The following is a 72,089-nucleotide window of genomic DNA, read 5'->3' as shown; positions in this document are numbered from 1 at the left end:
TCTTAATTTGGTGGCAGATTTTTAACACAGTTCTCCCAGGAGCTCCTGAAAGCTCTCTTAGAATATCGTTGCTCTGCACTGGAAATGTCTGGTCAATAACCATAATATGAAATAAAGATCTGATGAGCATTAGAGGAATACATGTAATACAAACTCAGGGCACAAAGTGTATTTAGACCAACAAGAATATTACACAATGTCACATCAAGCAAGAATGCAGAATTATGACATCCCATGTATGTCTCTGTTACAGAAATGATTGTAGAATAACCACAGAATACAAAATATTGTTACCTACATCCCTCTGAGCAAGCAACTTTTATCAGAAACTCACATTTATTTCCCCCACACTGCATGAAAAGGCAGTTATTTTCTCAGCTACTTTTTTCAGATAAAACCACACAAAATTCGTTAATAATGCTCCTTCCTCTTTGGTTTCAATAATAAACTCTCAGGGTCCTGCAGATCAAAGGAAAGCCCATTTGTGCTTTTTACTCTTATCACAGTAACCTCGTTGACACTCAATATTCTGAATTAGCCCTCATAGTACAAGTGCCAAATGGTGGAGCCCATGAAATGTGTGTCTTGAAATGATATGCACGGGAAATTGTCTCTCCAGACCCTAAGATATGTTTCTTCCCCCTACCGCTTTTAATACTCAAAATGCATGTAGTTTAAAAAGGGAAATAATGAGAATGTGCATATGAATTTTGTGGGAAATGATGGAGAGGAACATGACAGAAATGCCATATATATATATATATAAATAAAAGAGGGGTGAAAGTGCCAAATCAATAGTCCTAGAAATGGAAATGATATCCTTTATTTATTCATGCAACAGAGAGTGCGTACTTCCCCTAGTGTGCCTCAACACTGACCTAGAGAGACTACTTCTAGTTACAGGGCAGCCATGTTCATTTATTCTTTGGCATCTCTGTTAAGACTGCTAGCCACGATGCCAACTGATAAAATAATCCTTTAACAAATAATTGAGTATGATTTGGGTAGTGACTAACCCTTTCAGATTTCTGACCGATCATTAAACAAGCAAGGGTTTTAGTTTGCAACAGGATATGCATTATAACTTTCATGCAGTGGTTCAAATTCATCACTGGTATAACCACTGTAGTCAGTAAAGTTGCACCAGTGATAGAATTTCAAAATGTTGACGATGTTTTACCTATTGGAGTTGTCAGATGCATCCATTCTGAAGCATTCTTCCAGTAATCTGTTAATCCCTAATGGCAGTCTGATATCAAGTAAAGTGTGTAGCCAGGAAGAGTGGCCTCCCTCGGACGTGGAGGGAATGCCACAAGCCGCCTGGTGGGTGGAGCCAGGCGGACCATGCCCTGCACAATGGAAGCAGAGGGGCAGGACAGGAAACTGAAGTATAAAAGGCAGGCCCAGTAGCTCAGTTAGGAGGGAGCTGCTGAAGGAGACAAACGCTTCTTCCCTGCTGCTGGAGTGGGATGCCAAGGAGAACTATTGCTGCCCCGGGTACCAGCCTGTGCTTCCAGAGAGTCCTGACACTCCTGATGCTGTGGAGCTGCTACCACTACCCTTGGTGTTGTATCCCAGGGAGACTGAGGACAATCCCTGGACACAGGCACACCCAAGGGGGAGAGTAGGAAGCAGCCCAGGGAATCTAGGCAACAGTCTAGTTGAGAGCAGGCTTGAAAAAAGGTCAGTGTGTTGCGGGCAAATCCCTGCTGACCCAGTGGCGGACAATTCCACCACTGTTAAGGCCCTGGGCTGGGACGTGGTGGAGTTGGGTGGGGCAGCATCGCCCCTGCCACCCCATCCCTGGAGTGGTAGTACTCCCCCTCTTTAGGCCAGGAGGCCTGTGCACCTCACTTACCCCTAACTGAACCCCCGAGACTGGGCTTGGTGCTTCAGCTCTGCCTGACTGCAGGGCAGAGCCTTGACTGTTTGCTTCCCTGCCCTTCTTAACGGCTGGGTGAGCAAACGACTACTGCTCTGCTGGGTTGCAGACTGGAGCCCAGGTTGTTTATGGCCCCACCCCGCTGGAAGGCCGGGGCCCATTGAGAACCACTAATTTCCCCCCTTTTCCCTTTGCTTGGAGAAGGCTCTTGCAGACCCAAACTATGAGGAGGCATGGCCTCCCTCAGATGTGGCGGGATGGCCTCCCTCAGTTTACAAAGGGGAAAGCAGCTTTTATGGTAACACAAAAAATCAAGTACTAGACTCTAGTCTGACCTGCACCATGCGCATTATCAACATGTACCATCAAAATTACTGTACCTATCATTTCAGGTTAGAATGTGGGCCTTAGGGCCACATTTCCAAAGTCTTACTGTAGCGCGGCAGTTACCCCGCTCCAGTGGAAGAGACTAGGCTGATTGGTGAAGCAGCCACAACTGGGGCCACAGCTTATCAGGCCAGAGCAGGCCCTGATAAAAGAGGTAATGGAGGAGCTGGGTGAGAGTCTCACTCCAGCCTGGGAGTGAGAAGGACCTGGCTGCCTGGGAGCTCAGGGTACCAGAAGCAGAGCAGGGCTGGGGAAAGGCAAGAGGACCTAGGGAGCTCCAGCCTGGCAACTCCCCAGGCTGAGGCTTATATAAGGCCCAAGAAGGTACTGGTGCTGCAGAGGTGCAGCCCGGGAATGGGCAGAGGCAGCTGGTCCAAACCCCTTGCCAATGATGAGGGGCAATTACAGACTGCAGTTTGCCCCAGTGAGAGGGGACTAGATGACGACTGGCAGTAGCCACTGAGACAAGGTGGATATAGCGGATTGGGGTCTCCCCTGGGAGGGGAGACCTAGAGCGTGGGGACTGCTGTGGGGCAGAACCCCAGAGTAAGGGGCACCAGGGTCCGGGAGGGACACGGGGCCTGAGGCAGGCAGGACACCAGACAGCAAGGGGCACTCCAAGGCTGGAGATCGAGCTAATTCCAGGCTGATCAGCAGGAGGCAGTGTGCCAGTGAGTCTTCGCTCGCTCTCCTACACTTACCTAGGATTTTAACTGCAGTACTTGCATTTAGTTTAATTGGTGTTGCAAGGCTAACACAGAACATTCAAAATAGATAGATGAAATCTATTTGATGCTGAAAATATAAGGGCTACATTTCTGTAAGCAGAACAGATCATATTTTTTCAATAATGGGTATTGTAGATGAGCAGGTTCACCCCTGCGGCACCTCCTGCTGGTAACTTCTGGGAATTAGCTCATTCCAGCCTCCGGAGCACCCTCTGCAGGCCAGTGATCCGCCTGTCCTCTGGCCCCGTGTCCCTCCCTGGACCCAGTGCCCTCTTACCTGGGGTGCTGCCCCCTGGCAGTAACCCCTCAGTCTTAGGGTCTCCCCTCCCCAGGGAACCCCCACCCACTATTCCCACCTTGCCTCAGTATCAGGCTACTGCCAGTCATTGTCTAGCCCCGACACTCTGGGGCAGACTGCAGTATCAGCCTACTCATCACTGGCAAGGAGGGTTTGGACCTGCTGCCTTGGACTACCCCTGGGCTGCCCTCTGCAACCTCCAATACCTGTTAGCCCAATATCAGAGGGGTAGCCATGTTAGTCTGGATCTGTAAAAGCAGCAAAGAATCCTGTGGCACCTTATAGACTAACAGACATTTTGCAGCATGAGCTTTCGTGGGTGAATACCCACTTCGTCGGATGCAAGTTAGCCCAATGCTAGGCCACAGTCTGGGGCTTTCCAGGCTGGAGCTCCCCAGCCTGTCCCCAGCCCTGCTCCTCTAGCTCCCTGCAGCCAGGCCCTTCTCCCTCTACAAACAGAGAGACTCCTATCTGCCCCTGGCTTCTCTGCCTTTATAGGGCCAGCTGAGTCTCGTTGGGGTGTGGCCCCAGCTGCAGCTACTTCCCCCAATCAGCCCAGCCTAAAAGATGCTTTCTCCAGCCGCAGCCCCCTCCCAGGGCTGTTTTTAACCCTTCAGGGCAGGAGTGGGGGTCCACCCCGCTACAGGTATTTACCTCAGTATCTAGCAGGTTAAGTCTAAATAGGGGGTAGATCCACTAAAATTGTGAGGTCTCCCAAGAAATATTCTTCCACTTGGTCTAGGCTGCTCCTGTCAGACAATATTGTTCTCATCCTCCTAAATTAGGTAGCCAAATTTGTTCAGTCCAATCCAGTAGGTGATGCACCCCACCTGCTGCTCGGCCTCTGATTCACTCATGAGTCTTTGCCATCTTTCACTGTAGGACTGGAATCCCATGGATCCATGCATCCTGCTTTAATCCTCCTCTAAAACCAGTTTGAGATAGACGGCAATGACATTCTAATCTCTATGAGCATAACTGTAAAAACATCCTAAATACTGGCTGAAAAGTAATTCTCTTCAGAACATTAATAGCACATCCCAAAGCAAAAGTGTCTCCAGCCTGATGCTTTTTCACAGTTAAAGGGCAGTAACTGAAATAAGGCCAAAGGAGGAGAGCACAACATCTGCAAAGCAGGAAGCTTATTAAATACATTTGCTATCAAAATCCAGTCAAGTACTTTCTAAATTCTAATTAATGCCTGGTCTAAATGCACCCTCATACCTAATGTTTTCTTTTTATAATCTGAACCATATGATGCTTCATCACAGTAATCAAATAAATGAGAATTAGTGGCTTGTCACCAAATATAGAGTTTCCAAACAAAATGTACCTCCGCCTGGGTTTATTTTCCTCTTTAACCACAGTGGGCAAGAGAATCTTTTTTTCTTCCAGGATTTTCTATCAGCTTGTCAGATATGTATTCTTCAGTCCTGTGGAATTAGTATTATGTACTATAACTTCCATAATCTACTCTTAAAAATGAAAGTAATTATTTTAAGAATTATATATTTTTTTAAGGCTGAGGAATTTGCTTTTTGTAACACAAAACACAGAATAAGGGGCTGATACACCTCACTTATTCAGGGTAAATCAGAAGTTACTGGTGATATCAATGGAACTTCATGAGGGTAAAACCAGGAAAGTGAAGAGTAGAATCGCTTCTAAAAGTGAAAATAATTTTTAATGGTTTGAAAATAAAAACCAGTCCAAAACCCAGCCAACCAAAACGAAACAAAACGAAAATCCAAATGAAATTGCAATGAAAAGTGGAATTTTTTTACATGATTCAAGTTTTCTATTTTCTGATGAGCTTTGATGACAAGAATTCTCTTCTGAATGAAGAACAATTATGAACTTGATTGCTACAGAACTGTAATAGCAATGCATTTTTCCTTGAATCCTAATCTTGTTCAAAGCACCCAACCTAAGTAGTCACAGGCTTTGTACAGGTTCCACCAAATCCAGCCTGCGTTCATTGTGGCAACTGAATGGGACCTCTATCCTGAAAACACCTACACGCATCACTCATTTTACATGTGTGTAATCCCACCCTGAAGACACTTGGGTATGTCTACACTGCAAAGAGAAACCCATGGCACTGAGTCTGAGCCCAGGTCAATTGACTTGTGCTTGCCAGTTTTGGGCTGTGGGGATAAAAATACTAGTGTAGCCATTCCTGCTTGGACTGGTGCCCAGACTCCAAGACTCCAAGACCCTCCCCCCTCGCTGGGTTTCAAAGTTTGGACTCCAGAATGAGCCCAAACATCTACTCTGCTAGTTTTTGCCCCACAGCCTGAGTCCCGTGATCCTGAGTCAGTTGACCCAGGCTCTGAGATTCGACACCACAGGTTTTTCTTAGCTGGGTAGATGTACCCTTAGGCACATGATTAGGGCATGAATGTACAATGAGAAGCAGATTTCTATTTTTCTACCACTAAAATGTTGCAGCAAATTGTATTTTCTACTAATGTGCAGTTACATGTGTCCCGTAAAAGGATTTCAGATTGTATAACTGTACACGTATTGATTATACAATGAATAAATGTTGGTCTTGCATTGACGTACATTATTGGATGCTGCTAGTTGGCAATTCCTCACGTTCAAATCCTGTATGACATTCAGGTATACCACACATTATTTTTATCCTCCATTAACAGGATAGATATTCATCACTGATGTTTGAAAACCCACAGGTTCAATTAATATTTCAGTCCTAGGATATATTCCACGTGTAAACTACAAGTAATAGAAAGTTAGTAAAATCAATATATTATAAAATAGCTATAAACAACTGGGAATGACCCTGTCTAGGCCCTGAATCTCCTGTCAAATTATGTCAGTGTTAAACTGGAGTTAACTCTGTCACAGTCAACAGAATCATACTGGTGTGGGAGAAGAAGCAGGTTCTCAGTGTTCAAATGAATTTGCTGATAGTGTATGTATTATTAAAAGTGCCTGTAAAATAGATAAACATGAAAGGAAATGTTCTAAATGTGGTATTTCATCCAGCCCAGCAGAGATTTTATCATGCTTTTGTTTGTGTCCTTATTTGCGATTACTGTGAATAACATATGTACTGTTTTTACTGAAGAGAAAAAAATATAAGCCAAGCAGAAGGATCCATTCATGTTCAGAATGCAATGGCCTTCATTATATTCCAGTTTGTTCATAAGTGATTGATTGAGAGTTAGCAGATGGTGTTTTCTTTCACCCGCTCGCCTTCTTCTTCTTTAATTATTTCAACTTAGTTTATGTACTGGCTCTATAATGCCTAATAAACATTTATATTTGCATGATAGTCACTTTCTATGGTATCCAAGCCCAGTATTAATAATCAACCCACACTCAACTGCCTTAGACTGAGTGCTTAAGCCACATGCTGGAGACCACACAGAACTTTTTTCCATTATAGTTGCACTTGGACATGTTCCCATTCAGTGGGTAAAACAGCATCAGGCTAGGAAACCTTAGCATCCCTGGAATGAAAGTATGACTAGTAAGTAAAGTCTAATACTTAAGGGCCCTATCCAGCAGAAACAGCTGCCACTACTAATGCACATAGGGACTGTGTATGCTGCCTAGCTAAGCTGTGGAGGGTTCTCCTTCTCCTAAGAGGGTAATTTTCTTACTCTCAATTTGTGTCTAGCCAGAGACGGGGTCATGCAGATTTGTACAGAGTTAAGAGTGCCTATCCATTCACTTTGCATGTCTTTGACATAGCAAATTAAAACACACTCTATTATGAATGAATTGCAGCAATTTCATCCCAGCCCGCCAAACCAGGCAAATGAAAGATTGGAACAATCTTCCTTCTCCTCACCAACTCCATAACTCCTTCCCATTGTCAAACAATCAGGAAAAAAATGAGCTTTGTAGTATGCCCTGAATGTCATGGTATTTAGGATTTTACAGTCCGAGGCCAAGAATGAGTTCCAAAGTTGAGGCGCTCTCATCCTGCCAGCTCCAGTACCCCTTCTGCTGTTAATGGCAGCACAATGGCTTATGGTGAGAAGTGGTCCATCGGGTAGGTCCATCCTAGAAGATCAGGCAGCACCTCAGGAAATATCTATTGATGAGGGAGCCTCCATAAGCAGCAAACAACAACTGACTAACAATTTGGTGCCTCCAAGCAGCAAAAGATTAACAATGAGGGATGGAGAGGGTCTCCCTGCATTGCTTCAATCTAATAATACAGGGTTAATTCCTTTCCCCATAAGGGACCCAGGGAGGGGAGTGTCTCCCCTCCTGGAAAGGGAGTAATTCCTGAGATCTATCCAGCATAAACGGATGCAGAATACAATGAGTTTCTCCCTCGTCCCCATTTGACCCCCCTGAGAAGTTTGGCAGCTCTGTGCTATACAGCAGTATGTGAAGATTTTGTCCTCTACAATTAGTTAAATTCTCTCCTGAAAACGTATCTTCTCTAGCAGATCCAGGCAAAAAAATTTGGCCAAATCATTTTTTCTGCAAAAAGTGCAGATTTGTCGATACTGAAATATTTCACAAATTCATGGCAGTCGCATCAAATTGTTTGTGTCGAAATCAAAACAAAATATTCCAAAAACATCAAGATGTTCCATTTGGACATTTTGTTTCAAAATGTCCTTCAATTTTATTTAAAAATATTTTTAACATGTTTTTAAATGCTCAGAATTGAAAATAAACTTTTCATTTCAGTTGAATGAAAGATTTTATTTGAACTGAATTGATTTTTTTGTTTCATTTTCAGGTTTGAATTCACCAAAAATCTTTTTTAAAAGTTGTTTTCAGTTTGAGCTGAAATAATTTTTCTTATTTGATATTTTGGAATTGCCAGTGAACCAAAATAGCTGTGATTCACATAGCTCTAATCTGCAGCTTTCTGAAATATATTCTGCAATATCCGGCCTTCATCTGCCAGTTAGCTCTAAGGCAACCAGCAGGTACAGTAGTAGGACAGGTAATTAATTAATAAACTTCTTAGGGGGAAAAATTGCTGTAGTAAAATGACACGAGATATTTTGAGGAAACTACAGTATTACTTCTGCTAATTTAGTATGGCCAAACTCTAGCTCATGTTGTTCACTGTGTTTGTTTACTCCTCATTTCTCTTCTGTTGTGGTTTCTAGTACTGGCAGTGCTGTAGGCTGCACTCGTCTCTGTAGTCAGGATACAAGGGCTGGGAAAGTAGCTGATCGCTATGAAGGGTGTGCTCATTCCCCACCCTCAGGGCCAGCCACAGACCAGCCCTGTGATGCATTTTTCCTGCAAGCTCACAAGTGAAACTCTAACACCCTAAGATTGTTTTTAGCTTTTTTTTGTTTCTGTAATGAAGGTGTCTGTTTGTTTCATCCTGCCCTCCAACAACAATGTATGTACATACAGGGTGCAAGGGCAGTTACTCATTTGATAAACTAAACTACAGATTTAGTGATGGACATCACATACTTGAGGGCTCAATTAAGCCCTTAATTTTGTTTTAAGTTGAAATGAAGAGGAGGTTTTTTCTTTTGTGTTTGTACTGGTGCTTTTACAGAATGATTTGAATAGCCCAAGTCAGTGCAATTATAATGGAATTGTAGAAAGATCTAAACTGGCTGAAGCAAACGCAAATATTTGTCTTCAGGTGCCATCTATGAAATTATATCTGTGAAAGTACAGTGGATAAACTGTGATGGTTTTCCCTTTAAGGTTAAGATTCTTGGTACCATCCAAGCTGCCCTCAGCATAGGATCTGAGATGAGGCTTTAAGCCACTTCCGCATTGTACATCCCCAATCTTGGGGGTATCCAGAGCCTCTTAGGCCCCTGACATACATTGGAGCAGCAGAGTATGGCTCTAACCTTTACCTGGCCCTAGGAGTCATTACGTAGCTGGTGACTGGCAGAGCAAAAGGCATCTTGAGCACCCTTCACCTTCCCCGACACACATCTCTTCTACTGATGAGAAGTGGGGTAGAGCTGGATACACCAGCTCCGGGGTAGCTCTGCGCCAGCCAGGGATCCCTGCATGCCTGCAGAATCCCCAGCTGCTGTTTTGGGCCAACTTTTGGGTTTCTTTGCACCATGGCAGTGCTAAGGGACCAGAATGGGGCCAAAGATCATCCACATGGTGCTTAAATATTAACAATAGGTAATTGTTGATGCAGTCCCTAGGTACCATGTATGGCTTGATTGACATCTCACCTACACTAGTGTTACACTCTAAATCTTTGTACCATCCAGGAGTCTTCTATGAATACAGTATGCCATCTGTGCCTGGGTCTCATTCCTTAAAGACAGGTTTCAGAGTGGTAGCCATGTTAGTCTGTATCAGCAAAAACAACAAGGAGTCCTTGTGGCACCTTAGAGACTAACAAATTTATTTGGGCATAAAAGGGTGGGCTAGAACCCACTTCATCAGATGCATGGAGTGGAAAATACAGTAGCAGGTATATATACATTGTGACAGGTTGGATCACAGAAACCCCTTTGGGGACTGCCACCTGATGTGCTTTGACTACCTCTGAGTCTGTTTTCCCTGCCAGCTTAGGACTTCAGTGCCCTGCCTGGTCTGAGCCAGACACGCTTGCCTGGTACAAACACAGACCCATGTCTGAACTACCCCCTCCTCTCTCCTATGCAAAATCCAGTTCCAAGATGGAGTTTTGGAGTCACATGGGCAAGTCACATGTCCATAAATGACTCAATTTTTACAGGCAGCAGCCACTGCCCACATGCTACCTTGAATGTCTCCAGGAAGACTTCTTCTGTGGATTGGAGTCTTCCAAGATCCATTGTCAGTTAAGTGTTTCTTGATTGGGCACTTAATTTGCACATTCCTTTCTCAAGAAGCTGACCAAATGCCTTACTAAGGCTACTTAAAATCAAACAAGTACATAGTCAATATTCATAACTTTGAATACAAAAATGATACATGGATGCAAATAGGATGAATACTTTCAGTAGATCATAACCTTTGCAGAGATATGTTACATGGCATATGTAGCATAAAACATATTCCAGTTCTGTCATATATACATTCAAAAGCATATTTCCATAAAACATTATGGGGTCCAATGTCACATACATAGTACATGAAAAGATGGGAGTTGTTTTACCAAGTGGGGGGCCAGTCTAATGAGACAATTCCTTAAAGAAACATTTAGCCCATTCCTGGGGCTGAACAGTGTGTGACCGAGTTTTGCTTTTCCTTATTGATCAGCCTCAGACCCAACGATGCAGCAGAGAGCTCTGCAGCTTCCAGTAGTTGTTACCTGTCTTTGGAAACATAGATTTATTACTTTTTGAGTCACAATGTATCGTTTTGACACAAGAGCATTAACGGTTGTGACACATGAATGCAGGAGATTGTCAAACCAAAAGAAGAAAAAGCAACTGAGCATCCAGAAAGAGACCCTGCACAACAGAGCCTATTCTTCAGCTATTGCGGCTTGTGCCTCTAGTAAAAAGAACAGGAGCAATTGTGGCACCTTAGAGACTAACAAATTTATTTCAGCATAAGCTTTCGTGGGTTACAGCCCACTTCATCGGCTGCATAGAATGGAACACACAGACAGAAGATATTTATACATACAGAGAACATGAAAAGGTGGAAGTACCCATACCAACTAAGAGGCCACCTTTTCTTCTTCTGGTGGCCTGTGTGTTCCATTCTATGCATCCGAAGAAGTGAGCTGTAGCCTACGAAAGCTTATGCTGAAATAAATTTGTTAGTCTCTAAGGTGCCACGATTACTCCTGCTCTTTTTGCGGAGACAGACTAACACGGCTGCTGCTCTGAAACCTGTGCCTCTAGTATATTTCTAAGTAATCCTCTCCCTGTTCATCCCAGGAATATTAATGGACAAACAAAACTTTTGTTCCGCTAATGCTCAAACTGTTATTTAGAAAAGGAATTATCTTCAATCTCTTATTCATAAAGAAACTTGAAAACTTAGTTCTGCAATTGGCGCACAGACAGCAAGAAGCTACGAAGATACAGAAATACACCACCAAGCAATCTGTACAATTATCAGGAAACCAACATCCCTGATTCTTTCAGAAATGAGTTGTCCTGACTCTCATGCATAGCATCTTGAATTACATCACACTATAGGGCATGACCTGATGCAATATAGTGTAATGTGCCAGTAACATAAGAACAACTAAAGGTCAGGAGTTTCAATTTGAATAAGAGTCTAAAAGTTAAGATATATATCTAAAGTTTCTTTGAATTACTCACACCAGCCACTTGAATCTGTAAAACAAAGTTGACAAATCTCATTAAAACAGAGATCACAATATTGGTATGTTTCAGAGTAGCAGCTGTGTTAGTCTGTATCCGCAAAAAGAACAGGAGTACTTGTGGCACCTTGGAGACTAACAAATTTATTTCAGGAGCTGTAGGCCACGAAAGCTTATGCTGAAATAAATTTGTTAGTCTCTAAGGTGCCACAAGTACTCCTGTTCTTAATATTGATATGGTAAACTATTGAGCTGAATAGGATTTTATGTTGCCTAAGTGTCTGAGTTTGGATGTATGCCTTAGATAGGTTCATTTGAGGTCTAGTTACAGTGAATAATAAAATACCTTACATTTCTATGACCTTTTCTCTCTTTTTGTTCCCCTCTGATTCATTCAGCTTCCCAGAGTTATATTCTTCTGGTTTCCTCTAGCTTAAATTTTCCAAAGTCTTGGATACCTTCTGGTTTCTTTGATGTGTCTGGCTTATTAAAATACCAGACAACCCTGTGGTCTCATCCTAAATTTGTTCAAGATTGTATTCAGTGCTGTGACTAAATAGTCTAATGTCCTGGCTGCCTGTTTCACCTTTGCATTTTATCACCCCAAATATTCCTGGGAAGTTTGATCCACACAAATGGGGATTTAGAAATTATAGACTCGTAAGACGGGAAGGGACCTCGCGAGGTCATCTAGTCCAGGCCCCTGCACTCATGGCAGGACTATTATCCAGTCCATCTCTGACAGGGGTTTGTCTAACCTTCCAGTCCTGTTTAGCGAACCGCTCCTCTGTTCTCTGGGTGAGTGAGCGCTTTTCGAAGAAGTCCTGTAGGGCTGTTCATTAACATCGTTTCAAATGTTTAGTGGCCTTGACTGAGAGTGTGAACTTAGCAGACAACTCATCTGCTTTGCTTCCCAATCCTAAGCGATGAGGCTCTCGTACCTCTTAATATTCATTCTGCTCTTTATCATCTATGAATTATTGACACATTTAAACAACCCCTCACAATTCCATATACAGTATAGTAAAAAAAACCAAAACAACTTTGTTTGAAAAATAATAAATTCAAGGGACAGGGAAAAAAAGATTAAATTATCTAGTCCTTCCTTTCAGTAATGCAGGATTTTCCACTGTAGTATATTGTCCAGACTAGTCGTCAATGTGCTAACCGATAGGGATTCAAATGCTGGGGCTGTCTTCCACAGTCCTTATAGATGGCATTGACAGGAAGATTTCCCAGATGTTCAGGAGAAATATTCCTTTCCTAACTTCATCCCTTTACTCCTAGTTGTACCCACTTCATCAGCCTAAATAATTTCTCCTTTTCTTTGGTGTTTACTCTCTTCACATTTGTACTGAACTGTTCATACAGGGATAAATATTTCATAAATGCAGGAGAGTGATGGAGGCTTCCCTATGCCCTAGAAATTCCTAGCTAGCCTCATATACTCTTGGGACTGTTGGCAAGCACAGTCATTTGGAGCAGTCTTCTGGCTGCTCTAAATTACTTCTGGAGGCCAGACTGGTGCATAGCCAACCCAGAATCATAGGAGCACAAAGGTGGCTTAAAGCCATCTATGCAACTTCCCTTCCGAGTTGTGCTGCAAGGTCCTTTGCCACATCTGAGGGGCTCTGAAATTTTAAGACTGTAGTAATATAGATTGTTTTGTTATTTACTGTTGCAAAATTGAAAAAAAATGGAAAAGATGAGAGGTTCCATAACTCCATGAGAGTTATAAATGCCATGAGCTTAAAAATCATTTTAATAATTGTCTATATAGGGTATATTGTTCTCTTTGCATGGCAGCGTTAACAGGGGATAGGCACATGGGCTAAGTAGAATGTACCTCATTGGATTAACACATATGCCTTTGTTTGCTTTTGCTCTTCTAGAAATATTACCAACTGTTGAAAAAAAATCTTAAATGGTATAATCAAAAGAATTACTTGTGATTCCAACATGCTGAATAATGTTTGCTTGGTTTATGATCTCATTCAGTACAAGCGAAAACGAATATAGGCTAACACACAGTAAAGTGCTAATGTCAGAATCATAACGTTATTGAGAGGGAGACAACTATCACGTATGTACAAAGCAGCATACAATGAATGTGAGCATGTAACCCAGCACATAAATACCTAGGTTCCACAAATAATGGCATACATTTCAAACTCTTATATTCAATCACTTTCAGCTGCATATGCTGCTCCAAAAACAATGACAACATTGTTACTTTATTAGTTAATATCCTTCAAAGGGGGAAAAACTATGAGCCCTTTTAAAAAGACTAAAAATGAACATAGAATTATTTACACTGAACATACCACACATATTCACATAGTTGTGTTTGCATAAATTAATAGTCTCTGTAGTCAAAATAGCCACAGGTGGCCCCATCTATGACTACTCTGCCCATGGAGACTTAACCCGTCAAATGCCCCCATCTTCACTGTTACCTGTTTCTTGCCCCATTCCAATCTCATTTGCCTATTTATCCACCTGAAATTTTGCATCATAATCCTAGATTGCAAGCTCTCTGGGAAGGGACTAACTTTGATTTATTCGTTTATATAGAGCCTAGCAGAATGGGGCCATGACCTCTGATTGAGATCTCTAGATGCAACTGCCATATTAGAAGTAAACGCACACAAAACTATATTAAAAAGAACACGATTAGACTGCAAAGTTAAGCACTCAATAATTAGGCAATGCCAGAATTAAGGTTTCGGGTGCCTGTTTAAAGGAAGTGTGGAGCAATTTTAAATATAGGTGGCCCTACTAGCTATGCCTATAATAATAACAACATATAAGCCAGGAAACATGTGCTTAAATCTCAAGGTAACTCTTATGATGTTTGGAGGGCAGAACTGCATATATCAATATGTAAGGGGCCATCAGCTCTTATTCTACCCAACCTTCTTCTCCTGATGAATGGAAAGGTGAGGCTGTCTACTTTCTAGTGATCCAAAACCTTTTTTCTTTTTGCCTAGAGGTAGGTTTTTCCAGATAGAACCAGCTCATCTCCCTCTACTATACCTCAACCCACTGGCACTCTATGTACTCACATAAATTAATATTTTTAATGAAGGAAAATATATCAGTGATTCTCATCGTACCAACTTGTATAGCTATAGCTGTAGGGCTCTATTCTCCCCTCAGAGAATAGTGGGTAAGTGAGTATTCTCCTACTCATGTGGGTAAGGGAAAACAACTTTATGGTGTATCTTTAATATTAATGTATTTGTAGTATGCCAGAGCCAAGATTGATACTCCATGGTGTTAGGCAAGGCACAAACACACAGTAAGAGCCATTTTCTGCCCTAAAACAGCCAAAAATTGGGAGGGGAAACAGAAGCACAGAAAGGTGAAATGACTTGCCCAAAGTCACACAACAGGTCATTGGATGAGGTCTGGAATAGAAACCCAGCTCTTGTGGTGCCTACTCCTTGCCCCATGACTACCGCCTAACTTTTATTACCTTATATGGGCAGGTCAAGCTATCATACAAGGATTTCTAGGAATTGCAATTCCATCAGGCAACACCAGCAGTGGGGAGGGAGCTTTCTAGGAGTAGTCAGGCCAGATACCACTCCGCCCAAAAGACCACTGTGTAGCTGGGAGAGAGAGGACAGGGGAGGTGTATGTGACCTACTGAAGAACCAGTGCAGGAAGTACCCAATCATTGTCCCCTGAAGAGCTTGGAAGGAGGTGAACTGTTGGGAACCTCCTTCCCAGAAGCCATTAACAGTGAATGGTTGGAAGGGAGTTAGTTCTGCATAAGATTGGGTGTTTATTTCTAAGGTAGGTTAGACAGACACATTCTAATGTGTAAAATATCTGTTTAATTTTAAATGTATATTCTAGTCCAAACCATACTCTAAAGATATATTTTATACATAATTTTTGGAGAGTTTGGGATCCAGAATGTTGGATCCAAATCTAATTGGGTGATTGACAATCAGGGGCGGCTCTAGGCATTTTGCCACCCCAAGCACAGCAGGCAGGCTGCCATCAGCGGCTTGCCAGCGAGAGGTCCCCGGTCCCGCGGATTCGGCGGCATGCCTACGGGAGGTCTGCCGAAGGTGCGGGACCAGCGGACCCTCCGCAGGCAAGCCGCCGAAGGCAGCCTGCCTACCACCCTCGCGGCGCTGGCAGAGTGCCCCTCGCACCAAGCACGTGCTTGGCGTGCTGGGGCCTGGAGCCGCCCCTGTTGACAATTGACTTCCAGTGCTTTTCAGGCCAGGGCCTATATTGTGATTTAAGTCTTTTTTTGTCATCGTGTATTCTAGGAATACATTACACATTGGGTTACATTACCACCTGTAACTATTTCGTGAAGTTAACATTCACTTTAACTTCTCTTCAGAATTTGATCATCTGCAAAAACTATTTATTGAGTTATATACACTTTTGAACATTAACCGATCCATAGAATATGAAGGGGACTGTGGAATTTTATCTCTATAGATGATGTGCAGATAAAGTGCTTCTTTTAGTGGGCACATTTAAAAAAAAAAATCTAAAAAATCAGCATTGCTATTTCCTTCTCCTTTTACATCTGCTCACTGAAATGTAAAGCTCTGTTTCCACCCCAGTAAAGTAGGCAGGGCTGGCTAGCAATCAGCCTGACAGAAGGAGAGCAGTGCAGCAGAAAATTGGATAACAGGATAAAAAACTCAAGGACCACAGGAAACCCATCAAAACTGGCTCCTCCTGTCACACAACAGACAAGTGACAAGTACAAATAAAAGGTATTATTTATATTTCAGTGTTTCTAATGATATCATAATTATACTTCTACTTCCTGTAGGCAGCCACTTAACTTTTTAGCCTTGACCTTGCAATAGCAAACCAAATGTTGTGGGATTTAAAGGAAATCTACATAAAAAGAGTTTACAATCAGCCATCTGGGAAATCCTATAAATATCTTCAAAATAACCATTTTTTATTTCTGTGAGAAATTTTTAAAAAAAAATTTATTTCAAAATTTACTTTTGCCAAAATAAATAACTAGGCTAGACAAAAATTGCTTGTGCTGAACAATTAAAGAATTTTGTTGAAATCCTGCCTTTTATTGACCATCGCTGCTGATAACTTTGAACATTTCCAGCCAAAAATACTTGTGGACAGATAAAATATTAAGCTCATCAGCAAAAGGTGTTTTAGATGACTAAAAGCCATGATTGTTGTTAACCTTTTGACCTCTCGGACTCTAGAACAATTCATTAACCATTGATTACCACATCTATTAATCATTCATTAACCCTTTATAAACTATGTAAAAAAGGACCCTAATACAAAATGTGATCAAGCCCTGGGGCTTAAACCTGAGCCCACTGCAGTCAATGGTAAAGCTCCAATAAAACCATAGGGTTAGAAGGGACCACAAGTGTCATCCAGTCTAACCCCCTGCCAAGATGCAGAATTTGTTGGGTCTAAACCATCCAAGACAGATGGCTATCTAGCCTCCTTTTGAAAACTTCTAGTGAAGAAGCTGCCATGACTTCCCTAAGCAATGTGTTCTACTGTCCTACTGTTCTTAAAATAACCAAGGGGACAGGAATCCTTACCCAGCGAGGTCACATTCTCATAGTTCTCCTGCATGACAGCTCTGTAGAGGGCTCTCTGAGCAGGGACCAGCAGAGTCCACTCTTCCTTGGTGAAATGCACAGTCACCTCCTCAAAGATCACCAGCTCCTGAACTGATCAGTCACTATTTCGCTTCACCGACCATTCCTTCATTCCAATGAAGTAGGTCCTGATCCTGCAAACACATTTGTACCTAACTTTACCCTTTTGAATAATGTTTCAGGGGTACAGGCTCGGTGCTCTGGAACAGCTCTGAATCAAACCCAGGCAGGGCCATCTTCAGTGTGACACCCCTCAGGATGCACACTCACTAGGGTAAGCCTCCTTGGCTTCAGTACCTCCTGGCAGGGCCGGCTTTAGGCCAATTCCACCAATTCCCCCGAATCGGGCCCCGTGCCAAAGAGGGCCCCGCACCCAGTGCCAGGGCCGCCAGGGGGTGCAAGTGGCCGAGAATCCCTTCCCTGGCTAGAGGCTCCTTTTTAATTTTTACTCACCTGGCAGCGCTCCGGGTCTTCGGCAGCACTTCGGCAGCGGGTCTGTCACTCGCTCCAGGTCTTCGGCAGCACTTCAGCGGCATGTCCTTCAGTGCCGTCGAAGACCTGGAGCGAGTGAAGGACCCGCCTCCGAAGACTAGGAGCGCCGCCCGGTGAATACAAGCCCCAGATGTTTTTTTAAGTGTGTTATTTTTTTTCAGTCATCCCAGCTGGGACCCCGTTGAAACTGTTCGAATCGGGCCCCGCACTTGCTAGAGACAGCCCAAGTAAGGGTTCCTATGAATAGGGCTTCCCGCCCTAGGGTTAGGGTTCCTAAGGGTAGGGCAATTGGAGCTAGGGTTAAGGTTCCTATGGATAGGGCTTCCCACCCTAGGGTTAGGGTTTCTATGGGTAGGGTAGTTGGAGCTAGGGTTAGGGTTCCTATGGGTAGGGCTTCCCGCCCTAGCGTTAGGGTTCCTATGGGTAGGGTAGTTGGAGCTAGGGTTAGGGTTCCTATGGGTAGGGCTTCCCGCCCTAGGGTTAGGGTTTCTAAGGATAGGGCACTTGGAGCTAGGGTTAGGGTTCCTAAGGGTAGGGCACTTGGAGCTAGGGTTAGGGTCAGGGCCGGCTTTAGTCCAATTCCACCAATTACCCCGAATTGTGCCCCGCGCCTAAGTGGGCCCTGCGCCCAGTGGCAGGGCTGCCAGGGGGTGCAAGTGGCCGAGAATCCCATCCCTGACTAGAGGCTCCTTTTTAATTTTCACTCACCCGGCCATGCTCCGGCTCTTCGGCAGCACTTCGGCGCCACGTCCTTCAGTGCTGTCGAAGACCTGGAGCGAATGAAGGACCCGCCTCCAAAGACTAGGAGCGCCGCCCGGTGAATACAAGACCTACGTGGTTTTTTTATGTGTTTTTTTTTCAGTCATCCCTGCTGGGACCCCGTTGAAACTGTTTGAATCGGGCCCTGCACTCGCTAAAGCCGGCCCTGCCTCCTGGGACTGACCTTGGAGGTTTCAGCACCCTTGTTCCATGCCAGGGACTCCCCGCAGGGAGTCCACCTGAATAGGACACCTGAGGAAAGCCTTACACCCTCTTCCCCAAAGGGGAATCATGCACCACAACTTCTGCAGTCTGCAGTGACTCTGAGCCAGCATTGTAAAACAGAAGGGTTTACTGGTTACCTGGAACAAAGTGTAGACACGTTCTTTGTTAGCTCAGAAAACAAGAAGTTACAGCAACGTCCATCTTGGTCAGATGCAGAGCCAAAAGTCCTGGCTCTCCCTTCGACCCCAAAACAGGAGAGTGAGACATGCTTCCAACAACCCATACTCAGTCACTCCCAGTTGCCCCTCTTCCATCCTTTGTAGTGTTTCCCAGGCAAAACTGGTCACTTGGCCTCCACCTCATCATAGCTGGCTGGCTTCTTGCAGAGGATGCCCCCCCCCCCCACCAACCATCAGTTGCTAATTTATGAAATGTCCAGCCATTGTCTGGGCCCAGGCAGCTAGATGACAGTCACACCTGGTTCCCTAGGGTTCATTGCAAAGATCAAACTCCCTTGTCCCACCACCTAATTAATCATGCAATACACAGGGGAAACTGAGGCGCACACAGTATTCATAAAAAACATTAAGAAAATCCCCCACAAGTGCTCACACTGAATTCAGTGAGTTTACTCATGTGCATGGAGCATGTCGGATCCAACAGGGTTTGCAGGATCAAGGCCTTAAAGACAAACTCAGTGTAAAAAGCTTCTTCCTCTAGTGAAGTACCTTCACTGGTGTGACCAAAGAGCTGTATTTCAAACACACCTCTAATGAATTATGCATCATTTATACTTTTGTCTTCTGACTTTTAACTCTCAGCTTTAACATTTACTTATGAAAATGAAGAATTCGCATTTATTTGTATTATTATTTTTAGGAAAGCAGCAAGGTCTACTGGATTGAGCACAGATATGAGATCTGCAACTCCTGAGTTCTCAGCCAAGCTTTGCTATTATTTTCCTGTATCGTGCATCTCCTTTACTGGTGTAGTTCCAGTAGGGAGTCAAGCCCATATATTTGAACTATATTGGGCACTGATGGGGAGAGGAACAAGACACTATCAGCAGGTGAGGGATCTTACCCAATGGTACAGAGAAAAACAGGAAAAAGAATATCAGCGTGTAGGACATCACCATTAGCATATTAAAAACTAAAATGCATGTTTATTTTATATAAGTACATTTTACTCCTTCGTATTTATCATCGTGTTATATGAAAACATGCTGCAAAACAATATCTTGGAAAATAGAAGGCTTGGATTGGAAAGGTTGGCATATGATCTAAAAACTGTGTTATCTTATGATTATATATATAGTTAGTGGATCAGGCTCATACATCGGACAAAGGCAGGCAATATAAATCTGCCAAGCGTGCAAGGCTGTGGCTAATTCATTACTCACACATCTCAAGTTGAAATACTAATTTAAAGTCATGTGTGTCATATTAATTGTAATCTTGTTTCATCGTGACAAGATGAATATCTCAAGGTACATAATATATTATGGACATAGGTCACACCAAATGAATGTCTAAAATAGATTAACATTAAGTACATGCAATGTGTCATGTTTATAAATTAAAAAAGGATAAATGGTATTAACACTTAACAGATTGTTCATTATACTTCATCTATGCTTAGGTGTAAATACATTAACAAATACTCTTCCCTATGTATAGGTTCTCTTAAAATGACTCACACAGAAGATTTAGTAATTTAATCTGAGACTTGGAAGCTACAATTCCTGGAACTTCTGAAAAGAACCATCTTACAGTACTATAGGATAAACGAAACTGCTAATTTGTAGCCGTTTTCTTGGCTTATCCCTTCTTACTGATAGGCATTTAAAAATTAAAATATCTTCCAAGTTACAAAATTTGTTAGATAATTGAGTGCAATTGTTTCAGTTAAGAGCAGTCATTACATAACATAAGAATGGCCATACTGAGTCAGACCATAGGTCCATCTTCCAACAGTGGCCAATGCCAGGTGCTTCAGAGGGAATGAACAGAACAGGTAATCATCAAGTGATCCATCCCCTGTCACCCATTCTCAGCTTTTGGCAAACAGAAACTACAGATACCATGCTTGCCCATTCTGGCTAATAGCCATTGATGGACCTATCCTCCATGAATTTATCTTGTTATTTTTTGAAACCTGTGTTAGTTCTGGCCTTCACAACATCCTCTGTCAAAGAGTTCCACAGGTTAACTGTGTGTTGACTGAGCACAGCATAGCAAAGAAAAGCAATGGACCAAATCAACAACTTGTATAAATTACTGTAACTTCACTCAAATCAAGTGAGCAATGATGATTTGCATCAGTTGAGGCTCTGGTCCAATGAGTGGTCAATGAAGGCCAGTCCCAAGAGATGCTCAATGTCTACTGCAATATGCTGATCACTCTTAAGTCTCTCTGTAGGTGCAGTACCTTGTATGTGCTCAGAACCTAGTAGGGTTTGACTTTTAGGAGTTAGTTTCTTTAGGTGTAAAACCAATTAAATGGATTTGTTTGTTACAGCAATATTGGCTTTTATCTCAAAGAGGCTATATACATTTCTCTCTCCTTTGTCACTAATCTACAAAAATGAGGACTTCCTCTCTAAAAGGGAAAAGCAGTCATTTCTACATTCACTAACATTCAGAAATGGGATTTTTTGTTGTGAATTTGTGCTGATTTTATAAGTAACACTTGCAAATAAAAAGATATCAATTCTTGCATTTCTTTACCCACACATTAAAATAAAAACCAAAAAACCTGTTACATTCACAGCTTTTGCTGTTAGCAAATTCCTCAGCTTCATGTTATCATTTAGCCAGCTGCAAAAGCTACTTTAATGTACATGGCAGGAGAGTCCATGAGGTACTCATGTAGGCTGAGATTTTCATAGCAGCCTAAAGGAGTTAGAAGCCCAGATCCCATTGACTTTCTTGTATGGGAGGGGAAATAAGTATGTTACCTTTATATCATCACAATTGCATCCACACGAGGAGTCTAACTATTTCAATAAAGACTCAAGTCCCCAGCTGAATTAGTTACACTGGTGTTTAGACCAGGCCCTAAACACTTTCTTAACTTAAGGCAGATCTGTAGTCCTACTGTATTCAAAGGGTCTGTTCATGTGCTTAAACTGAAGCTTGTGCATAAATCTTAATAGATCTAATCTGGTTATTGGAAATAATAATCACCTCAGGCTGATAGCAATGGTGATACTGATTTTGTCAAATAAACTGGGTTTTTCCCTTCCAAAGCACCAATTCCATTGATTAAATGACTAATAAGAAGAATAAAAAGATTGGCCTTTTTCCACTGAATTCCTATTAATTCCATTTTCCTCATTGTAATAATACGCCTACCATATTGTTTGGGATAAAGAAAGACTGACAAGAAATATGTACGTGAATGAGGCTTTTCCAGCAGTACCAAATACAGTAATAAATCTCCTTCTGCAAAAAACCTGCTGTAGCACCACACTCTCTAATTACTGTCAGTTACAGAGAACAATATATATTCCCTTGCATTTGCCATGAAAATGTCATTCCTCCTACAAATAAGGCCAATTTTCTGGAGATTTTTGTTTCAATGCAAAATTAATATCCAAATTAGTATCATTTGGAATTATTTAATAGATTTACATTATCTTTCATCTTGATGCTTTTTGACCCTGTTTCATTATTTGCCCTGATATTTGTTCAGTACTTCTCAAATGGGAATCATCATCAGCAGCATTAATAATGATTCATGCCTCATGTCACCAGGTTGTCTTCACTACTAGCTAATGTAAGAAATATTTTTAAATCCTGTGATTTTTGTGGGAGTGTGTGCACACTAATTGGAGCAAATTAAAACTTTAATTGTGAGGGATGAAAAGGAGTGAAAGTGAGAGAAATCTGCAACAGGGCTCTTTGCTTATTACATGGTATATGCATTAACATGAATGGCTTTCACCACTAAAGAACTAGCATTCTGTTCAAAGCTGAAATGCAAAGCAAAGATGAAAACAGATCCAAGTTCAGAACTCTGGGCCTTATGCCAGCTTTACCCTAGTGTAACTCCACTGAATACTGTAGTTACATCGGCATAAAGCTGGAGCAATGAGGTGGAGAATCAAGTTATATGGCTGAAAGTCCCTACTAATATCTACAAATACTAATACTAAAAATCAAATGCACATATACAAAATGGGGACTAGCTGGCTAGGCAGTATAGCTGCAGAAAATGATCTAGGGGTTTTAGTGTATCATAAAATGAATATGAGTCAACAGTGTGATGCAGTTGCAAAAAAGACAAATATCATTCTGGGCTGTATTAACAGGAATGTTATATATAAGATACAGCTGGAGTACATTATCCAATTCTGGGCACCACACTTTAGGAAAGATGTGGAAAATTAGAGAGAGTTCAGAGGAGAGCAACAAAAATGATAAAAGGTTTAGAAAACCTGACCCATGAAGAAAGGTTTAAAAAATGGGCATGATTGTCTTGTGAAAAGCAGACTGAAAGGTGACGTGATAACTATCTTCAAATACATTAAGGGCTGACAGAAAGAGGAGAGTGATCAATTATTCTCCATGTCCACTGAAGGTAGGACAAGAAGTAATGGGCTTAATCTGCAGCAAGGGAGATTTAGGTTAGATATTTGGAAAAACTTAACTATAAGGATAGTTAAGTACTAGAATAGGCATCCAAAGGAGGTTGTGGAATCCCTATTACTGGAGGTTTTAAAAAATAGATTAGACAAACACCTGTCAGAAAAGGTCACTTGGTTTTGCCTCAGCATTGGTGGCTGGACTAAATGACCTCTTGAGGTCCTTTCCAGCCATACATTTCTATTAATAATATGGCTTTGGGGACTATTCTCACTAGAAGTACAATAAGGACATTTGAATTATCATCCAAGAATTCTCTTTTGTAAGCATAATACCTTCTAGGTTCATATGGAATCCAACTTGTGTAGCTCCCAGGAGCTGACCTGAGAAATGCTCCTCTAGTTCTCCTGATGCTTTGTGAGCAGGGTACTCGGTTTTGGAGACTGATGCCCCACAGAGAGTGGCTGAGGCCTTTAAAGCAGCAGCAGCTGGAACATTCTCTCTTACTCAAGAAGTTCATATCAGAACCACATGATGGGACTTCATGAAAGGCCAACAAAACATCTTCATGAATCCATAGCATCAGCATAGGGTAGAGGTAAAGTTGATACTCATGCTCATAGAAAGGAGATTGCAAGAAAAAAATACAACATGGAATTTCTCCATCATCCCATTCATATGCCTTTTCAGTTCAATACTCCCATAAATGTTTACTCTGCTCTTCAGTTCTTAATTTTAAGAATCTTCTATCTCAGACTAGGTAGAGTGAGTTAAGGATATTGATATAGGTTCAGGCATCAATGTTTGACCAGCATCAGCAGGATGGTGAGAAAAGATCTCTCAAACTAGAGACAACTTGTTTCTTGATGAATTGTCAGTGTCTGCCTCTGCTTCTCTTGACTGAAGTGAGGTATTGTAGTATCCTGTTCTTCACGTGCTTAAAATATATAGATAGGTTTTACCAATGGGATAGTCTCACAATATGTGGGGTGAAAGAAGCTGATACCAGATGTAGTGCTCAGCAGAAATGTTTGTATTAACAGGAATGTTATATATAAGATACAGCTGGAGTACATTGTCCAATTCTGGGCACCACACCTTAGGAAAGATGTGGAAAATTAGAGAGTTCAGAGGAGAGCAACACATGTCCTTATTTTTTAGGGAGTTCTTAGCTGCTGACATTTCAAGATGAGAAAGCCATTACACCTACTTGTTGTATTGGGAAGATTTTAAACTACATGAAGCAGATGCTAAAACAGATGGACACTGTTTTTTGGAGAAGGGAAGAAAAAACATCCAATTAGAAAATGTCACGCCATTGTTTTCTCTCCCTTCCAGCTGACTGAGCTAGAAAAGGGATTTTTCCTTATGTCACAGTTTAGGAAAAATATTAAATTCTGACACTGCTTCAGTCAATGCTTTACCTATGGGCCAAATCCTGGCTCTGTTCCATCCTTCCTTCCATCCTGCTCTCAGAAGGCTGGTTTAAACAATTAGCTGGGGATTCATATTGGGTAAGTCTACACTGCAGCTGGGAATACGCTTCCCAGTGTGAGTAGATAGACACACACTAGTTCTGCTGAAATTAGTGCACTAAATATAGCAGGGTAGCTGGTGTTAGTGTGGGCAATGGCTCAGGCTACCCACTCGACTACATACCCAGTGAGTCGGGGCCGCCCTGAGGTATTACTAACTTGCATTGCTAATTAAACTAGTTCCTGGCTCCCCCAAGATTGGAGAACAAGTCTGGTGGAATAAGCACAAGATGGGAACAACGAGTTCTAAGAAAAGATGACCCTGTGTCTTAGACAATGGACTGGGTCCTGATGATTTGAATTCCGCTCTCACCACTGCCATAGACTTCCTGTAAAAGTTTGGGTAAATTGCTTAATTATTCTGTGACTTTGTTCCCCGTCTGCAAGATGGGATAGTATACTACCCTGCCCCAAAGGATGTTGTCAGGATAAATTCATTAATTTTGGAGGCACCCAGATAAATATTTCTTATCCTTCCTTTTCAACCCTTGCCATACTATCTTCCCCTTCTAACAACCTTTGCTTTTTTATTCCTTCTTCTTTCCCTTTTTCTTTTCCCTGTGTCTCAACCACCAAAAAACAGTTTAGAAATAGTTTCCGTGTGATTAATTAATTTAAAAGAAAGGCTTAAAAAGCACAATTTTCCCAATTATGTCCTTGTGGTGGGGCAGCTGCCCCACACAGGGAGAAGAAGTGGTTAAAAGCAGCACCAGGGAGGCTGCGCAGAACACACTAATTAGGAAAGGGCTTACTGAGCCCACCAATCGGGGGAAGGCTTGCTGGAGCAGCCAATCAGGGCCGGCAAGGGCCATATATAAAGGGCTGCTCAGCAGCGCAGAAGGGAGTCTCACTCTGGAAGGCAAGGAAGGGGGACTGGCTGCCTGAAGAAGCACCATAGATAGAGCAGTGCTGGGCAGGGGCAGCAGAATGCGAGGATGAGCTGCTAGCTAACCACTGCCAGGCTGGGGCCTTGCTACATGGGTTGAGAGGGTGCTAGGGCTATGGGGGAAGTGGCCCAGGGAAATTAGGCAGCAAGTTGGAGGAGGGCAGTAGGTGGCTGCTGGTCATAGGGTCCCTGGATCAGGACCCAGAGTAGTGGGTGGGCCTGGGTCCCCCCTGTTTGCACCCCAATTGCCAATGAGGAGAGTGACCGGCATCCAGACTGCAGTTGGCCTTTGAGGCAAGTGGTGGGACTAAGGATTGCCAGTCCCCTGGAAGTGGGGAGATACCAGTGTGTGTGGGGGGGGGAGTAGAGCTGGAGGACTGTGCCCAGAAGAAGACACTGCGGTCCGGGGAGTGACGGCAGGCGTGACACCACTAGCTGAAGGTAGACTGGATGGGCCGAGAGCTAATTCCCAGGACAGCTAGCAGGAGGCACTGCGATGGTGAGTCCTGCTTTGTTACAGTCCTCCAGCAATGCTAACCATGCTGCTGATAACCCTAGTGAGGAGGGTAGACTCCTCTGACAATCTTACTAAAACAGTCCTGAAACATGTCTGCATTATGTCCCTCTTGGCAGCACTGGTAGCTCCTGTTGGACCTTGGGGTGAAATTCTGGCTCCATTGAAGTCAGTGGTAAAACTCCCATTGACGTCAATGAGCCAGGTTTTCACCCTGCATGTACAGTTTAGATCTGAGATATTTAGTCAGTTGTCAAGAAATCAGGGACAATATTTTATTTTGCAGCACCATTGGATTAAATCCCTTTAAAACAGTTGTGAACACACAGCGAATAATATTAATATGACTGTTATTTTCTTATAAAAATATGGTCAAGTTATATCACTAACATATCAGCAGAAGACGGAGTAGCAACTCTAGCCTCTTTATAGCATTTTTATGCCAATTTGGAAATTGTTCAAATAAATGAACCAGCACGTTGAGTATATAACAATACGCTATAGAAAAGGATTCTATTTGATGATTTGTGCCTTTTTCTTTTATAATTATTGTATACACAAGGTGATTTTTACTATGTTCATATATTTAATTCTATACATAAATATAACTTACCTACTATTTCTCTCTCATATTTCTATTTATCTAATTCTTAAATTTTGTTCTTTTAGAATACGACACATTTCACCCATTCATTCTCACATAAAAATTCTACAGTAAAATTGCTGAGTACCTTTTTGTGTGTTTTTATGATGCGATAACCAAGTCTAAATTTTAGATACCTTCATTAAAGAAGCTAAGGTTGTCGGCGACGACAGTGCTGGGATTCATTGAGCTGGTACTTGTGGAATTCGGCTCGCTGGTTGGATCATTAGCTTTCCTGACTGCTGTCAGGTACTGGCAGGTGGTGCGATGAGGATGCTCATCCATTGCAGGCGTCGTTGAACTGTTCCTCCGTGATAGGCAGTTCAGAGTCCACATGGGGAGAATACAAGTGCTTGGAGACCACAGAGCAATGGGTTACCCCAGGGCTCTGTGCTTTCGCCAACCCTGTTCAACCTTTACATCAATGACTTACCAACAACGGAGTCATGAAAGTTCATTTACGCAGATGACATCTGTTGTGGTACCAGGCCCGGATGTTTCACGAGCTTGATGCCACCTTAAACCAGGACATGATAAAGTTAGCTGACTACTGTAAGACTTGGTGCCTCCAGCCAAGCATCTTAAAAACAGTCTCCAGTTTGTTCCATCTTCATCACACCAGCGCAACCTGAGAACCGAATGTTTATCTGAATGGTCAGAAGATGAAGCATGAAGTAGAACCAGCCTATCTAGGTGTGACATTAGACCACACACTGAGTTACCATGCCCACCTGAAGAAGACAGCAGCTAAAGTTAAGACATGCAACAATCTTCTTAGCAAACTGGCAGGTTCGTCATGGGGTGCTTGTGCTCCAATTTTGCGGACATCAGCTCTTCCCACCTTGTATTCAGTGGCGGAGTACTGCACACCAGTTTGGAGTCGATAATCACACACCAAACTGGTGGATACACAGTTACACGCCTCCAGGCATATCATCTCTGACACCCTGCATCCAACTCCACTCTCATGGCTTCCAGTTCCGAGGAATATTGCTCCTCATATCAGAGGAGAGGTAGCCACTGGCAAGTTACTGGAGAAAGTACCCGCCAACTCAAGCCTGCCGCTGCACAATGACCTTTTTAAACCACCAGCTGCATGTTTGCTGTCACATCGCCCATTATGGTCTCATCCACCACACCAGGATGTTAGGGCGGAAACACTCTGGTGAGAGGAATGGAATCTGTTATAATCCCCAACCAGTCCCTCATCACCGACCCCACAATTTTCCAGCCTGGTTTTGACCTGCCCTGTTGCCAGTGGTCCCTGTTGAACAGGTTCCGGACCGGGCAAGGTCTCTGCACAGCTAACCAGTATCACAGTATCCTGTGTCAGTATCCTGACAGCCCTTTGTGCAACTGCGGCACAGCACAGACGATGACGCACACTGTCGATGAATGCCTGCTGACTAGGTTCAGCGGTGGCCTAGAAGAACTGCCTCATGCCACTGGAGATGCCATCGCTTGGCTAGATGACTATGCACATGCTAAATAAAAATTAAAGAAGCTGAAAATGCTCACAGACTCTTTAACCTTATTCTGCTCACTGTTACTTTAGTGTGTACCTGTGGGCATATTTAGACTGTATGTACCAAATGCATGCCTGATTTGACTTGAGAAGAGTCGTACCAAACATATATTTAGCCCTATATGTAGATTATTTTTGTATTGTCATATAACGTAAGAGAAAAACAAGAATCAATAATCTTTCAGCTATCTCAAATATTGTTCAGAATTTATCCTTCTCACAGCATAGCTGCTTCCTGTTAAAACAACACATCTTCATGCATTGCGTGTGTGGATGTGAAAGAGAAAGCCTTTCATTCCAGTAATAGTAACAATAAACAGTTAAAGACTGGAAATCAGTACATTTTAGGATCAGGTCACTGACAGATGGACTGAAATAATGTTCTGAGTGTTCCAAGGAAACCCATAAGTACTATATGGAATGACATACCAATTCTTTTAAAGTGCCTATCAGAAACTCCCACAGCTAATGCTGCTCAAACAGCTGTAGGTTTTTAGGAAGAAGCTTGAACTGAACTAAAGAGTCCTCCTTAGGGTCATTCCATATCACAGTACTGTTAACTAAAACCTGATGATGGTAGTGCAATGTTTACTACAAAAGAACAACATTTCACTGTTATTTGATGGGTGACATAAGCTACTGGGAATTCTGTCTCTTATATTTGTTCCTATTAAGAAATTCATTTTACATTTCAACCTTATAATGATCTCTTGAGACTAAACAAACACTGTTTTCACACATTTATAGGATTTCTACGAGTTTTTAAAATACACTAAATTAAGGCATATTGAACATGATTCAGAAGACATCTTTCAAAATAATATTTTCAAAATCTCTGGGAAGCCATTTGATGTTCTCCAGGATTATTTGTATTTTTGAATTTTCTGAAATGTAAAAATGTGAGCATGGGATGTATCATCAAATGAATCTGGAATTAAATTGATGAGTCATCAAGAATGGGTTGTTAATGTTAAATAATGTTGTCCAGGGGTAAAAATTTCAAGTCTCTAAGGGATTTAGAGACTCTAATCTCATTTTCAAAAGTGATTTAGGCATTTTGTCAAAAGTTAATGAATAGTAATAATTTTACCCAAGTCTATGTTAGTGCAGAACTGCCACCCAGCAAGATAAAAGTATTTTCAATTCTGTTCTCTTGTGAATGTTTATTATCAAAGCAAATCTTGTTTTGTCAATGCAGTAAACTAAGGGATCCTCTGAGAAGCAGAAATAAATAATCAACAGTGCACTAATAGCAACATGGGAAACAGTGTAATAGGGCAGTGGTTCCCAAACTAGGGTTCTTGAACCCCTGGGAGTTCACAAAATGTTACAGGGTGTTCTCGGGAAAAAATTCCCTAATGGCGGACAGAGCTGTCCCTAGGGACCCCGGCACGAGGCCAGCAGCCCGGAGCCCCTGGACTTCCAAGAGCTAAGCAGATCAAAGCAAGCATATCTACCACACTGAGGAGATTTAAACTTCAAGAGTCCTTATAAGAAATGGAAAGGGAGGTGGATATTTTTTGCTGTTTTTTAAATTAAATAGGCAGCTAATATCGTTTTTCAAATTATTATGAACAAGTTTAAGCTTTGTTGTAACGTGTGTTGTTTGCCTAGACTGCTCAACACCTGAAAGCTTGTGTAGGAGGAACTCTTTGAGTTGGCTTCTTAAATACCTTCATGCTGTTTCATATCCGATGCTCCTTGATGAAACATAGGAGCCTTGTCTTATAACAAGTCCTTTCAAAGTGATACAAGCCACAGAAGTGAGATCTTGGAAGAGTGTTGCCGTTTTCGCAATTACAAAAATTCACACATATATGCTCTCCATTGATAATGTATACTTTAGATTATTAAATATATATTACAGGTCTGAGACAAACAACATTGGGAATTAACTTTCAGACACTTCTACTATGTTATGGAAACCCTACCAACCAGCGCAGCGATATAACTATAGTCTATCTTGGAATAAAATACCTTTTTATAGCTGACTGTTCAAGTCATAATATTACGTGAATCAGTAAAGAGAGGATATATGGGACCATCCCTACAAAACATCTTATTTATCTTTATATGAATAATACTTAATTTTCAGTGGAAAGCAAGAGAATTACATTAAAAGTAAAGGGGTATCAGACAAAAGAGGTAAATAAAAATAATCATGGGTCAAAAAGTAAAGGGTTTGGTTCTCACTTACACTAACGTGTATGTGGAGCACCTGCTATTATAAGGTTGTGGGTGGGGCTGCGGAAACCAGATGTCATCCTCCATTTTGAAAGTTGGACTTCTAGACAGTAGGGGGCAGAACAGAGTGTGCCAGGCTGAAGATTATAGAAGGATCTCATTATACTATGTGTTGTTCTTAAGGCTGATGAACCTTAAGAACAACAACACAGCACAAGACACTCTTACGCCACTTTTTGTAGTGCCAGAGCAATCTGTATAAATCAGACCCTATATGTCTATGTACTGATGTAAGAAACTTAAAACCAAAAACAGATTAACTAGATTGCTTGGCAACAAAAGAGGATCTTGGCATAATGGACATTTTTGAAATAATGGAATTCTGTAACACCTGGACTAAAACCAATGGGTTACTATAAAACCTGGACTACAATCAATGAGATACTGGGGTATACCAGGAAATAAACTATAGGAAGGACAGATAGGTAAGTCCCAGAGGTTGGAAGGTAGAACTATAGCTAAGACTTTCCATAGCATATACTGATAAATTCATAAAATATCCCAAACTGGTGTTTTTAAAATCTGGTAAGTGCTTCCCCTACTCTTTTTTTAAATACTTACAATATTATTTCACTCTTTGTCCCATGTATCATTGCCCTCCTGATGCTCTGGTATTCAGTAAAGTATTGATAATCTGAAATGCTTATCTTATCTCTAGAAATCAAGGAGTGACGAGCTCTGAAAGAGATCAAAAATTACTTTTAAAAAACCCTCTGGGTCATTACACACAGTCTAATTTACTGGAACATAGCACCTCAAACGTCATGAATAGAAGACGGTTTATGGGTTTGCCAGGGACAATTTTGCTAAGGTAGTATGGTTGGTTTTATTCCTTTTTTTGTGCCCAATGTGACAAGAGTCTGATCCAATTTGGATGGAGTATCTGATTCAAAATTTTCAGCAGATGGAAGGGTGTTTGAGTACCCACAAGAAACCGATTATTTCGGTTATCAGTAAATAGCTTGAAAATGCATGAATGTCTACACTCTCACTGATTTTTGTCCTTATAGCAGCACCATCAGTAAATCCCATGGATTCTTTTCAAAGCTAAATGTTAGCTGACTTCAGTGACAGTTTTGCCCGCACATGGACTGCAGGATGAAACCTTCAGATTTCATCTCATCGTACTTACTGTTGGGCACATCTTGAATGTTTTCTTGTACCAAGCATCCATTTTGCTGCATCGCCACTGCTGCTTTGTCATACAGAGAGCAGAGCTGCCAGTTAGTGAGGTTCTGGATCAGTGTTCCTTCCTGTTTGTAAAACTGACCTTGATTCCCTTGGGATGGAATGCACCAGTCACTTTCACTCATACAGTCAGATCTATTTCACAGTGGTAAGAATAAGAAAAGCTGAGATGGCAGGTACCCTTTTAGAATAGCATTCTAGTCTGCAAACTCAGCCTCTTTTCCCCTTTCTCCCACTTGTCACGTTGTGTTTTGCAGTTCATTAGTTGTTGCTACATGTCTTTTCATTCTCTGATTCTCATGCTAAATACCACAGAGTAAAGAATCAGAGCGAGAGAAAGAATGTGCACTGCAAACAGAGCCTGCCTCAGCTGTTTTGGATGTACCTGAGAAACCATGTTATACACACACCTTCCCCAGCCCCACCCTGTGGTCACATCACTAGCGAAACTCAGCTGCTTCCTGTGGTGGCATCATCGTTTAACAACATTGAACTTGTTTACCCTGTTTAAATGATGAGGGGAAATTTTCTGTTTAAGCTGGGAGGTGGAGCACTGTTAGGAGTTGCTAGACCCACATCTATGCATTTTATATATCAAATTATAGCTGTGCCGAAGCTTATAAGGCTGGGATGTGGATCTGGACCTGAATTTCCTGCAAGCTGCAGGTGGGAAGTTGGATCCAGAGGTCTGATTTGACCCATTATAGATAGAGGGGCCATCCAGATTAGAGCTTCACCCAAATTTAGGGATTTGGATCCAGGGTTCTGATTTTGGCCATCTCTACACGGAAGAATTAGAAGTTGTTTTCTTTCCTTCTTTAATGGAACTGTGTCTTACTCATCTGAGGTTCTGGCGTGGTAGTCTGCAATGTCAGGAAGGTTTGCATCCAGGTGTATACAGGACATAGGGCATCTATAGTCTCTGAATGAACAATGAACGTTCTGCTGCCTCTGTGATTCCTTTCAAAGAAAAGAGGCGGGGGGAAAACACAGTATAGCTTTGAGTGCAGCACTCAAGGGATTAACAAACATTGCATTATGATGATGTCTTGGTGCCTCTGTTTCCAGAGATTAATCATTCAACAATAAAAATGTGCTGGAAGCTGAGATTTTTAAAAAACATTAAGTGCAAGATGTACACAGTGTGGTCATGTCATGAATAGTTAGTAAAGGGTTAAAGCATAGTACCTGGTGGGCATCTGACCTGAGGACCAATCAGGGAAGAGAATTTGAAACTCCTAGGAGGGAACTTTTCCCTCTGTTTGGGGGGGGGTCTTTGTCTTTGGCCGTTTGGAGTTCAAGAGACCAGACGAGTTAATCAAGTCCCTACAAGTTCCACCTTTCTGAGCTAATTTCTTCTAGTCAAGATAGTGAGTATTAGAAAGATACTTTGTGTCCTTATCTAATAATCCTATGTTTGCAATTCTGTGTGTTTGTTATTGATTATTCTTAATTCTGCTTGTACTGGTTGTACTGAGAAAGAGAGAGGATTCTCTCCAGAACTTAGCAAGGTTATACCCTATGAGTGCCCAGCTTGGATTCATAGAGATTCTGTATTTTCTTTTGTTCTCTTAATAAATTCTTTTCTTTTCTTTGGACTTGGTTAATTCCTTCCCTTGGGGAAATTCAGGGGAAGGGGAGGGGGAAGTGGGCTGCTTCCCTGTGTGTAGAGATTCAAGGCGTTTGAATCCAGGCATCTCTGTCTCCGGAGCAGGGGAGAGAGGGAAGAGGGGGGAGGTTCCTCCTCTGTGAATTGATCTGTGTTCCCAAGGGGGGAAACAGGGGTGTCCCGGCCCACGGAATTGACCGGGTGGTGGCAGCCGAAGGGGAGACCTACCCTAGGATTTTGGGGTGGGGGGAAGACATGCGGGTCCTCACTTTGAAACCGCCCAGTTTCAAGTGAGGGTAGACTCTGACATGGTGGCAGTGGTGTTTCGGACCCAGAGAGAGAGGCAAGGCTTTTCTACCAGAGGCACTCTGAGGCAGTTTCAGGGTTAGAAGTATTTTCAGTTTTTTGCAGGGCTTTCTGTTACAAAGCCCTCCTGTGGAGCGGTACTTGCGTCCATTGTGATACGAGGTACCACTCAGGATTCCTGAGGTGGGGGGAAGTGCTCGCCAAAGTACATTCCCATCCAACAGGGAAAACAGGTTTGGGGGAGTGGGGGAGATAACCCTCCAGCCAGGTTTTTTTTTCTCCCTGTGTCTTTTGAAAGAATCAGGAGGCAGGAGAACACAGATCCCTGAGGAAATAGACCAGATTTTTCTCAGGGGTATTGTTAGCAGCAGCCTTACAGCTGGGCTGCTGAGACTCAGAGCAGAGGGAGACAGAGAATTTTTTTTACTCTTTCCCTCTTTCTCAGTACAAACCAGTAACATTACACAAACCACAATTTGCTATACAAAGGATTGATTTCTCTTTGTTTAGTTAGTGAGGCAGGGTTAGGACTGTAACCCAAGCAGCTGAAGCAAGCAAAACAGCACATACCCTGACTGCAGAGGGGTGTGGCCAGCACCAGGACACAGACACAATGAGTGCCAAGGCCGCATCTAAACTGGAAACAAGACAAAAAGAACTGCTATTACAAGAACAGGAATTACAATTAAAATTCAAGGAGATGGAAATGACAGAAAAAGCCAAAGAGGCTGAGCACAGAAGACAATTAGAGTTAAAAGACAAAGAACTGGAAATCCAGAGACAGGCTCTGGAATTGGAAAAAACTAAACAGCAAACTCCACCCAATCCAACCCCTCTTCAACCTAATGATCAACCTTCTCGGAGAAAATTTCCCGCCTACAGGGCAGGTGAAGATGTTGAGGCCTTCTTAGAAAACTTTGAAAGGGCCTGTCTGGGATACCGTCTTCCTGAAACAGAATACATGGTAGAGCTGAGGCCACAGCTCTGCGGACAATTAGCCCTGGTGGCAGCTGAAATGCCTAAGGGCCAAATGAACGACTTTCAACTATTTCTAACCAAGGCCAGACTCAGAATGGGCATCACCCCTGATCACGCCCGTCAGCGTTTCAGAAACCAGAAATGGACACCAGAGGAGTCATTTCCAAAACACGCCTCCTACATTGAAAAGCATTTTTCTTCCTGGTTAGCAGGAGCCAATGTTCAAACCATGGACGAGCTAACCCTCCTGATGATGATGGAGCAGTTCTTGGATGGTGTTCCTGAGAACATTAGACGCTACATCCAAGATGGTAAACCAAAAACTCTCACTGAGGCAGGAGAGATTGGAGCCAGATGGATGGCATCGACAACACGACAGCTACTGCCAAGGGGAGCGAATCCAACAGGGTACACACCGACACTAAACCCTACCGTCGCGGACCAATCAAACGAGCAAAAGGTCTGGTATGATCGACATGCCAAGGAGCGGTCCTTCAAGGTAGGAGACCAGGTCATGGTCTTGAAGGCGCAACAGGCCCATAAGATGGAAGCGTCCTGGGAAGGACCATACATGGTCCAGGAGCGCCTGGGAGCTGTTAACTACCTCATAACAGTCCCTGATTCCTCTTTAAAGCCTAAAGTGTTTCATGTTAACTCGCTAAAGCCCTTTTATCCCAGAGAATTACAGGTCTGTCACTTTACAGTTCAGGAAGGAGATGACACCGAGTGGCCTGAAGGTGTCTACTACGAAGGTAAAAGAAATGGTGGTGTGGAAGAGGTGACCCTCTCCACAACCCTACAACGTCTACAGCGGCAACAGATCAAGGGACTGTGCACTGACTTCGACCCCTTGTTCTCAGCCAAACCAGGACGGACTGAGCAAACCTGTCACTCCATTGACACAGGTAATGCTCACCCGATTAGAACACCACCCTACCGGGTCACCTCATGCCAAAGTTGCTATTAAACAGGAGATTGACAACATGTTGGAGATATCATCCGCCCTTCTACCAGTGCATGGGCATCTCCAGTGGTTCTAGTTCCCAAACCAGATGGGGAAATACGCTTTTGTGTGGACTACCGTAAGCTAAATGCTGTAACTCGTCCAGACAACTATCCAATGCCACGCACTGATGAGCTATTGGAAAAGTTGGGACGTGCCCAGTTCATCTCTACCATTGATTTAACCAAGGGATACTGGCAGGTACCACTAGATGAACCCGCCAGGGAAAAATCTGCCTTCATCACCCATGCAGGGGTGTATGAGTTTACTGTGCTTCCGTTCGGACTGTGGAATGCACCTGCCACCTTCCAAAGGCTGGTGGATGGTCTACTAGCGGGATTGGGAGACTGTGCAGTTGCATACCTAGATGATGTGGCCATTTTTTCTGATTCATGGCCCGAACACCTAGAACATTTGAAAATGGTTTTAGAGCGCATCAGGCAGGCAGGACTAACTGTTAAGGCCAAAAAGTGTCAAATAGGCCAAAACAGAGTGACTTACCTAGGACACCAGGTGGGTCAAGGAACCATCAACCCCCTACAGGCCAAGGTGGAGGCTATCCAACAGTGGCCTGTCCCACGGTCAAAGAAACAGGTCCAATCCTTCTTAGGTTTGGCCGGATATTACAGGCGATTTGTACCACACTACAGCCAGATCGCTGCCCCACTAACTGATCTGACCAGGAAAACCCAGCCAAATGCAGTTAAGTGGACTGATGAGTGTCAGAAAGCCTTTACCCAGCTTAAGGCGATGCTCATGTCGGACCCTGTATTAAGGGCCTCAGACTTTGACAAACCCTTCCTAGTTACCACCGATGCATCTGAACGTGGGGTAGGAGCGGTACTAATGCAGGAAGGACCGGATCACAACTTCCATCCTGTCGTGTTTCTCAGCAAGAAACTGTCTGAGAGGGAAAGCCACTGGTCCATCAGTGAAAAAGAATGTTACGCCATTGTGTATGCCTTGGAAAAGCTACGCCCATACGTTTGGGGCCGGCAGTTCCAGCTACAAACTGACCATGCTGCGCTAAAGTGGCTTCACACCAACAAGGGAAACAACAAGAAACTTCTTCGCTGGAGCTTAGCTCTCCAAGACTTTGACTTTGACATTCAACACATTTCAGGAGCTTCCAACAAAGTTGCTGATGCACTCTCTCGTGAAAGTTTCCCAGAATCAAGTGGCTAAAAACTGTTCTTAATATGTTTTCATGCTTACTAGTCGATGTAATAGTGCATGTGTTTTATTACTCTGGTTGTTTTACAGTTCTAGGAGGAAATCGCCGCCAGTGGATCCCACTGTGACGATTTGGGGGGCGTGTCATGAATAGTTAGTAAAGGGTTAAAGCATAGTACCTGGTGGGCATCTGACCTGAGGACCAATCAGGGAAGAGAATTTGAAACTCCTAGGAGGGAACTTTTCCCTCTGTTTGGGGGGGGTCTTTGTCTTTGGCCGTTTGGAGTTCAAGAGACCAGACGAGTTAATCAAGTCCCTACAAGTTCCACCTTTCTGAGCTAATTTCTTCTAGTCAAGATAGTGAGTATTAGAAAGATACTTTGTGTCCTTATCTAATAATCCTATGTTTGCAATTCTGTGTGTTTGTTATTGATTATTCTTAATTCTGCTTGTACTGGTTGTACTGAGAAAGAGAGAGGATTCTCTCCAGAACTTAGCAAGGTTATACCCTATGAGTGCCCAGCTTGGATTCATAGAGATTCTGTATTTTCTTTTGTTCTCTTAATAAATTCTTTTCTTTTCTTTGGACTTGGTTAATTCCTTCCCTTGGGGAAATTCAGGGGAAGGGGAGGGGGAAGTGGGCTGCTTCCCTGTGTGTAGAGATTCAAGGCGTTTGAATCCAGGCATCTCTGTCTCCGGAGCAGGGGAGAGAGGGAAGAGGGGGGAGGTTCCTCCTCTGTGAATTGATCTGTGTTCCCAAGGGGGGAAACAGGGGTGTCCCGGCCCACGGAATTGACCGGGTGGTGGCAGCCGAAGGGGAGACCTACCCTAGGATTTTGGGGTGGGGCGAAATCCTCACTTTGAAACCGCCCAGTTTCAAGTGAGGGTAGACTCTGACAGGTCATCTCTCTGCCCTGTGGCTGCCTGATTGACAGCTCATCGTCTCATTAGCAGTGCTAGCACTTCAAGCCCCGATGTGGCATTTGTGACTGAGATACAGTACGTATAGAACTACACTAGTATTCGGCATCTCTAGCACGGCTGTACGTTTAGTATTTGGCCAAATAAAAACAGAAACAGCAAAAACATATTTGCTCCCTGTCAATTTTGTATTCTGATATCCAGGAGGAAACAACCTCTTCAACATTACCCGTTTTCCAGTGTTCCTCTGTGAGGTAGCTTGTTCTGTGTATTTTTAAATACACTGTTATAGCTTTATCTGTACTCAAGCCAAAGCTTTTTTCACCAGGGGAAACCAGATTGAGACCACATGTTATTGCACGTAACTGGGTTCCCACAGATGCAACAGAAATGGAAAATTGGGGAAAAATCTAGCTTTATATTAATCTCATCCCATTTTGCATCCTACATGTTTCCATTTACAATGACCCAGAGCTGCTGGTGTCATTTTCTGCTTGGTTTCTTCATTATGATGGAAACGTTCAGGACAACAGAGAGGTTATCTTATCTGTCAATTTTTATTGTAACATCTGGTAGATTTGGGAGTATTTTGTCTCTCTCAGTCGGCAGCACCATGATCTTCAGAAGAAAGTTCAAGAAACCTTGCAGTTATGGGATAACCTGACCGTAAAGAAATTTTCTTCCTAACCCCTTCAGTTACCCAGTTGGCTTATGCCCTGCAGCATGAGGGCTTATATCCCTTCTAGAACTCTTTGGGTATTTTTAACCCTTATTATTATACCTCTGGATAGTCTTTTTTTATCCACATAAATGCCAAACCCTGAATCCTGTAAAGCTCTTGACCTCCCTGGACTCCTGTAACAGTGAGTTCCACAGATTTGTGCATTGTGTGAGAAAACGTCTCAAACTTTTGCAGGGTAAAAATGTTTGTAAAATGTCACACACATTCATTTTCACTGTAGACAGCTTTAACCAGTTTCAGATGTAACAAATCTCTAACTTTATTTTTTACAGTGCATTGTGTCAGTTGTGGCAAGTTACAATATTTGGATGAAGCATTATCCTTTCAGTGCTGCCTTAGCTAGAAAATCACCATTAAAATTTATGAAAGTTTCTTGAAGCTGACTATTTCACTGCTGTGATAATAAAATGTGAGTTTAATCCATTAATTATAGCGGGTGGTGATGATACTGCTTGCAATATATGAGTCTTGAATATAGATCACCTAAATCTTTAAGAACTGTCTTTATTCAAGTAAAATGATAGCTGCTTTTCTATGTGTTTGAAGAACCAGTAATAGCCAAAGAGCGCTATATACAGTAGTATCTCAGAGTTATGAACACCGCAGGAATGGAGGTTGTTCATAATGGTTCTGAAATGGTTGTAACTCTGAGCAAAACATTATGGTTGTTTTTTCAAAAGTTTACTATTTAACACTGACCAAACATAGCTTTGAAACTTTACTATGCAGAACAAAATTGCAGTTTTTAAACCATCTTAATTTAAATGAAACAAGCACAAAAACAGTTTCCTTACCTTGTCAAATCTTTTTTTTTAAACGTTCCCTTTTTTAAAGTAGTTTTCATTTAACACAGTACTGTGCTGTATTTGCCTTTGTTTTTGCCTTTGCTGCTGCCTGATGGCGTACTTCTAGTACCAAATGAGGTGTGTGGTTGACTGTTCAGTTTGTAACTAGTGTTCGTAACTCTGAGGCTCTACTGTATTGTCTTAGTTGACAGGCTTGTTCTGTTAACAAAGTTTCAGACATAATTTTTTAATTTATTTTAATTTACTTTTTAGAGTTAGTATAAATTGCATGGGAGAAGTGTGTCACAGTCTGACCAAAGAAGTTTAAATCCCTCAGGATTTTTGGTTAACCATGTTTTATTAATCATTATGAGCCTTAATTCAGATGCTCCAGATGTTAGTGCCAAAGCTAGAAAGGTTGCGAGCATCTGTGCTACTTCTCTGATGTAAGAAGGCTCATACCTGAGCTATGTGAATGTCAAAATGTTCATGTTAATGAGTATGTCACAAGATTTTTTGCATTAATTTGTACCTTTAAATTTCATTTTATGCAAAATTCCTATGAAATGGCTCATTTAAATTGAAAACAAAAATGCAGAAACACGATTTTCTCCTTGTTTTAATAGGAACCCATTTTCATTCAAAGGGAGACCCTGTATTTATTTGTAACCCTCACCCCATCTATAAGGTTGCATTAGTTTTGTGTTTTTATTATGAATACTTTGCCTACCTACTGTAGAAAGAGAACTCAAAATAATTGTGAAAAATCTATTCTCAGTGAGGTAGGTGCAAATTGGTAACAATGGTGACTTTGGTGTAAATCTGGTAACTCCAGTGTCTGCAGATCTTGTGGTCTGGGGGGATTTCTCCAAAATCAGAGGGGACACTGCATTGCAGGGTAAGTCCACAGTGTGTGAGGTCTGAGTACAGCTGCTGATAAAAGCTCATCAGGAAGAATGCCAGATACCAGGGTTCCACAGTGGTATTTTATTTTAAGTTTGTCTATTCATATTGTTTAAATTGAAATACACCATCATTTGTACTCTTTTAGAAAAACATCCAATGATGGACTAATGTCTACAAAAGATTTCCTGTCCTAGAAGGAAAGTCCCTTTCCTAGATCCACTCACACTCAGTTGAGCCCGCCCCTCCAGGAAAGGTCTGGGTGAACACCTTGTGGCATACCCAGAAGGTCTGTAAATTGGCTTCTGTTGAATGAAGGAGCAAGTCCCAGAGCCAAAGACTCTTCATTGGGCTTAATGATGGCAAAGTATTCTCTTCAATTGAAAAAGAGGGGACTGTTCGCTCAAGCACTTCATCTGATCGCTACGGCATCATTTATTTAAAGAGGAGCAGACCAGTTCCTAAAGAAGCCAGAACTTAAACCAGTTAGAGCTTTACAAGTCAAACCTTAAGCTTTACTTGGAAACCCTTTGGAAGCCTGTACAAATAATGGAGCACAGTTGTAAATGCACCTCCTGCATAAGATGCCACTTAGTAAGTGGGCACTATGTTCTGCACCAGCTAGAGATTCTGAGTGCTCTTTACATCTACCCATCCATAGAGTCTAGCCTCAAGTTGACACAGACACATTGTGAGGTCCACATCGGAAAGGGAAGGCTTGTAACTTTCAAGCACAGATGAAAAGAACACTTGGCAGCTGCTGTTGTCTGGGCAGCCACAAGTACCCAAGGGTTCAACAAGAACTTGAATAAAAAATGACATGCATTCTTCCCATACTGAGGGAACTGCTCTAATCCTCACCATTTCCTCTCCTGTCAACAAGCATTAACTCTTTCTGAGCTGGGCTGCTCAATCCTGAGATGGGTAAAGAAGGAAGGACAAAGGTCTGAGAAGTGGGAGAGGGAGCCCTACAGTATCGTATCACTGAAGTCAGTAGAGCTGACTGAGACATAGGAAGCAGTTTCCACACAAAAAAATTCAAAAGAAATTTAAATGTTGGCTATTTTATCCAAAGTTTTTACGGGAAGGGTCATGTGTGTGTGTGTTGGTTTGTTTTAAAAAAAAACATCAAACAAAAAAACACCACCAGTTTTTGGTTATTTTCCATTTTTAAAAACAGAAAAAAATGAAAGAAGCAAAACTTTTCATTTAGAAAATAGGCCATTTTTATTTGACAAACAATGTTTTGAATAAAAAAATGTCAACTTGCTTAAAGACAGGGGGTCAGTCCAGAGAGAGACGGAAAGTGGGATGACTTTAGGAAGGGAGAGAGGCCAATGATCATAGAAATACAAACATCAGAGCCTTATTGGGAGGCATGAGAGGTAGTGGAAAATGAGTTGAGGAAAAGGAGAAGGCTCTGATTGGTTTGGGAAGATAGAGAAGAAAAGTGAGGTGAGGCAAAAGGGAAAGGAGCCCTCAACAGGAGCATACAAAAGATTTTGCAGTAAGCTTCAGGAAAGCCCATAATTTTAGAGCTTAGCCAAGATGAACTTCTAAGCCTTCTGAAGTTTTGCCATTAGTGGGTCATAAGCCTTCAATGATTTTTCTTTCTTTAGTTTATAAAATGCAGTTATATAATTATAGGAAAGGGTTGGGACACATAAAACAAGATTTCTAAATCTCTCTGCTTTTGACAGTGCATTTATATGTAAAACTATAGATTATTTTAATCTGTAAACAAATCTGGTTGCGTAGGAAACAAGATGTAATGATGGAAAACCCCAGAGTTTGGTCAAAGAAGAAATATAAACATGTTTAAGGCAAGCCTCTTCCCATCAGCTAAAACTTCAGGATCAAGACTCTGCCAAAGCACTCTTTTCCAGGAATATGAAATAGAGATTGCCACAATTTGGCTTTGAATGCTTTTAACATCATTTTTACAACTGGATTGGATACCCAGACTGATATTGCAGCTCTGTTTTTGTACAACAGCCTATTTCTGATTAATGACAGATAGAAAGTATTAACATATTTGTTATATCCTTGGGGCAGCCGGTGTAGGAAGCAATCACTTGAGGCCAGAGAGCAGGCAGCTAACCAAAACCTCCATTTTATTTACAGATATACAGAGAGCTCACTCAGCCGGTTGAAACCGGTTGAGCTAACCCATAATAATCTAACTCAGTTGCCATAGCAACAAAAACCATGACAACCAAATACACAACAATATTAACATATAAACCTACCTTTCAAACAGCTTCCCAAACTGTTAGCAATTTAAATTTCTTTCTGCTTAATGTGGAAATGCTTTGACTTCATAGTCCAGGTTTATTACCTCACTCAGCCAGTTTTTGGATCGTCTGTTGCTGTTAGAACTAGTGAGGATCCCAACCAAACTCAGACAGAAATACCACTGAGCCTTGGGGAAGTTCAGATTCAGATCCAAACATTTGGCCTGGAGCCACCTTTCTATCTTAGTACTTAGATGGGCTCCATTACTGCCCTATAAAGTAATTGAGATTTAGGCTGCTAATGCTTAAGTCACTTTTGAAAATAGGACTTAAATATCTAAATCACTTAGGCCTTGCAATGCTGAGCAGAGGCTGCCTAAATATCAGGCCCTAACTGACTCAGGAAGTCTGTGGAGGAACAGATACCTGAGCCAAGGTTTCCTACATCCTAGGCCTCTGGATGGATCCATCCTTCCTCTCTTTGTCAACCCGATGAGGATGGATAAATATTACCTCTCTTCGTGATACTAACCCTAGAGCTACCTGTGACTCTTTGGAACTCTGGGTGAGTCTGTTAGGCTACATCTACACTGTGATAAACGACCAGCAGCATGGTCGCAACTGGCTCAGGCCAGCTGACTCAGGCTTTGAGACCCCCATGTGTGTGGGGGGGGTGAGGGAGGGGAAGGTCTCACAGCCCAGGCTTCAGCCTGAGCTCAAATTTCCACACTGCTATTTTTAGCCCCACAGCCCAAGCCAGCTGACCCAGGCTCTGAGACTCGGTGCCGTGTATGTTTTATCACAGGGTAGCTATACCCTTAAAGTGTCATGAATTTGACTGGTGCTTCTCATGTTCTGTCTGGTCCAAGGTGGAGTAACAGAGTTCTGACCACAGAAGCATTCATTCTGCTGCCTGCCACTTGTGGGGTAGGAGATGGAGTGCCTGGCAAACAGGACCATAATCACTGGGATTCCTCCCAGTCCCTGCCAACAAATAGGAAGTGAGGGGGTGGAGTCAGAGAGTGGAGAAATAGCCTTCCTCGTCTTTACCACCAATATCCAAAAGGAGCAGTAAGAGATGGAGAGAAGGGAAGTATGTGTTATGGAGTTCAGAAAGACAAGCTAATCGCAGCAGGACATCCTGTCCTGGCATTGCAATGCTTTTGTCATAATGCTGATGCAGTCATATACTGAAAGCTGCTCTCTCCTCCCTGCCCTCCAGCATTGCCCCCTGCAGAACTGCCAGGCAAGATCTGCCATCAATGCTGAGTCGTTTCTAAAGAGTTTGAAAGCTACTTACTTTATTAAGCCCTATGTGCATTATGGCAAGTCTGGTAAACCAATGAAACTAATACATTCATTGAAATAAGTTGCTGCTGGTATGAAAGGATCTTCCTCCACAGATGGAACTAAAAACCACAGTAAACCCAACCCAATTCATTGCTGAAGTGGGTTAATGGCAAGCAGGCAGATGCTCACAGGCACTTATATGAGGAAGTTAATCTATACCATATTGTATCACTTCATAAGACATTCATAGCAAACATTGGCTCAAGGGCAGAGTTTTCTCTGAAATCTAGGTGACAAAATAGGGGTCTGTCCCCTTCAATATCTGCAAAATCAAATGGTAGAAGTAATGCCATTTTGTAGAGGAAGAGGTGTTTCTAGCCAAATGAACTTGAACTGTGCTGAAAAAACTGTGGTAGCTGTAGCTTACATAAAGTGCAGCTATATAGATAGATATATATAATATGATCTGTTATAGGGCTCACCACTAAATATATGTCCTGGGTGTGGTGGAAAACAATCAAAGCAATAACAAATAGGCTATCTGAAATGTGAAAACACACCTGTTCTCTGGCTGCTGACAGCTGTATCTGGTTTTTGTCTGATGTGGGGAAGAGTTTTAACTAGTGGCGAGGGAAGATGAAGAGGTAAGCAGGTACAGATAAAACAAGCAGATAGACAGACCAGGAGGAGCTAATTTGACCATATGAATAGTCACAAGTCAGAGCTGTGTAAGCATCCAGAAGCATGAATGTTTTATCCAACCTACATAAAACTTTCAAGGCCCAGCCCCTAAAAATACTCCTTGGTGACCCTTTCTACACCTAACTATTCCCCTTCAGTTAGTCTGCAGCTCACTCTCTGTTGAGAACTATCATTCTAGCTGTAGGCTAGGCCCCTTCAGAAGTCTTTTTGGTGTGTCCATCTGAGGTGTTTCATTTTCCCTCGCTAGTGGATATGATAGCTTCTTCCCTGGATCATGCACTGCACCTCCGTTCACTCTTCTCCAGTATTCTGGGGTTCCCCAGTGTTTTTTTTAAAAAACAACCAAACAAAAATACACCCAAGCTACTGGATTCAGAAAACTGGCCACGGCTCCTCTGCAGAAACTTTAAAAACTATATTAAAAAAAAATCTTAAGAAAAAAGTAGTAGGTGGACTGGGGCTTTGATCTTGGACTGTGTTAATATGGGATGTCGTGTGTGGCTGTGCAAGGTAAAAAAAGCAACAAGCAAGTCAAGGAACTCATTCTTGAATGGGTACTTTACCACTCCCAAATTACTCATGTGTATCAAAAGGCAGAAAGAGGAGCATGTTACTTAAGCATTTCATCTGCATGATGAGGACTAGGCTTAACCTGATGTTTCCTCACATATGCCCATTCTCTGCACATACCTCATCCTTTTTTTTAACCTGCACTCTTGCAAACAAGGGAGCAGGGCTGGAAAACATACTTCTGCATAGTACATACTTAATGATAAACCTTACTTCACTCACATGTGACCCATAGTGGAAAACATTGTGCCCCTGCTACACACCAACCAAGGAATTTCCAGCACTCAAGTGTGTTCACTGGCACACTAGACTGTAATAACTTCAGAGCTCTTCCACATCATGAGAATGATCTGCAAATAAATAGGGCCTATTTAACCCTTTATTCAAACCTTCCCTTTTCAACAAACTACTTAAGCATGTGCAGAATGGTCCCAGAGAGGTGAATTTGTATAAAACATTAGCTGCACAACTCCTATTAAAATCAATGTGAGTCATTTGGCTAAAATCCCATGCATCTCTTTGAAAATGTATCCCTAGCTATTGATTTACACAACAGGCTAGAAGGGTTTTAAAAATATGTTGGACCAAATTACCCATTTTAGAACTCCCTAAACGTCTGTTTACACAGTAGAGCATAACAGCTCCTTTGGAAGATGTATACTTAAGAAAAAAAAATCTTTTCGTGCTGAAATAAAGTACTTTCATTGGTGTAAAAATCTGGAAGCGAAGCTCTATGCCAGAAGGTAGGAAAGGATTAAAAGCTAAGTATGTTTTCTTGCATTCAAGTATAAATATATTTGAAATGAAAGCACAAGGCAAGAGAAGTGAAAGCCCATATGTTTTCAGTGCTGTCCATGTCAAAATAATGCCAGTCTCCAGAAAACAGTTAACTGCTGGTCTTCTTGAATTATTCCACCAGACATCTTTCTGCCACTAGAAACAGGAAAGTATGGCATACGCCACTCACCTATAACAGGCAAAAAACAGACTGCCTAAATCAAACATCTTAAATGCAGTACATTATTTGATTGGTTATAACATTTATTTTATGAGAATTTCTGCACTTTATTGGTGCTTTGGGGGGAGGTGACAAAGGCAGGAGTGAGATAAAAGAACTACAGATACAGAGGTTTAATTTCCTGAAAAATAATTCTCCACAACCTGTGTAAACATTCTTTCATTAAAACAAATGTTCTTAAAATATTTTAAAATGTACATTTTTCAACAAAAAACTCCACAAGAATAATTGTCTGTCTTTTTCCCTCATGATCTTCAACAAACAGCTGGCAAATCTATGCTGCCCTGTGGCCTTCCGTTTGACATACTTTTTTTTAAAAATGACTCATCTCACACTCCTTGACTGCACCACAAATGTAAACTCCATATAGAATCAAAAGATAATATGCTGGCATCTTGTGGCAATAGGCTTACTAATGCTAGTAACGTATCTAAAACATATCTATCAGATCTCATTAGTCAAACAAACTATTTTTATAACCTTACTACATTTTCAAGCAGTTCCTATTTGGAAGTAGTAGGGCATGTTGGTGTTAAAAGTGCTGGGCTTGATTCTCAAGCACAGCTCATGGGGCAGGGACAGAATGACATCAGGGATCCAGTTGCAGCTCCTTAATACAGAGCCAACCAGCACTAGCAGAAGTTAGTGCACATAGTGCATTAGTGAATAGTAGGGAACTTTTAGTGCACAGCAGCAGGGTCCACATGGACAGTTAGTGTGTGGCATACTGGCATGTTGTAGATTTACACCCCAGTTTGCCATGCAGTAAAAGTTCGTGTAGACAAGCCCTAAGACTGGATTTAAATATCTATGGGATAGCTTTAGTTTTTATACAGACTGCGATTTCAGAAGAAAGGAAGGAAAGCAGTGGTGATAATTCAACAGTGGGCAAGGGACAAGGCTTCGGAATAAGGAATCAAATGAAGCCAAGTTCAGACCCAATTACAATTTTAAGAAGGGAACATCCAACAAATGCCAAAGCTGTTACTCTTCTGTTATGTTTAATATAGAGCTGGGAAGGAGACAGCTTTCCTGAGACCAAGTGAGTCACCACCTTCTAGAACAGTGGTGGTAATCCACTGACAGACTGCCAGACAGTTTGTTTACATTTGCGCGGCTGCCCGCAGCTCCCAGTGGTCGCGGTTTGCCAGTCCCGGCCAATGGGAGCTGCAGGAAGCAGCGGCCAGTACGTCCCTGTGGTCCATGCCGCTTTCTGCAGCTCCCATTGGCCGGGAATGGTGAACCGCAGCCACTGGGAGCTGCGGGCGGCCATGCAAATGTAAACAAACTGTCTGGCAGTTCACCAGTGGATTACCCTGATGGGCTGCGTGTGGCCCACGGGCTGCAGGTTGCCCACCATTGTTCCAGAAGCATGTTCCATTTCAATTCTCACATCATTCTGGAAACAGGATGACCCCAGCTTGCTGCACAGTCAGTGTTCACGTAGACACCCCCTTAGAAAACTTAATCAAAACTCAAATAACACCTGCTGCTTTTTTAATTTCCTCTGACCCTCCTGACCACATGACGTTTATAGCACATTATTACCACATGCATTCCTAAGTCTTGTGACCAGCTGGATCGCCAGTGGGAGATAACTCCACAGGCCTGGGTCTTAGGGCCTGTCTACACTACAGATTATGGTGTGAATTAGCTACGCCCCTCAGTGCTGGTGTGGACAATGCTATGTCAGCGGGAGAACTTCTCCGGCTAACACAGCTGTCACCTCTCACGGACGTGGTTATATTATGCCGACGGGAGAGCTCTTCACCAGATGCACAACCGCGGTGCAGCAGTGCCTCTGCAGCACTTCTAGTGTAGTCTAGCACTTACACTGGAAAGCTCTGTCCCAAGTCCCTGCAACTACCCTTGGGAGGGACTGTTTACTAAAGTCATCTGTTCCTCCTAGCTAACACAGCGGAGTGTATAGAGAGGCAAATTGGGAGGTGTGATTGAGCTCCTATAGGCCTATATCTGAGCTAGTTAGATCAAAGCTAGTTTGAGTAACAATAGCAGTGTAGCTATGGCGGCACAGACTAGCCACTTGAGTATGTACCCAGGGTCCTGGATGGAACTGTATTCAGGAGGCTAGCCTGAGCCGCCGCCGCCTCTGCTCTGATTACACTGCTGTTATTACTCAAACTAGCTTTGATTTAGCTAGATCAACTAGCTTGGGTTTGTCTACATGGGCTGTAACCGCACCTCCTGACTGCAGTGCAGACATACCCTGAGGTATCTAGTTCTCTTTGGGACTTTAACATTAAGCACCAGATTGTTGAATTGGATCTGGTTTTGAACTAGCATCCAATGTACAATGATGTACCTTTGCCAGTTTGTCTTACCCAAAAGGCAGCTGCTGTATTCAGAACAAGTTGGAGTTTCTTGGCTGTCCTTCAGAGACTGCCCATGGTAGAGTGAGGCACAATAATACATTGAGGTGACAAAGGCCAGGTTCATTTGAGCTAGGTCTGAATCCAAGAGGAAAGGATCTCTTGGCAACCCAAAGATGGACAAAAGCATTTCTGGTTAACATTGCTTATTTGAGATTCCAAGAATGTAGGCTTTTCAAAGGAGTCTAACAGAATTAGATGACCAAAACCCATTGAATTTCAAGGCACTTGGGCACCTACTTCCTTTACATTGAAATCAGTGAGATTTGGGCACCTAACTTCTTACAACTCCTTTGAAAATCCCAGCCTAAACGATTGTAGTGATGGACACCCTAGAAATATATATATGGACAGAAAAGAGAGCAGAGATGAAGCCAGCAAAATAAAACTCTGAGATTGTTCACCACCTTCACCATAGGAGGAAAGCTGATCTCAGCTGACTCTGAGGTCACAGGTCCCGCCAGTTCTTCTGAATGCTTCCCTTTACCCCCTGCCCCCCCCACCAGCATTTCTTACTGACCCATATTTGATCATACCTTTCTGACACTTATGTACAAACAGAATGCCTGAATATAGGCTAAAGTAACTCACATATACATTGGTTAAATTATAGATCATATCAGCCAGTTATCAACTATATATTTTCACTCTAATATGGCAAAGGAAAATTTAGAATAGCACAAGAGAGGTGCTGCTTGGCTGGCTTAGCAATAGATGGTTGTACTAACAGAATCATAGCAATGAGGGATAAGAGTGACCTTTTATATCACCTAGTCCATCCTACAGTGAGTACAAAAATGTTCCCTTCAGAATATTTACTAGTGCTCTGTCCTGCCTTCATTGCGCTGCAAGTAGTAATTCCTATGGCTTATAAAAGGATCTGAGAGAATAACACTGCCATACATAGCAAAAGGCTTGAGAGTAAGCTGTCGAAAAACTCTATTATCAGGCAAAAGTGCTGAGGGCATGATTACTAGTGGAGAATATACATGTTCACACACCCACAGGCTCACTTCAAGTAGAGAGAGCAGCATTATTAGCAAAAATAAAGACTATATTCTCTCTCACCTTCTCATCAAATCATAGTTAACATACATGCAGCTCCACATTATATACAGTGAGCAAACAACTTCATAGTTACTTACTTAAACAACTATGTAAGTATAGACTCATAAGTGAAGAAGAGATTGGCTATGTTTTCCATATTTCTGTTGTCCCTTTTTCATTAGAGCTGCTTAGATTTGGCAGCATTCTTTCCATTTGCAATAAATCTGCATGGAAGACAATGACAGTTTTGTCAGAGTAAGCATATAAAATGAGTAAAGATTTCAGAATGTGCCTCACAGTGATATTATTTCCAGAGCTAGATCCCATGCCCAATACAGTCAAGAAGTTTTTCCATTGGCTTTAATGGACATTGAATCAGGCCTTAGTAAGCATCCAGTGCATAGTGAAGGCCAGTTTTTCAAAAGAACTCAGCATCCAGCAACTCCCATAGTGGTCTCTGGGTGTTGCTGAGTATTTATGAAAAGGTGGCCATATCATTTATGTGCCTAAATGGAAGCTGAGCACTTTTTTCAATCCAGCTACCTAGTTAGGTGACTAAGCAAGATCTATTGGTTGGTAAACTTTTCTGAAAATCCCACCTTCAAACTCCATGGGGCTGATTTTCAGAATTCCTGAGCATCCACAATTCTGAAGTTAATGGGAGCTGTGGTGGCTCAACACTGAAAATCAGGCACTGTCTGCTTTGAGCCATACGCTACAGCTATGCTTAAAGGCCTGGATTGTGGTTATCCACTGCAGATGAGAAGTCTCCAGGAGCAGCAAAAGTGTCAAACAAAAGCAAGCCAACCATTTATTGTACTTTAGTTTATTGTAAACTGGAGTTTTATATCAAAAGAGTACAACAACTGAACAGAAAGCAAACATTTCTTTCCATTATTGTACATGAACAATAACCACCCCCCAAGTTTTTTTAATGTTATTCTTCTTTAAGTGAATCCAAATGGAATTGATACATTGCTATAAGCAGAAAACATTGTGAACTTTGCATTTTAGCATTATAGAATCCCATCAAAACCGTTTTGCAGATGTTCTAGAAAACGAAACAAGTCTCTAAATAAAATGCAGCTTTGCTTTGATGCTGAGGAATAAAGTGTTATTGGTGCTGCAGAGATGCCTTCATATAAACAAAGGTTCACACTGTGACATTCTAACATAGCAAGACAATGTATAGTTTTCATTTCGGTTTGATAAAGTGACATACTTTAATTTTTACAACATGTACCATACATACCCATCTGCCAGAACATGGAATAAAGATCTCTCTCAGTTAGCAAACAGTGCCAATGCATAATTCATCTAGGAATAAAACTCCAGGCAATCAAATGCTATTTTCAAAGATGCTTTCAATTACTTTAGTTTTGGATCCAAATGTAGGTTTTTATTAATCCTTAGATTATTATAGATCATTTAAACAGTGCCATAGGTGTGAAGCTAACTGGCATTTTGCCTAATGAAAACTGAGTGAGGGTTTCAAGTTTTGGCTCACTACCATTGTTGCTTTAGCCCTCCAGTTCATTGACAGATAATAACTAGGAGTTCAGAATCCAGCAAATTTCCATAGCCGGCTTTAGCTTGGCATCATAAAGTTGTATTACTTGAGGAGAAAAATGAAATTGACAGTGGCTACAGCTGGGCAGATAATGGAAAAATTATACATTGACTATTTTATTTTAAATGTTCATCAAATTATTAAATGAATATTATTCAGCCATTTCAACTGGCAACTTGCCATGGGTTCCAAAATTCTTTTAGCTTTGAGCAGATGCTGCGATGGGAGATCCTGTATATAAAACACTGACTTCCCTGGCAGCTGCTGAGTGCTCAGCGCTTTTGAAAATCAGGCCACCTGTTTAGGCACCTAAGCATGGATTTAGGAGCCTAACTTTAGGCAGCTATTATTGAAAACATTGACCTGTGTATCCATTGACCTAGTTCAGTCCCCAGTTACATGTGCACAACTCCACTGACCATAAGGAGAAGTGCTCCATGTAATTGAAGGCTGGATCAACCCCACCGGAGTCATTATGCCCATTTATGCGGCTGACCTCTGAGGTGAAGCGAAGAAACAGCATAAAATAGATTAGAACAAAATCAAATAATGTTGTATCCAAATGAAATTACAGGGACAATTTAAGCATATGGACAGAAGTCAATAGACCTGACTGAATATTTTACATAGTAATTGATGCAAATCTTAAATTAATTTTGATTTAGCCATGTTCTCAACCCCTTAACAATGGGCTGCCACTGCCACAGAGGGTCAGAAACAGAAGCCAGGACAGTTGTTCACCATTTATAAGAGCCTCAGAAGTCTGCCAGTGGGAGTGGTGGCAGTATGGAGCACATTCAGAGTTTTGCCTCTCAATAGCCTTGTTTTTATGTCAAATCTTAAGGACAGCAACATAGAGGGTGAAATCCAAGCCTCAGTGAAATCAATGGGAGTTTGCCATTGACGTCACTGTGGTCAGGATTTCACCCTGGGTCTCAGTGCTGAGGCACTTGTTCAGTAATGACTCAGCTTCAAGAGAATCACCACTGCTTTGTGTATGAGCACAATTTTGGTCCAATCCAGATTTGTTAAATGAAAGAACAGTGACTTGAGAGCCTTGCGGGAAATTAGTTCCATCCCTGGCTTTGTCTGTCTTATTTAGCGTGTGCAATATCTATTTTGATGAGTTGTTGGGGTTTCTGTGCATGCAATCAATTACATGCTGTGAAATATCCTCAAATATTTTGAGTTTCTGTTATGCACAGTTTTATAGAGATATTACGAAAACCATACTCTTCCTCAAACAGGTCATTTTAAAGTTCATTATATTCAATTTTCTCTAAGAGCCCCTACATTGTTAAATTAATGGCCTGTTATTGGTGGTTAAATGAAGCCTTCATTGTGTTATCTATCACTTCCCATAGAATACTTCAGATGATCACAAGACCCCATTATTCTCCTGGATTTTGCTGTCTGTTTTTTGTTTTTGTTTTTTTTAATGTTGGCATAACTGGGTAACTTTTTTCATTATCTGTGAAACCAAGTTCCAGATGTGTTCACTAACATGTGGGAGCTGCTAAGTACGAAATATTTTGTTCATGATAATACTTCAGTGATTAGATACATTTTGCAATTAAAACTACCAGAAGGCATTACATCATAGAAATGAAATAATAGGCTCATTGACTGGTTTATTAGAAAGATTTACCAAGAACATTTGACTCTGATAATGGCAATAGCTATGGTTTCCATATGGTTTAGAGCTATTTAATGCCAAATACTTCAGAGCTCTCTGAAGCCTGATTTCAAGTTATTATTCTTTCCACAGGAAGAATAAATAATCAAAAATCCCAGTTTTGGATTTCCAAATTTCTCTTTGTCTTTCAGTATCAAATGGAGGGGGGGATGGAAAAGAAATGTATTTATTTTCTTAAATATCACATGAAATTATATCCAATTTAAATTCAGCTATGGATCCCACGTTGCATTGTATCTCACTGTATTTTTTAAAAAGAAAATTCTTATAAAAGTACTTTTAAAACTTCAATTTGTCAAATTCTTCCCTACTGATTTTCATGTTAGCTAGTTCTCTGAATGTAGTTAATTCGGGTATAATATTTCTGTGTACAGAGCATATTATGCTGAATCAAGTGTCTATCATTCATTAAAGCCCTTGTAATGTATAAACTAATCCATTACTCAAGAAGAAGAGGTCTGCTTCTATGGGATTTAACTTCATGAAATATTTGCTGCCAGAAGAAGAAACAGGTACTTTAGCCCCATAAACAGTGGTGCCTCAAGGAATTTCAGACAGTTTCCCTTTGGATACCATATAATTTATTCAACTTTCCCACTAGGCTTGTTTATTTTAACCTACTCTCCACGTTATCATCTGGTTTGGATTACTTACACTAAAAAGAGAAACAGAAAATAAGAGAAACTGTCTCCAATGAGTTTGAATTGTAAACATTTGAAACCGGCAATTAAATATGTAATACTGTGACCATTATCTAGTTGCAAATGTTCATTACTGCAGTGATGAAAAAATAAAACCAACTTCACAGCCTTCTGTTAATTTATAAAAGTTAAATATCTAGCTGTATGATAAACATACACTAGCTCCAAGGTTATTTTTGCATACAAAGCCAATTGAAAAGCAATATAGCAAGATGGCTTTGGCGCTATATAATAGCTCCTCATTTTATAATGTTACCTAGAAGTCTAGCCCAAGCACACTAAATATTCTTCCGGTGTTTTAAGGTATCTGAGCTGTCTCATGAGACGCACTGAATATCTGCACTACCAATGGGATAGCTGATAGCATGCGTGATACAACGTTGGCCGCAGCCATATTTTTGACAGTTCTACAGCTAGCTCCAATGTGGACCTGGCAAATGAATACCTGGAGGTGGGTTATAACCAGGGCTGGCTCCAGGCACCAGCGAAGGAAGCAGGTGCCTGGGGTGGCCAATAGAAAGGAGCGGCAGTCCGTCTGTTATTGGGGCAGACGTCTGGGCCTGCAGCAGCAATTCGGCGGCGAGTCCTTTAGTCCCTCTCTTCCTCTTTGGCGGCACCTCAATCGGGTTTTTCTTTTTTTTTCTTCGCTGCTTGGGGCGGCAAAAAAGCTGGAGCCGGCCCTGGTTATAACTTTAAAGTTATACATGCCATTCTTCCAGTCAAATGTGAACTGTTTCCACACCAGAAAGTGCCAGTGAGGCAGCAATTCTTTTTCAAGATTACAACTTAAGATAGAATGTTTTTAATGAAGATTCATGCAAATGGCATTGTTAGTCTTCTTTCCCAGTTGTGCACATGATACTTGCGGGGTTCCCAGCAAACAATGACACAACCACTGAAGAAAAGAGAATTTCAATTCTCACAACTGTCCCTGGGTCATGACTAGAAAATCTGTTTTTCCCTGTATCATACTGGACTCTCTTACAATAACTTCTCAAATACTCAGCTTAACAACAAACTTCTCTCTGTGTCAGTGTGAGTGTAGGATTAGAGAGAGCTATGTGGCTTTTTAAGGATCAATGTAGCTTTTGAACAATGTCTGAAATTTGTACAGCTGGACTCGTGCACCGATTCCAGATGATCCTGTGCTACATGTGCTGTTGAACCCACAGGAATACAGCCATAAAAAAAGTTCACCACACCCAGAGGTCTCTCAGGAAATAAAACAGTCCCCAGACTAACATTTCATAGCTGAGATTTTGTATTAGGGTTTGGGTTTTTTTGCATATACATAAGGCAGATCACCTGCTATTATGGCTATAATTGTGTGTGTGTGTGTGTACAAAGAAATCATACAGCACAATGAACACTCATTCCTGTGGGACACACTGTAGGTCACTATGTTCCAAACCCAAACAAGAGCAGAAAAGTAGCTCTGTCAGAGGTTCCTCATAGGTAACAAACACTGTGGAAGCCCCTGCAGTCAGTGGGTTTCTCCCACCAAGGGAGAGAAACTGAAACTCAGCCATGAAACTCATCCTATTCTGACATTGTCAAACAGGCACCACTGTTCATCACTCTTTTCAACAAGGAAAAACAACATCATCTCAGAGCAAGCAAATGCTGCTGCGAACAAACTGGAATAGCCAGGAAACTGTGCATGGCCTGAAACATTTTCTCCAGATGGTTCTTTGTACCGTAAAATTCTTAGGGACCTATATAGGGTGAAATTCTGGCTCAACTGATGTCAATAACAAAACGCCTGTTGATTTCAGTGGACTCAGGATTTCACTCATAGAGTATGTCTACACTGCCATTGATCCCGACGGCTGGTCCATGCCAGCTGACTCAGGCTCCTGGGGCTCAGTCTAAGGGGCTGTTAATGGCAATGGAGACATTTGGGCTCAGACTGCAGTCTGAGCTCTGGGACCCTCCGACCTTGCAGGGGCTAAAGCCTGGACTCCAGCCTGAGCCCAAATGTCTGCACTGCAGTTCCTGAGCCCCTGAGCCCGAATCAGCTGGGCTGGCTGTGGGTTTTTAATGGAGAAACATCCCCATAGCGTCCTATTGATTTTAAAGGATTCTATAACGTGAAACTCCACAATGATCTTCTCCAAGAACTGAACTATGTTTAAAAAATAACATAACAAATCGAAGTATTACCTTAAATAGACAACTCCTTGTCCAAAGCAACCACTTTCAATCATCCCAAGGTTTCTAGTACATGTTTGTTTGCTCTTTAGGCATATAGAATTTCTAGACAACTGATTTTAGCTAGCTGCTTTGGAGGTTGCTTTAAAAATTTTTATTGTTTTGCTGCTTTTATTGTAATACTTGACACTAAGAAGTCATATAGTGTTTTTCATTATCAAGCAAATACTATTATTTCCATTTACCATCTTGCTATGAATAAGATCACTGCCCACACACAAGGATTTTGGAAAATCAACCATTTTCAGACTGGAAATAATGAAGTTGATGGAATCATCCAGATTTACACTGGTGCAACACGATGAAGACTCTGGTTTACAAACATTGGCAAATATATTTTTAAACACGTTGGAAAGTTTGTGGCCAGGATTTTCCAAACTGGGGCCTAAATCCATATTTAGGCCTCTAAATAAGTGGCTTGAGTTTTCAAAAGTGCTGAGCAGCTACAAGTCTTCTTGAGAAATTTAGAAGCCTAATCATAGGTTCTTATTTGATTTGATTTGAGTTTACATTTTGCACTGTGTTACAAAAGGGCAAACAGTAAAAAGGCCATTTTTTCTATATTCTGAAAGTTTAGCAAGCTGTAAGCAACATTGTTTCCCCCGGGTTTCCAGGATTTTGTAAAGTGTACATCTAAATCTCAAGATGGGCCACAAATGGTTGAAAGTAATGTCCAGTTGTGAAAAAATAGTGGCAGTGCATATGATTGGTGTGGTAGTGCAGGAAGCTTGTCAAAACACTTTTGCCAGGGCCTACCCTTCTGCTCTTAAACTGAAAACTGGGAGCAAATTTTTTAATTAGTTTCAGGTAAAAGTGAGATAGCAAGTGTGAATTGTGAACTGCTCAAGGAAGAACAGCTGTTGGGCTGGTGTGCACAGTGAAGTTTGTCTGCTGATGATCAGAAAAAAATCAAAATTGGACGGGGGGGTAAGAACTCTGCTGGGTTACTTGACAAAAGCCCTGCTCCGATCTTTTATGAGGGAGAAATGTGATGATTTGGGGAATTTGTCTGTACAATTTGAGATTATGAACTCACTATAGGTATCTTTACCAAGCTACAAACTCTTCACTACAGTCTCTTTGCAACTATGTTGGCCTGAAATTCCAGCAGGGGTAGTGGAAAAGGTCTAACAGAGAATCATTAAACTTTGAGGATTGGCCATCTAAATGACAAAGAGAGGGTTACAGCCCCGGAAAACCCAGTTTTTCAAGTCTGAACTCATGGGGCGGGAGGCAAAGCCATCACCTACAGAAGGGGGGGCTGAACGTTATAAAAGGACAGGAGCTATTCTAGTCATGGGGGCATTTTTCCCCAGCTCAAGATGAGGGAGAAGCTACCCAACATGTAGCAGCCTGATGAGGCAGGGGATCCTGGCTATCTTCCTGAACACAGACAGTCCCCTGCAGTTAGGATGTTTGTGGTTTCCTAAATAAGTCATATTATCTTGTGCTTTTTCTTTTAAGTGAAGAGCAATAACGTGTTAGACACCTATGCAAAGTGTCTGTGTGTGCCAAATGCTATACCTACCACATGCCCCCCGAATGAGTTAAACTGTAACCCAGAAGGGGCTCCGCTTTGGAGTGGAATTCTGGGAGAGGGTTTATATAAGCTATGGGAAAGTCTGAAGGGTCAATATTGCACTCAGGGGTTAGAAAGCTGGACAGTAGGTTCCAACCCTCTGGAGGACATGCTGGAGAGAAAGTATATACTCCAAAACTATGTCTAGGGACCTCAAGACTCGGGCAGTGGCTAGACTCCATTCAGGCTCTGGAGTCTTAAAACGCCCATGCACCCAGTGGTGGGATTCCCTGACAGCAGTTTAGTGGGTGGCCATGATGAGGTGCTTGACTGGAGCTGTGACATCAGTGTCACAACTCCTCACCAATTTAGCTGCTCTGCTCTCAATTTTGAATGCTATATTCTCTGCTAGAGTTACTTATCTTAAAGAATGCTTCTACAATCCTGCAAACAAGTTTGAGTTGTACATCTGAACTCATGCACTTTGAGATACACCTCTACCCCGATATAACGTGACCCGATATAACATGAATTCAGATATAACGCGATAAAGCAGAGCTCTGGGGGAAGGGCGAGGCTGCGCGCTCCGGCAGATCAAAGCAAGTTCGATATAAGGCGGTTTCACCTATAACATGGTAAGATGTTTTGGCTCCCAAGGACAGCGCTATATCAGGGTAGAGGTGTACTCACATGAAAGCCATTATATAAGCACATGTTATCTAAGCCATATGTTATATTATTTGTTTTAGTAACTGGCTGCCTTTTTCTGAAATTATACAGAAGGACAGCTCTTACTCCTGATTTGCACAGTTCATCAAGTCATTCACAAACTGCATGTATGCCAGCCCATTGAAAAGCCACAGCTTTGTTGTTAATCAAACAACCCTTAGCATGGTGTGAAAAACTGGCATGGGATGGTCGGCCATTCACAGGTGGCCTCTCCATGTTGCCAGTTCCGAAATAAAAGAGAAAATGTGAGCAATAAAACTAGATACTTCCATGGTAAATTTTAACTCAATCTGTGGTAGCTTATATTAAATAACTGTAAAGTGTGTAGCTATTAGGAAACATAAGCAAACAAACACATCGTGGGGCATATACTACACAAATGCCATATGTGGAACTCTCACTATGGGGGAAAATCCTGCTCCCAGTAAGTTAACTGGAAAACTCTCATTGACTTCAATGCCGCCTGGATTTGGCCTCAAATGTACAACATACCGCTTAGAATGGTTTACAATATGAGTAAACCATTGCATATTAACATGCACCTAGGCTATAGGAAGCATATGACTGACATTATTAGGTGACTTTAAATAAATATTGGAATGAAATCTTTCAAATCAGTTCAAATTCTATCCCTCATTATACCAATGCAACCCGCACTGACCTGAATAGGGTGGTACAGGTATGACTAAAATAGAATCTAACCCCAAATTCCCATTTTATAAAACGGAGCATTTTAATAAATAGGTAGGGCTCAGTTTCTTAGATATGGTATCCAAGGAAGATGATCCAAGGGCAATCTGTTCCACTCTATTGATTTGTCTAAATTTTAGTATTATAATTTATTGATCATTTGTATATACAGTATGTGTACATGGCAGTTTATGAATAGGGTTGCACCAAAACATATGCAGACTGGAAACTGTCGGTGGGGTGAATAGCAAAATGCCAGTGCAATGGAGAGAGGAAGAAAAGACTTAACAGAATGTGGGTATGGCTAAGGTCACTTAGTAGATACATCAGGTCTCATTTCAGTTGCTAGTGTTTGGTTGGTTTTTTATAATTACATTTTTTAAGTGTGCATTGCATGAAGGGAATTAGAGGATCATTGTGAGAGGAATTGAGGCAGATAAATGGCACCCACATGCATAAATGGGTGGGGGATTTGATGGGGCTAGTGGTGAAAGGGAGGACAGTCCCCATAGCAAGGGATGGAGACACTCACCAAGGGACAATAGGCTGCTCCTCCCCCTGGAAGTCTCTGGTACCACTGTTCAGCTGGGAAAGAGGAGAGCTGACTGGCCAGCCTTCCCCAGCTCCTAGGATTTAGCTCAGTGCAGGGTCCACATGGAGCCTCTTTCAGCTCCGTTCTGTCAGACAGGGTTACTCACCAACTTCCCATAACAGCAGTCCTCAAGGTTCAGAAAAAGGCTGGTAAGGATTCTGGGGCCCTTCTCCAAGGGGAAGAGGGTCTGTCCCACTTGTGTGTGTGGCGGGGGGAGGGGAGGAGTGTCTCTGCCCTATTGTGGGAGTCATGCCTTTTCCCTCACAGCATGGGGCTTGTGATGCCGGCTGACCAGGTCAGGATAGAGTGTATTCAGCTCAATTCACTTGTGTATTAGATCAAAGTGATTGTAAATGTATAAGTATTTTGTGAGTTTAGGCGTCATAAAACTAATAGGACCATTACACGCATTGTTTTCACGTATCTGTTCCCCTCATAATGTAATAGCAAACATTTACAAGGTAAATACCCTGGTAACTAAATTACCTATCAACGAAATTTGGTGAAACGCTAATGAAGAAGTTAAGGACTTTAACAGAAAATGCTAATTTCAAGGCAAGTGGCTATTATGTATATGGTTGGAAGTCAAAAGTCCAAGTGCATCCCTCACTCAGCATCATCAAAGGAAAAGCCCACATGGGTAAAGACACTGTCAGCTTGCTTTCTGTGTAAAGGAGCTATAAATATGGATTCAAGAAATGATCCATTATCTCTGGACTGTTTGGATTCTAACAGGGCAGAATAACTGAACGAGAAGATGGAGACCGCCAGAGTTATTCTGGGTAGCCCTGAGAGACTTTTGGACACCCAGCCAGCCAGTTAGCTATAAAGTCCCTCTTGGTGTCTATTCTCTGTTTGCTTTACCTGAAAAGGGTGAAAAAGTCTCCCATGTAAAGGAAAGGGAGTGGGCAGCTGACCAAAAGAGCCAATTGGAAGGCTAGAACTTTTTAAAAATGGGGGGGGGGAACTTCCCCTTTCTCTCTGTTGTTGTTCTCTGGGAAAGAGGGGAACAGAGAGCAGTTATGCTATGAGAACCTTTATGCCAGATATCATCATAGATCATCAGCTCTATGAGCTACTTATCTGGAACTACATGCCTAGAACTACTTATCTGGAACCCCCAAATATGTAAGTAGGTCGGGAATGTTTAGAAAGATACGATTAGGTTTATTTCTGATGGCTAGTGGACTCCTCTGTGCTAACCCAAAATGCTTTTGTTTTGCTGTAACCTTTAAGCTGGATCTCAAGAAATTTATTCTTGATGTTTAATTTTTGTAAGTGGGTTATTTAAATCTAGCAAAAGCTAAGTTCCAGATGTATTTTCATTTTGTTTTTAATAAAATTTACCTTTTTAATAACAGGATTGGATTTTTGGTGTCCTAAGAGGTTTGTGCATTTGTTGTTTAATTAGTTGGTGGCAACAGCTAATTTCCTTTGTTTTCTTTCTCAGCTCTTCCCCAGAAGGGAGAGGAGGGGGGAAAGGACTTGAGGGTACTCCATAGGAAGGAATTCCCAAGTGTGCCTTCCTGGGTTCCAAAAAAAGGGGGTTTGCATTTGCGTGGTGGCAGCATCTACCAAGCCAAGGTCAGAGAAAAGCTGTAACCTTGGGCGTTTAATACAAACCTGGAGTGGCCAGTATTAATTTTTTAAATCCTTGCGGGCCCCCACCTTCTGCACTCAAAGTGCCAGAGTGAGGAAACAGCCTTGACAACTGGATAGTAGCACTTAAGTGACTGATTTCAAAAGTAAATTTTGAGTTGGTACAAAATGCCAGATTGACAAAACGAGACACCAAAGTCCTCACCTTATGCTGGATGCAAATCACTTCAGGTGAAATTAATGAAACCAGCTGAATTTGTCTTTCATTCCTCATTATCCTAGACAGAAGGGGGCATAAGAGAAGCAATAGGAGATGCAAAATGCATGGGGAAAGGAATTGGGACAGGTTGGAGAGTCCTCAAACAAGCAAGTGGAAGAAGCAACAGAAGGGAGAAGACAGTCTATAAAATGGCTTCACACACTACTTTATGTAACATAAGTGATACAACACACTTCTCAGAAAGTTAGTTTGATTTAGAAAAATGGCTTTAATCCAGATTTTTCGCTCACTCAGAGAACTCGTGGCTGTCATTCTGCGTGCCTGGCATGTGTAGCCCATATACGACGATTCATCACATGGAAGACAATGGGAGTACACACATGAGCAAGCTCTGCTTGCATAAATTAGGGCTGCAAGACTGGGCCTAGACATGTAGTCAATATTTTACAAAACTGAATTGCCTTCTTCCACAAATGCAATATCTAAATGCAGACACAAATAAATATATCTAACCTAGAGAATACTTTAAAGTAGATCAGCTAAAATTCTTTATCTCAGGTGTTTCTGTATTTGTGATATGTTGGGAAAATGCAGTGTTAATAGACCTCAAACTCACACTTCTTGTATCGTTCCTTCTGTAAAAATCTTGTAATATTGGCTGGCTCTTAAGACCTGCAAGATGTTTTTTTCTGCACTTACACATCCGTTATATGTGCAGGTATCTGTGTGCTACTGTAACACTTTTAGAGATATTTTGGCAGGTGAGCACAGATGGGGTGGGGGGGATCATGATTTAAAATGAATGGAGAAAATGCTGACAGTGTCTAACATACATTTTAGATTCTTCTTCCAATGTTTAAAAAGCTGGATTAAAGCATAGAAAGCAACCTTGAAAAAAATAAATAGACTTCTCTGCTCACCAGCACACATGCTCATAGATTCAGACAATTTAAGGCCAGATCATCTAGTTAGGGCATTAGCCTTTTTGCTACAGCATGACACTGGCAGGTCATGTTCAGTTGCTTGTCCACTACGATCCCTAAATCCTTTTCTGAATCCCTGCTTCCCAGGATATAGCCTTCCATTCTGTACATATGGCCTGCATTCCTTGTTCCTAAATACATAATTTTGCATTTGGCTGTATTAAAACTCATTTTGTTTGAATGGGCCCAGGTTGCCAAGTAATACAGAGTACTCTGTATGACTGCCTGTACTCCACATTATTTACCACATTATTTGTTATTTTGATTCACATTTTTCTGACTACATTTTTCCTCTCAGTCAATTTCATTCATAACTTTCTTCAGCTTTGGGAAATTAGCCCTTTTGAAGTGCCAAGTGTATATATTATTGGTTGGGTTTGTCCTTTGTTTACCCATATTGTACATAATCAGATCATGATCACTGATCCCGAGGCAATTCCCGTCCAGTGATTATTTCATCTTTATCCATTGTAATGAGGCCCAAAATAGTTACTTCATGTTACAAAATGAATAGAAACTTGAATGATGTTTTACTACTGGTTGCGTGAGGCCACTAATACATTTCCCCAATTGAAGTCTCCATGTAACAACGTATTTTTTTCTTTCCACAGATTATAGTCAGGTGCCTAAGGAAGTCTCTGTTTTCTGATCATCTTCTGTAACAGCCCACACCAGCACCCCCTCCTGGGGTTCAGAATGATCAATAAATCTAAAAAAAGCAATGGTGTCTTTCCTATGGAGTACTATCCCTCCTAATCTCTTTTACCCATTCTGTCCTTCCTAAACTGGTTATAACCAATGCCTTTAACAGTTCAATCATGTCAGTTGTCCTACCTGGTTTCAATAATGCCAGCTGTATCAGATTTCTTCTCATCAATGAACATTCCTGTTCCTCTTGCTTGTTACCCAGACTCCTAGCATTGATATAAAAGCAATTAAAATATTCTTCTCTCCATAGTCTTCATAGTCACTTGTTGATTTGCTAGAGGAAAATATCCCATTTTTTCCTTTGACAAAGGGCCTGGTCGAAAGCCCACTGAGGTCAATGGGAGTCTTTCCATTGATTTCAATAGGCTCTAGATCAGGCCCAAAATGAATAGTCTACAAGTATTCTGAAGACAAAGCAAGTTAATATTATATCTGTGTTGGTTTTTAAGCATTCTCTTAATCTTCAATATTTTGTTTCACTGCCACTAATAAAGTCAAACTCATGCAGACATTTGACTACCCCCCCTTGCCTATTCTTCTTTCTTTTTTGGGGCTTGAACCAGTAGAAAATAGTAGTTTTGTAGTCAACAGCAGGGCAGATGATGCATGTCAGCCCTGGAGAGGATGAGAATGCTGGGGAAGCCAAAAAATGCTTTTCAGATAGGCACATCGTCTGAAAAGAGAGCTACTGTGGAAAGCCTGATTCTGCACTGCTAGAGAACGAACCTCAGAAGTTTTGGGTGTTTGGTTTGGCTCAGAGAGAGGGGGGGAGATTTGGTTAACAATCAAGCTGGTTGAATAATTTAAACATTTTTAATAGAATATTTATTTATCAAAAAACATCAAAATTCACCAGATAACAATTTGCAGTGAATAATTTAACCAGCTCTAGTTTTTGTTTTAAAGAGAAAAGCTCATCTCTAGTAACTACGCCTTAATATAAGCAGTAGCCCTGCAGCTATGAAGCCCAGCAAATCTCTACAGCTTCCATTAGCCAGAAGGTTACAGAGGCTGTTTTGGGGCATTAAGACATCCCAGATCTCATTCTAAGATCCCATTTCTTTCTAGTTTTTTTCTGTAGTGAGGACAGATCAAATAGCAATAAACTTAAAACCCAAAAATCTTACACACACTTTAATTCTGCTCTTCCTCTGATGAAATTCTGGAGCTCTCCGCCCACTCTGGATATACTGAAGGGAACAGATAGAATCCTGTGGAGTTGAGAATGAGACCTGCCCTGGTCTTATTTTGAACCCATGTGATTTGTATGATGTGTCTGGGAAGAAAGCAGTGGAATTAGTCAAGATGGAAAGACTGGGGCAGGGTGCACTGCAGTATAACACAGTGGGAAATATACATACACACCCAATATCTCTTGGCTTGAAATGCTTTTTGTTTTTTTATAGAACTGCATAAACAAAAAACAAATAGTGTTTGGAAGTGCTCTGGATAGGCAACTTGGAGATTAGTGTAAAAAAATTCAGTTTGGGGACAGTGGTTCATTTTGAGGCTAGTCAGGGAATGATTTTTTTATATAAATATTAACCAACTGCTTCTTAATTTGGGCTTTTGGAAGACTGTAAGTTGGTCTCTGTGTGTGTTTAAGGGTGGAGCTGTTTTTAATTTGAGCTGTTCCATTTTATCTATATTCTGGACAGTTACTAATATCATGCAGGCAGGGACAGGACCTTCTCTTCGAAATCCCTCACCCCCTCAAAAAAATGACATGGGTTCAAAATAATGCTGTGGGATGATCCAGTGATCTCATTCCCAACTCCACAGGATTCTTTTAGATTTATATCCGCTTATGGCTCCTTTGTATGGCCAGCGTGTAAATAAATATTCGACCCTCTTACTCCTTCATTTTTCTCTCTGTAAATAAAGGGGCAGCTACAGCTATTTGAATTCGGACACTGAAAAATACCAACTATTCATTCCATAATAGCTCCTTCGTAGGCCATTGTGAATAGTAATGATGGTCTTTTTAAACCCATGTTATCTACATGATAAACTAACAATTACATAATAGGAAAATTTGTAGCCCTTATTAAGTACACAATAGGCCACAAGGCTAGTCCATCATGTGTTTATGTAGTTAGACCTCATGCTGATCCTAACAAAAGCCATCCAAAAGAAGTGTATCGTGCATGTGCTCAACATGATTTTTAAACTTAAATGCCTCAGCTTCCCTTAACATTTTTAAATAATCAAAGGTATTTGATTGTGTTGAAGATTATTTTCATGTTTTGTTTAGTAAGACGGGCTCTCCTCTCGCTTATGCTAGATTTACACCAGTGTAACTCCAACTTCACTGGAGTCACTCCTGATTTATGCCAGCACGAGATGAGAATCAGGCTCAGTAACAGCTTTAAATCTAAGCCATTTACGTAGACAGAAAGGTATCTAAAATTGGTGGATGGCATGTTTTTGTTGTAAGTCAGGGCGTTATCTTTCAAAAATCCAATAGCCGCCAGTAGATAGATTGCTCTTAATTTTGGAAAATAAATAAAATAAAATAAATTGTTAAGTAAGAAAAATTATTCATAGGTTGATTTTTTTTTCTCATATACAAAGTAGTACCATAGTACCATATGAAATTCCCTGGGTTGGCTTGCAGGCAAATTTTCAGTTAAAGGGGTTTTGTTTCAACTTTGTATGATGGCACTGAATTTGGTGAAGGGGCAGACATGGAGGATATTAGTGAGTGTGATAATAATGAGGTGACACAAATCGATAAGTTACAGAAGAAGCATCAGCTACTTGTTTGTTAAACATCCAAGGGAAGGGACAAGTTTCAGAAGAATTTTGCCTTCCTTACCCATCCCCAAGAATAGAGCAAAGCTGGAGAATCCACAGCCTTTCAGGAGGAGAGCTGTGCTTAGAGAAGGGGGATGGACATTTTATGGATTATAGAATAATTAAATTGAGTTTTACTTTTATGTATGCCTTTTTGGTATTCATCATCATGTTATCTGAACACCATACAAACAATACCTCCTGGTTTGCATAGATATCATCTCTATTTGACAGGCAGGGAAACTGAGCCACAGAGAAGTTATCCAGGAAGAGACCCAGTTCAATGCGTTACCACAGGGGTGGGCAAACTTTTTGGCCTGAGTGCCACATCTGGGAATAGAAATTGTATGGTGGGCCATGAATGCTCCCAAAATTGGGTTTGGGGTACGGGAGTGGGTGAGGGCTCTGGTTGGGGGTGTGGGCTCTGGAGTGGGGCTGGGATGAGGGATTTGGGGTGCAGGAGGGTGCTCTGGGCTGGAATCAAGGGGTTTGTAGGGTGGGAGGGGGATTAGGCCTGAAGCAGGGTGGGTGGGGTGTGGGGAGAGGCTTAGGGATGCAGGCTCCTGGTGGTGCTTACCTCAAGCGGCTCCCAGAAGCAGTGGCATGTCCCTTCTCGGCTCCTACGCAGAGGCTCAGCCAGGTAGCTCTGCACGCTGCCCTGTCTGCAGGCACCGTCCCTGCAGCTCCCATTGGCTGCAGTTCCTGGCCAAGGGGAGCTGCAGGGGCAGCGCTTAGGCCAGGAGCAGCATGCAGAGTGGCGGTCCCTGGCTGCCCCTACACATAGAGCCAGAGGGCAGGCGGGCATGCCACGTCTTCCGGGAGCCACATGGAGCAGCCTTCGACCCTGCTCTACTCCTCGGCTGAAGCGCTGGAGCAGGGCAAGCCCCAGACCCTGGGCTGCAGGCTGTAGTTTGCTCACCCCTGCCTTACCAACTGTGTAATTCTTGGTTTGAGGTAAACTAAAACTGAAGAGTAGCAAAACCACATAGAACAAATCTAAGAAAGGAAATAAGCCAGAAAGTTTCACAGAGCTCTACTGTGAACTTCTGAGAAAGATAAGTACTTCTACACTATAATTAAACAGCCATGGATGGCCTGGGTCAGCTGACTGGGACTCAGGCTGAGTGCCTGCAAAATTGCAGGCTCTGGAACCTCATGAGGGGGAAGGGTCCCAGATCTCAGGCTCCAGCCCAAACCCGAGTATCGACATTGCAATTTTACAGCTCTGCAGCCTGAGCCCTGTGAGCCTGAGTGACCAGCTACAGGTATTTAATTGGAGTGTAGACATACCCTTAGCTTACAGCAGAGACAACTTTAATCACAACTTGGAATCTGTCTCAGGGTGAACGGGACCATTAAGAAGGGTTTGAGTCCTATTTCTGCCTGGTTTCTTCTCAGATCAAGGGAATTTTGGGACTTGTAGTCCCCAGGGAGGATCAGAAATTGGAGGCTGCAACAAGGCCTGCTGGGAAAAGGGAAGCAGGAAACATAAGGCGGCTCTTGTACCTCAGTGGGAGGAGAGTGGGGGGGGGAGAGTAATAAGAGCGGCAGGGGTTGGTACACATCCATAATCTGGGTCTGGCTAAAAATCCATGTGGGGGTGTGCTGAGAGGCAACTGAAGATGAGTCAGGCTGAAAGTCCTTAGAAAAGGGCTAGTGAGAAGGCTTGAGAGGAATCAGGCAATCATAGGAAGTGGTCCTGGAGGAAAGCGAAGTAAGGTGGTTTTGAGTGGAGCAACAATTGCTTCATGATCTAGCATCCTGGGGAATGCTAGAAGCACGGTAGCAGGAAGATGCCCTTACGATGCTATCCAAAGATAGGTTGTAATGGTTCCTGCACTATGTGAATGGGGTAGAGCAGTGGTTTCCAAACTGGGGTTTGTGAACCCCTGGGTGTTCACGAAATGTTACAGGGGGTTCTCACGGAAAAAATTCTCTAATGGCGGACAGAGCTGTCCCTAGGGACCCCAGCATGGGGCAGCAGCCCAGAGCCCCTGGATTTCTAAGAGCTAAGCAGATCAAAGCAAGCACATCTATCATACTGAGGAGATTTAAACTTCAAGACTCCTTATAAGAAATGGAAAGGGAGGTGTATATTTTTGCTGTTTTTAAAATTAAATAGGCAGCTAATATCATTTTTTAAATTATTATGAAGAACAAGTTTAATCTTTGTTGTAACGTGCGTTGTTTGCCTCGACTGCTCAAGACCCGAATGCTTGTGTAGGAGGAATTCTTTGAGTTGGCTTCTTAAATACCTTCATGCTGTTTCACATCTGATGCTCCTTGATGAAACATACAAGCCTTGTCTTATAACAGGTTTATTCAAAGTGATACAAGCTACAAAAGTGAGATATTGGAAGAGTGTTGCCATTTTCATAATGTAATAAAAATAATGTAATGATAAATAATAGTGTGTAATAGGCATGTCATAAAAACAAATTTTATATTTCAAAGTTCATTGCTTTTATACTCAGGTAAAGGAGAAAATCCCTGGAAATATTCATGTTTAGGAGGGGGTTCGTGAGACTTGACATTTTAGTGAAAGGGGTTCACAGGTTGTTAAAGTTTGGGAACCACTGAGGTAGAGCATGCTGTTGTCTATGGATGCTAAGCTTCTCTGAATCGAGGGGAGCAGATTTGTGTTGGTTTTGGTCTGGAAATCTCATTTACACTGAGAAGGGAGGTCTTTCAAAGGCTGCAGAGCACACCCTACCTAATAACAAGGGGACTCTGAGGCATGGGTGTGTCTAGACACCCAGAGGGAGACTGCTGACCAGTGGGGAAACTAGAGCAGTGGTTCTGCTGGAGTCAATTTGTGCTGTGCTGATGTAATCAAATCCAGCATTTAAAAAGGGTTTCTGTGTCTACCCAAATGGACTCAACTGGAATAGAAATCCTTTTTTCTCTTCTTTTTGCTGGTCCATCTCTTGGAGTTTCAAATTAAGAGGTGTAAGGGATGTCTGAAGGAAGAAGAAAGAACTGATGAATTACAGTTCTCATTCCACCCCCACACCCCACCCCATACTACTTCTGAGCCTGGTTTTCATTGTCAAGTCAATCTTAATTTACTCAGGCCCTGTGCCAGTGTTAATGGCTCTCTTTCCTGGAGTCCCAGCCCAGTGGGTGAATGAACACACATACCCTTACTATGCTAAAGATAGTATATATTGAGATTAACAATTTGCTCTTATTCTAACTCTACTTGCTTTTCCAGACTCACATCAGGGGCATTCACATACTTTTAATTGATTTATCTTGTTTTCTCCATTTTAATAGAACTATCAATTGTCCTGGTAATTACACTGACAGTACTGCATATCATTCTGAACATAGATCATTCTGCTTCAATGTCAGTGAAAGCACACATCCTCCAAATCACTCTGGGCTTTTCACTGACTGATCTGCAGTGAATAGATGTATGGCACACTCCTCACTTTGGATATGATCAAGCCATTTCCCTTTTGTGATAGAAATGGGCCACCCTCCTACCATTCACATTTGTGAGTTCATAAACTGTAAGAAGAAGTTTGCATATTGTGCGTGAAAATCTGGTTTTCCCCATTCTGCTACAGATCTACAGTTGGGAAAAATCATCAGTTGAACTGCTAGTGATTTCTGAAATAAAAATGGTTGAAGTCTATGGTTTTAAACTTTGGATAGAAGTCTGGAACCATCTTTAAGGTTTGTTAGTTTATTACATATCTTGTCTAATTAGAAGCACATTGTGTAAGAATACAAAGAAAATCTGGAATATTTTTGTAATAAATTAAACTGTTTACCTTAAAAGGCCCTGCTCTAAATATTTAACTTTTCAAACACTAATCATTCATCACTAACTACCCCAGATGTCACAGGCAATTTGGATACATCCAAAAGCTGAAAATAACTGATTTGCCAGTTAATCCCTTGTTCCTAGGACTTCTAGTAGCTGTTTCCAGTAACAACATGGTAGTTCAGGTGTGGCCTGTATTCTCCCCGGCAGATGTTAGTGCTGGCTGGGAAGTACAATATGTCTATGAAAAATATCAGTGAACTAATTACATTATGGATAATCTTTTCTGTGAGCTAATTTCAGCATGGCTCGTGCAAACAAATTTGTGTGCCAGATAATCCCATAAGGCTTTATGCAGCCAGGGCCCCCAGCATGCTGTGCCATTCCCACCTCCTCAGGGCCCCACGGATGGCTTTCTGAGCCTGCAGATTCCTTATGTGGGTGAGGAAGGAGCGGTGTTGGCCAGCAGTAGGACCAGAAGGATGAACATCTTCTCCCCACTAAACCGATGGGGAATGCTTAGGAAAATTAATACATTCTACATTCTGGACAGTTAATGGTCCAGTGGAATCTGCCACAGTAAAGAGATGATTCCTGGGGCAATCCAAGACTGGGCTGATTTTGGCAGTACAATTGCATTGGAGTCATGCAGACAGGTAGCTAGTGGTGGTAGGGGGTGGAAACACAAGACCTCCAGCAGAAACCTAAAATCTGCATGGAATCTTGAGGATTTCGTACATTTGAAACCCTCTGCTGTTCCACGGGGGGAAATCTTCATCCACAATTGATATATCTGGGGCAAACTCAGCAAGGGCAGAAGTGAATCCTCACAATTGTCCTGCTTCCTGTTCACCACCTGTGGGTGTCATATAGAAGGCAGTGATCTCGCTCAGTGATAAGCAATTATTATTCATAGAGCTCAGCTTATATTGCACTTCCCATCCTGAGAATTTCTACTCATCAATTAAATGCACTAACCATTGCAATGAAAGAATGTGGTAGCTGTTCTTTGCCAGCTACCCAACACAAAAAGGAAAGTGAAGAACATTTCCTCCATTTGCAACTACAGGCTGAATTCTTTCCTTAGGTAGGCAGAATACAATTACTCAAACTGGAATTTTCCAAGACACCAAGGTGAACACCCTTACCCTTGAAAAAAGTGACATGACCAGAAGGAATTAGTGTTTTGGTTCCAGGCCTCAGCTGAAAGACAGCATCTCCAGAAGTATAGAATTTCTCAGTACCATCCTGGGTGATGGGTCAGTACTGAATTAAATGCATACATGCAAAAATTCATTTTGTTATCAAATTAGTCACATGATAACTCATTCTAAGATCACAGCACCAAATGGGGCTCTCTTTCTGTAAATGTGGACAGAATTTCATGACATCATTTAAGTTTCTGCTATACTTCACTAAATAGCTTATAGCTTCCCTTAGGCCACACTGATTGCATTTTACATTGTCTTTTTTTCCCTCATGCATTGTCCCTCTAGTGAAATCCAACCACTTAGCAAGACAAAAAGAACAGGTGAATCTATATTTGACATTCAACTATATCTCTGCCACTGGATCCCTCAATTGTGGAGTCCAACAGTGATCAATTATGTCTTTCGTCCTAGTCAACATCTACAAGCAGCCCCTAGGAGACCTGATAAGATGGCAAGAACCATTAATATGCATGTCTTTGCATGGAATGAACCCCCATTCCATACTACCACAGCTCTATTACCAAGACGGTTCAATGCTTGAATGAAATCAGCTCATAGATCAAAAACAGCTGGTTGAAACTGAATCTGAGCAAGTCAGAGTTTATGCTGGTGGGCAAAAAAGCACTTAGAGGAGTTTGCAGCAATAGTGCCATCTCCTTTGATTAAAGGCACACACCCACAACTGGTCCATTCAGTCCATAGTTTAGGAGTCGTCCTGGATTCCTTGCTGACGTCGTCTCACATAATAATATCCACAGGTAGTGCTTTCTACCGTCTCTTGTGGCTAGAAGACTCCATCCCATCCTGGCAAATGATAACTTAGTTTCAGTTGTATGTGTCCACCCAGCTGAACTACAATAATATACCTGGGCATGAAGCCATCAGCCCTTAGGAAGCAGCAACTAGTATAGAATGCTGCAGCACATTTCCTCTACAACAGAGGCTACTGAGAACACCTTAAATCTGTCCTCCACACTCTACAGTGGTTTCCCATAGAACACTGAGTCAAGTTCAAAGTCACACTACTTATCTTCAAAGTGTTAAATGACCTGGCCCAAGAGATCTAAAAAAGCATCTAAACCTCTGAGATAAGGTCTTAGGGTGACAGCTCTACACTCCATGTGCATAAATATATACATTAAAAAAAACCAACCTACCAGTACACTACACTACACTTGTACTGCATCCTCCATTGTCCCCTTGAAGGTAATGAACAACACGTAACAGATGTTAGTCATATCACTTAATGCACTGCAGGAAGGCACTCAAGATACTATGGATGATAAAGGCAATGTAAGAACCTGAATATGCTGTCTTATTGAAAATTCACCTAAACGGTGGGGGGGGGGAGATGAGGCAAGTTACTCTCTTCATTAATTTTCCCATCAGCCAATAAAGCAAACATTCTTCTTGTTTATAACAGCTGCTGTGGAGTACGTGTGAAGGGTGGAGGTGTGAATACCACAGAATGTAAATGAGAACCCAGTCAGACGCTTTGCAATTACAGTTCTAATATTTTCCCGGTATATATCGGTGATTACTCCTTCCTATTCCTCCCCATTTTGTTCCTCCCAAACCACCTTTCTGACTGGTTCCTTTGTATTCTTCTTCTACTCTTATCTTTGTGTCTTCTTCCAGATGCCCCTTCTGTTTGGCATTCCATCCCCTGCCTTGAGCTCAATCTAGCCTA

At 41.9% G+C, this 72,089-nt stretch overlaps 1 long non-coding RNA gene across 1 annotated transcript; it reads left to right on the top strand.

Moving 5' to 3' along the window:
• Positions 1-42,540: 42,540 nt before the first annotated feature.
• LOC123378346 lies at positions 42,541-62,593 on the top strand. The gene is made up of 3 exons (XR_006582567.1): positions 42,541-42,950; positions 60,561-60,694; positions 62,524-62,593. It is a non-coding gene; the product is annotated as an uncharacterized LOC123378346 (long non-coding RNA).
• The last annotated feature ends 9,496 nt before the right edge of the window (positions 62,594-72,089 follow it).

Source organism: Mauremys mutica, chromosome 10, assembly GCF_020497125.1.
Source record: "Mauremys mutica isolate MM-2020 ecotype Southern chromosome 10, ASM2049712v1, whole genome shotgun sequence".
Taxonomy (NCBI): domain Eukaryota; kingdom Metazoa; phylum Chordata; order Testudines; family Geoemydidae; genus Mauremys; species Mauremys mutica.
Note: the sequence above shows the minus strand (reverse complement) of the source record. Positions and strands in the feature narration are given on the sequence as shown.